The following is a 72089-nucleotide window of genomic DNA, read 5'->3' as shown; positions in this document are numbered from 1 at the left end:
GAGTATTGCAGCAGTGCTTGTGGTGGATATTGCAACGGTGCCTGTGGTGGATATTGCTGCAGTGTCTGTGGTGAGTATTGCATCAGTGCTTGTGGTGGATATTGCAGCGGTGTCTGTGGTGGATATTGCTGCAGTGTCTGTGGTGAGTATTGCATCGGTGTCTGTGGTGAGTATTGCAGTGGTGCCTGTGGTGGCTATTGCAGCAGTGCTTGTGGTGGATATTGCAGCAGTGTCTGTGGTGAGTATTGCAGCAGTGCTTGTGGTGGATATTGCAGCGGTGTCTGTGGTGGATATTGCTGCAGTGTCTGTGGTGAGTATTGCATCGGTGTCTGTGGTGAGTATTGCAGCGGTGCCTGTGGTGGCTATTGTAGCAGTGCTTGTGGTGGATATTGCAGCAGTGTCTGTGGTGAGTATTGCAGCAGTGCTTGTGGTGGATATTGCAGTGGTGTCTGTGGTGGATATTGCTGCAGTGTCTGTGGTGAGTATTGCATCGGTGTCTGTGGTGAGTATTGCAGCGGTGCCTGTGGTGGCTATTGCAGCAGTGCTTGTGGTGGATATTGCTGCAGTGTCTGTGGTGAGTATTGCATCGGTGTCTGTGGTGAGTATTGCAGCGGTGCCTGTGGTGGCTATTGTAGCAGTGCTTGTGGTGGATATTGTAGCAGTGTCTGTGGTGAGTATTGCAGCAGTGCTTGTGGTGGATATTGCAGCAGTGTCTGTGGTGGATATTGCTGCAGTGTCTGTGGTGAGTATTGCAGCATTGTCTGTCACCAGTTCTGTAGCAGTGTCTGTGGTGAACATTGTAGGAGTCTGGCCCTCTATGTAATGTGCAAAACCAGGCACACTGTGTAGAGAGTCCCGGCAACCACACGTTGGTTTACAGAGATAAAACCCAGACCACATAATGCTTTAATTTTCATGGTAGCTTGGTCTAGCAGTTAGGTAATCTTTGAGAAATGCAAAGCATTTGTTTTACTCACAGTATCGATAAAGCAAGACACACACTAAAAGGAATAACTGAAGCCCAATTTACAAAAATATTTAAGATTTTTTATGAAATTTTTAAGACCAAGATCATTAAAATCAGGTAAATTCTTTTTAAGTTGTGAATTTTCAAAGTTTAGATAACGACTCAGCCCTGTGCTTATTTACGCACCATAGGAATCAATGGAGGAATACTTTAAAAATGCACTCAAAATCAGGCAAAGCGTTGACTAATGTCTCCTCTTGGTTGTAGGTCGAGGTCATCGGTGGGCCCTGTGGACCAGCTGGAGAAGCTCAGGTGGCTCCCGGTATCAGCGGGAGCAGCTGCAGAAAGCCATTGGAGGTGGTGCAAGGCCACTCCGTAGGACAACTTGAAAAAGCACTACACAGGTGGACTTCAAGGTGAGTCTGGTGGGTCCTCTTGGAGTGTGGAGGTCGCAAGTGGGTGGCACAATTAGAACACAGCTGGATCTTCGGTGCAGGGAACAGAATCCCCGGGTGTAGAGCGAATCAGTGAGCCAGGAGCCGTGCGCATAGGTGCCCTTTGAAGCAGGAGGTAGGTCAATTTGAGTGTCGCTTGCAGGTCAGAAGGGGCACTCTGGTGGGAGGTCCTGGTGTTTTCTGAAGTCCCTTGACTGGGACTTCCTCTTGGTCCTTTTTCAGTCAGGAATGGACTGTCCTTCTGGGTGTCCGATGTTGAGTGACCAGTATATGGGGCTATTGTACTGTTCAGCCACTGGAGGTTGCAGTGCCACCAAACTTGGCACACTGGTAGGTTTTGTCCTCATGGTCCATTGAATGAAACTTGGTCTGGTTGCAGAATCTGGCTCCTTAGTCAGCAGCCGGTCAGTGAACTGGACTTCACTTGTCTTTTGATCTTTGTTGCAGGAGAGTGATGCCTTCACTCTGGAGGGACATCTCCAGCAATTTTTAGAAGAGTAGAGATGTGGTCTCAAAGCTGTAAGTGTCCAGGGCCCCTGCTAACCAGGTCCCCTGAGCCAGATCTCTTTCCCAAAAATACTGGTCGCTGGGACCCCAGGGTGGGTGCCCTTGAGCCCACCCAAGGCACCCACTTCGTTTTTGTTGAAGGTTGCGGATGGAGCCCCAGCAGACTTCCCGCCTCCAGCAGGGTGTGTCCATCAGGGTGTGTGCTGCTCACAGTGTACCTTCAGTGCACCAGGGTGTGTGGTGCTCACAGGAGTACCTGCAGTGTAGCGGGTGTGTGCTGCTCAAGGAGTACCTGCAGTGTACCAGGGTGTGTGCTGCTCACAGTGTACCTTTCTGTGTACCAGGATGTGTGCTGCTCACAGGAGTACCTTCAGTGTACCATGGTGTGTGCTGCTCATAGCTGGAAATCCTAAGAACTACCATTGTGTCTTGGGGTGCAGGGGATCCCCTAGGAACAGGACCAGTTCTGAGTCGACGAGCCCCCCTGCCACTTTCCACCTTGCTAGGCATGAAAGACTGGGTGGTGAGTAATGATTCTTGTAGGGTATGTATGGGTCTGGTGAACTGAAGTCTTAAGCAGGGTGATGTCCTTATGCTTGGTGCATTTACCACCCAAGCAGGTGGAGGCAACTTGATCGCCCTCAACTGAGGCCTGGATCAAGGCCAGTCATTCTTTCTCCAGAACCACAACCTCTTTCCCTCTCCTGGAGAAAGCCTTGTCTGCTTGGACACAGGGACATTTTATGGATTTTGGGAGCCTGGGCCAAACGTATTTTGGGGGGCCCTGTTCAGAACAGCTTTTAATTTATGATCCTGTTTCAGCTCTTTCATGCCCTCTTGGGTCAGGTCACTGACAGTTCACAGACACTGGTCCAAACTCTAAATGTGTTTACATCAAATATTCAGGGATAGTGACCTGTGTTTTCAATATTCTAACAGAAGTAGCAGCTGCCTAATATTACTGCAAATGATCAGCGTAACACCCTCCATTTCTCATATCAGAGGTCCTGTTTGATCTAAAAGAAACTTTTTTTTTTGATGTGGCATAAAACATAAGCAAAACATTTCTCTGCAAAATGTCTTTAATAGACTCTGACGCATCACCCACATTAAGAATAAATTAAAAGAAAATGATATTTAAAACAATCTGTTTAATAATTATTCAAGGTCATCAGGGCAAGACTCTCTGTGGAAGAGAGCTGGCTGAATCAGGGGCCCCTGAAAGGCTTGGCCTTGGTCCAGAGCTAGGTTGCCCATTGTAGGAAAGTACCATCTTGCCTGGCATGTTACTCCCATTTTTACTTGTGTGTCAGTTTGTTTATTCCTGTTTCAGTGGGATCCTGCTAGCCAGGACACCAGTGCTCATAGTTGGTGGCCTGAATGTGCTCCCTGTGTAATGCCTAACTGTGTCACTGAGGCTCTGCTAACCAGAACCTCAGTGGTTATGCTCTCTCTGTCTTTAAAATTGTCACTGCAGGCTAGTGACCATTTTTACAAATTCTGATTGGCACACTGGTACACCCTTACAATTCCCTAGTATATGGCACCTAGGTACCCAGGATATTGGGGTTCCAGGAGATCCCTATGGGCTGCAACATTTCTTTTGCCACCCATAGAGAGCTTAGACAATTCTTACACAGGACTGCCATGGCAGCCTGAGTGAAATAACGTCCATGTTATTTCACAGCCATTTTACACTGCACTTAAGAAACTTATAAGTCACCTATATGTCTAACCCTCACCTAGTGAAGGTTAGGTGCAAAGTTACTAAATGTGAAAAGCTTCCCCCACATAGTTCAAGGCAATTTCCCCAGACTTTGTGAGTGCGGGGACACCATTACACGTGCGCACTACATATAGATCAATACCTATATGGAGCGTCACAATGGGAACTCCGAATATGGCCATGTAACATGTCTAAGATCATGGAAATGTCCCCCCATGCCAAATCTGGTATTGGGGGGCCAATCCCATGCATCCCGTGGCTCCAGCATGGACCCTGGGTACTGCCAAACTAGCTCTCTGGGGTTTTCACTGCAGCTACCGCTTCTGCCAACCCACAGACAGGCTTCTGCCCCCCCGGGGCCTGGGCAGCCCAGTCCCAGGAAGGCAGAACAAAGGATTTCCTCTGAGAGAGGGTGTTACACCCTCTCCCTTTGGAAATAGGTGTTAAGGGCATTAGAGGAGTAGCCTCTCCTGGCCTCTGGGAATGCTTTGAAGGGCACAGATGGTGCCCTCCTTGCATAAACCAGTCTACACTGGTTCAGGGATCCCCCAGCCCCTGCGAAAGTGACCACTCCCCTGTCCATCACCACCCCAGGGGCGGTACCCAGAGCTCCTCCAGTGTGTCCCAGACCTCTGCCATCTTGAATGCAGAGCTGCGAGGGCACAATGGAGGCCTCTGAGTGGCCAGTGCCAGCAGGTGACATCAGAGATCCCTCCTGATAGGTTCTTACCTCACTAGGTGGCCAATCCTACTCTGAGGGCTATTTAGGGTGTCTCCTGTGGGTTTCTCGTCAGATAACGAATGCAAGTGCTCACCAGAGTTGCTCTGCATCTCCCTCTTCGACTTCTGCCCAGAATCGACCGCTGACTGCTCCAGGACGCCTGCAAAACTGCAACAAAGTAGCAAGAAGACTACCAGCAACATTGTAGCGCCTCATCCTGCCGGCTTTCTCGACTGTTTCCTGGTGGTGCATGCTCTGAGGGCTGTCTGCCGTCACCCTGCACTGGAAGCCAAGAAGAAACCTCCTGTGGGTCGACGGAAACTTCCCCCTGCTAACGCAGGCACCAAACTTCTGCTTCACCGGTCCTCTGGGTCCCCTCTCATCTTGACGAGCGTGGTCCCTGGAACACAGGAGCTGGATCCAAGTGACCCTGACAGTCCAGTGGTCCATCTGTCCAAATTTGGTGGAGGTAAGTCCTTGCCTTCCCGCGCCAGACAGTAAACCTGTGTACTGCATGAACTGCAGCTGCTAGGGCTTCTGTGCACTCTTGCAAGGAATCCTTGGTGCACAGCACAGACCAGGTCCCCAGTATTCCGTCCTGCTTTGCTCAACTCGCTGAGATGACCACCGGCTTCGTAGGACCCTCCTTTGTATTGTTGAGACAACCGCCATGCTCAGTTTTCTTGAACCTGTGTTCAAGTGCTTCTGTGGGTGCTGCCTGCTTCTGCATGGGCTCTCTGGGTTGCTGAGCACCCCTCTGTCTTCTCCTCCAAGGGACGACCTCCTGGTCCTTCCTGGGCAGCACCCATTTTCTTCAACCGCGACCTTTGCAGCTAGCAAGGCTTGTCTGCATGGAAACAACTCTGCATCCTTCAGCACGCCGTGGGACATCTTCTGTGCAAAGGAGAAATTCCTGGCATCTTCAGTTGCAGAATCTTCAGCTTCTTCCACTTGGAGGCAGCCATTTTGCACCTTCATCTGGGGTTTAGTGGGCTCCTGCCCCCCCGGACACTTTTGTGATTCTTGGACTTGGTCCCCTTCCTTTACAGGTCCTCAGGTCCAGGAATCCATCTTCAGTGCTTTGCAGTTTGTTGTGGTCTTTGCAGAATCCCCTATCACAACTTTAGTGTGTTTCTGGGGGAGTAGGGTAACTTTACTCTTACTTTTCAGGGTCTTGGGGTGGGGTATCTTGGACACCCTTAGTGTTTTCTTACACTCCCAGCGACTCTCTACACACTACACTAGGCCTGGGGTCCCTAAGTGGTTCGCACTCCACTTTCTTAGTATATGGTTTGTGTTGCCCCTAGGCCTATTGCATCCTATTGTATTCTATAGTGTTTGCACTACTTTTCCAACTGTTTACTTACCTGATTTTGGTTTGTGTGTATAGTTTGTGTATTTTACTTACCTCCTAAGGGAGTATATCCTCTGAGATATTTTTGGCACATTGTCACTAAAATAAACCTTTAGTAACTCTGAGTATTGTTATTCTTATCATATAGTGCTATATGATATAAGTGGTATAGTAGGAGCTTTACATGTCTCCTATTTCAGCCTAAGCTGCTCTGCTATAGCTACCTCTATCAGCCTAAGCTGCTAGAACACTACTAATCTACTAATACAGGATAACTGGACCTGGCACAAGGTGTAAGTACCATCAGGTACCCACTATAAGCAAGGCCAGCCTCCTACACCCATGCCTTAAAATGTATGTGCTTGGACATAGCTACCCATGGAGAGTGGAGATCCTGGATTTGTCCGAACAGACCTGGGGCCTGATTTAAGAAAAGTGGTCCTGCATCCAATACAGAATCACTTTTCTTGCGCCCCTTAGCGCCCCCCTTCCACCATTATGTGTGCGCCATATTAAATATATGGCGCAGCATGGCTCAGAGTAGGGGCAATAGCATCAACATTATTGATGCTGTTGATGTACTGTGTAGGATTAGCGCCAACATTTTGGCACTAACCCTGAACAGTACATAGGGGCCCATTGTAACCAATTGTGCGTCCCCTTTTAATGGCTGCTCGGAACACGCTTTAAAAGTAGCAGCAAAAAATGACGCAGTGGAATCTTTTAGATTCCCCTGTGCCATTTTTGCGGTTCCCGTAACAGGGAAACACCCCCCTTGCATACATTATGCCTGGTGCAGCCTTAATGTGGCCCAACAGGTTGCAAAGTGACGCAATGCATGCATTGAGCCACTTTGTAAATGTGGCATGGTGAATTTGGCCTCGTTGGTCCACACTAGCGTAAAAAAAAAAGAGGCTAACGTTGTGCAAGGAAGCGCTAGGCCATCTTAAATCTGGGCCCTGGTTTATAAAGGACTGTCCTGGCATCCCGAACATTTTGTTAAAATAAATACATGTGCTGGTTTTGGAGAGAGAAATGGGTAAGCGAGCACATTAATCACAATGCTGTGCAGTCTGATGTGCCACGACACTTGCATCAAACCAGGGACAGAAGTTCACTCACTTAGAGTCACAAGTAGTGCTGCCTCGCTGCTTTCATACAGCACAGAAGGATTTAATGAGTGGCTAGGCTTCTGGGGAACCTATCACGTAAGTCCGGGATCACCAGCAGCCTGCCCTGGAGCTCATCACAACCTGCGGGCAGGAGAGTTTCATTTTTTATTTTTCATCTAATCAATATAAACAGGGGCTGTCACTTCTGTGTATATGTGAGTCAGAGTTTCCGTAGGAAGAATGTTTTATGTTTCGCTAAAAACTTTGGTGCCATTTGATGAATCTTCCTTTTTATTTTAAAGGGCCAGATGTATCAAAATCTCATTTTGCATTCCCTAAATAGCGAATTTAAAGAAATCACTATTTAGGGAATGCAAAATGGTATGTAACAAAATAGTGATTCCCTAATAGCTATTCCTACAGAATTGCAATCACTATTAGGGAACCCCTTTTAGGGATTGCAACTAAATTCATTCATACAGATCTGAAGGCTCATAATTGCGAATGGTTTTGCATTTCCTAATTTGTGATTCCCTATTAGGAAATTGCAAATCAGGAAATGCAAAACCAAGGGTGCTTAGGGGTCTAAGACCCCCTTTGATGCACCCCTAAAATAAATTGTGCACAGGTGAAGAGCACACATGTCCCAGGGGCATGAATGCAACACATGGCACTTTAAAAAATACATTTTGAATGCATTTTCTAAAATTGCACATGGTTACCATCAACATGGTGTTGATGGTAATGGCATTTCCTAAATGCCCATTTCAAATTTAGGAAATGCTTGTTACATGTACTTAGGGAATTGCAAATAGGAAATCCCTATTTGCGATTTCCTATTTAGGAATTGCAAATTGCGAATCCATATTTGGAGTCACAATTTTAGGGAATCGCAAAAAAATTTTGTAGTGTTGCCGCGTCCTCGTGACTCCTGTTCTACGCCTCAAGCTCGTGATTGAGAGAGCTCGAGACACTCGGAGTCAAGAGGACGGTTGAGGCGGTAGCTGCGACATCGCAGCGGTCTATTTATAGATTAAAAGATATTTATTTTACCTACGCTTGTAGTCTTGATTACTACAAATGTGATTCTCTTAAATTGCACTGCATAGCCTGGAAAGGCTATTTTGTATTCACAAATGGTCAAATTTACAGATACACACAGTTTGCGAATGTTCAATGGTTTGAACATCTGGCCCAAAGTTCATACACATCAGCTCCTTCCTGAAAGTTTCAGCGTGATCCATCAAGCGGAGACCAAGAAAAAGTGGCAGTTCCACAGCACTTCTTCACCATCCAAATTTGGTGGACAAAGTTGGACAACTAGACAGGGAAAATGACTGAACAAAATTACACCAAATTCTGACCAGCCATTTTTGCGAAATGAGTGTTCAAAATGTATCGATATCTGTTTCAGTGGGGCTCTTACGAGCAGCAGATCAAAAGGTGAAATCTGATTGGGTGCTGTGCACATCCACAGAAATGTTTGGCAGCCGTTTTAGGACCCAGAAACTCAGCACCCACGATCTGAAAAAAACAGATAAAGAAAAAATACAGGGAAAAGGTTCTAGGGGGACTTTCCCTGGGGCAAAATGAAAAAAATGTTTTTGCCATTTTGCGGTCCGGTCCGTGGAAGAGCAGCAGGACAGAGAAAAAAAAATTAAATCAAGGTTGGGGAGCCCTTTTTCACTGAAATCCCACTGGCGTGGGCCAGGGCCCGGAAGGATGCCACATTTTCATTTTTTTTTATAGTGGAGCTGGTGCATGTGTTAGCCCCCCTTGCAAAATAACTTTTGATCTTGGGCCCTCCTTCCCTGGGGCCTGTAGGAGGCTGGACTGGCTTGTAGTGAGTACCAAGGGGTACTTGCACCTTGCACCAGGCCCAGTTATCCCTTATTAGTGTATAGGGTGTCTAGCAGCTTAGGCTGATAGATAATGGTAGCTTAGCAGAGCAGCTTAGGCTGAACTAGGAGACGTGTGAAGCTACTACAGTACCACTTAGTGTCATATGCACAATATCATAAGAAAACACAATACACAGTTATACTAAAAATAAAGGTACTTTATTTTTATGACAATATGCCAAAGTATCTTAGAGTGTACCCTCAGTAAGAGGATAGGAAATATACACAAGATATATATACACAATAGCAAAAATATGCAGTATAGTCTTAGAAAACAGTGCAAACAATGTATAATTACAATAGGATGCAATGGGGAAACATAGGGATAGGGGCAACACAAACCATATACTCCAAAAGTGGAATGTGAACCACGAATGGACCCCAAACCTATGTGACCTTGTAGAGGGTCGCTGGGACTATTAGAAAATAGTGAGAGTTAGAAAAATAACCCTCCCCAAGACCCTGAAAAGTGAGTGCAAAGTGCACCAAAGTTCCCCTAAGGACAAAATAGTCGTGTTAGAGGGAGAATGCAAGGAAAACACAAATCAGCAATGCAACAACGATGGATTCCTGTCTGAAGGTACCTGTGGAACAAGGGGACCAAGTCCAAAAGTCACAAGCAGCTCGGAGATGGGCAGATGCCCAAGAAATGCCAGCGGTTGGTGCAAAGAAGCTCTTACTAGGCTGAAGAACTGTGAATACTGCAGGAACGACAAGGGCTAGAGACTTCCCCTTTGGAGGATGGATCCCCCACGCCTTGGAGAGTCGTGCAGAAGTGTTTTCCCGCCGGATGGACGCCAACAAGCCTTGCTACACGCAAATCGTGCGTTTGGCGTTTTTGGACGCTGCTGGGGCCCAGGAGGGACCAGGAGGTCGCAAATTGGACCTGCAGAGAGAGGGGACGTCGAGCAAGACAAGGAGCCCTCACTGAAGCAGGTAGCACCCGGAGAAGTGCCAGAAACAGGCACTACGAGGATGCGTGAAACGGTGCTCGCCGAAGTTGCACAAAGGAGTCCCACGTCGCCGGAGACCAACTTAGAAAGTCGTGCAATGCAGGTTAGAGTGCCGTGGACCCAGACTTGGCTGTGCACGAAGGATTTCCGCCGGAAGTGCACAGGGGCCGGAGAAGCTTGCAAAGTCGCGGTTCCCAGCAATGCAGCCCAGCGAGGTGAGGCAAGGACTTACCTCCACCAAACTTGGGCTGAAGAGTCACTGGACTGTGGGGGTCACTTGGACGGTGTCGCTGGATTCGAGGGACCTCGCTCGTCGTGCTGAGAGGAGACCCAAGGGACCGGTAATGCAGCTTTTTGGTGCCTGAGGTTGCAGGGGGAAGATTCCGTCGACCCACGGGAGATTTCTTCGGAGCTTCTGGTGCAGAGAGGAGGCAGACTACCCCCACAGCATGCACAAGCAGGAAAACAGTCGAGAAGGCGGCAGGATCAGCGTTACAGAGTTGCAGTAGTCGTCTTTGCTACTATGTTGCAGGTTTGCAGGCTTCCAGCGCGGTCAGCGGTCGATTCCTTATCAGAAGGTGAAGAGGGAGATGCAGAGGAACTCGGCTGAGCTCATGCATTCGTTATCTAAAGTTTCCCCAGAGACAGAGACCCTAAATAGCCAGAAAAGAGGGTTTGGCTACCTAGGAGAGAGGAAAGGCTACTAACACCTGAAGGAGCCTATCACAAGGAGTCTCTGACGTCACCTGGTGGCACTGGCCACTCAGAGCAGTCCAGTGTGCCAGCAGCACCTCTGTTTCCAAGATGGCAGAGGTCTGGAGCACACTGGAGGAGCTCTGGACACCTCCCAGGGGAGGTGCAGGTCAGGGGAGTGGTCACTCCCCTTTCCTTTGTCCAGTTTCGCGCCAGAGCAGGGGCTAAGGGGTCCCTGAACCGGTGTAGACTGGCTTATGCAGAATTGGGCACCTCTGTGCCCAACAAAGCATTTCCAGAGGCTGGGGGAGGCTACTCCTCCCCTGCCTTCACACCATTTTCCAAAGGGAGAGGGTGTTACACCCTCTCTCAGAGGAAGTTCTTTGTTCTGCCATCCTGGGCCTGGCCTGGCTGGACCCCAGGAGGGCAGCTGCCTGTCTGAGGGGTTGGCAGCAGCAGCAGCTGCAGTGAAACCCCAGGAAGGGCAGTTTGGCAGTACCAGGGTCTGTGCTACAGACCACTGGGATCATGGGATTGTGCCAACTATGCCAGGATGGTATAGAGGGGGCAATTCCATGATCATAGACATGTTACATGGCCATATTCGGAGTTACCCTGGTGAAGCTACATATAGGTAGTGACCTATATGTAGTGCACGCGTGTAATGGTGTCCCCGCACTCACAAAGTTCAGGGAATTGGCTCTGAACAATGTGGGGGCACGTTGGCTAGTGCCAGGGTGCCCTCACACTAAGTAACTTTGCACCTAACCTTTACCAGGTAAAGGTTAGACATATAGGTGACTTATAAGTTACTTAAGTGCAGTGTAAAATGGCTGTGAAATAACGTGGACGTTATTTCACTCAGGCTGCCGTGGCAGGCCTGTGTAAGAATTGTCAGAGCTCCCTATGGGTGGCAAAAGAAATGCTGCAGCCCATAGGGATCTCCTGGAACCCCAATACCCTGGGTACCTCAGTACCATATACTAGGGAATTATAAGGGTGTTCCAGTAAGCCAATGTAAATTGGTAAAAATGGTCACTAGCCTGTCAGTGACAATTTGAAAGTAATGAGAGAGCATAACCACTGAGGTTCTGGTTAGCAGAGCCTCAGTGAGACAGTTAGGCACCACACAGGGAACATATACATGCACACCTATGAGCACTGGGGCCCTGTGTGACAGGGTCCCAGTGACACATACATATAGGCCACAAACCTATGAGCACTGGGGTCCTGACCAGCAGGATCCCAGTGACACATAACAAACATACTGAAAACATAGTGTTTTCACTATGAGCACTGAGGCCTGGCTATCAGGATCCCAGTGAGACAGTGAAAACAGTGACAAACACCCTGACATACACTCACAAACAGGCCAAAAGTGGGGGTAACAAGGCTAGAAAGAGGCTACCTTCTCACACAACCCCCCCCCAAACGAAGGACAATAAGGCTAACCTTGGCCAGTTGAGACTTTATTGTCTAAGTGGTGATAAGTAGAGAGTAGCTCTGGTTACTCCCTTTATCATCCACTATATGGTTACTTCCCTGTGGGGATGTAAACCACCCTGTTTGAAGTTTTTTAGCTAAGCAACAATGTGAAGATGTATTTTCAGAGTTTCTATCAGTAAGTTTTAGTTTAGAGCAGTGGGAATTGTCCACTGAACCTATTTGTAGTGATGGAAATGCCAGACAGGGATGCTGTCTCAGAAAAGCCATAGCTGGGCAAAAACTTTGTCCATCTGGCTGGAAGAGAGAACAGGGATGCTGTTTCTCTTGAGTTGGAGCAGGGCAGGGATGCTGTCCTATGAGCTCCACACTAGGGCAGGGATGCTGTCCTAAGTGTTGTGAGGTAGTGCAGGGTTTCTGCACTAAAGTTTCTCTGGGAGGGTTGGAGGGATGCTCCATGTTAACTAAAATGGTGCTGTTTTTCTCACCAATGTTAGTTATCCCACAGAGAGGTACTTCCACCTCAGGGAGTCCAGCTTTGCCAGCTGATGATTCCCTTGGAACAGGTGCCACCCCAGGAGAGGTTTCTGCCACCACAGGAATAGTATCCTGAATGGTAGGGTGGTTAGGGGATACTGTGATACCCTTTTTACCTGTTGATGGAGAGGGATCCTGAGTTTTCAGGCCTTCTCTCCTTTGCTTTTTCATTTCACTTGAAATGAGAGGGAACAATTCCTCAGGGATGCCCAGCATGGCTGCATGGGCATAAAACTCTACATCAGCCCAACCTGAGGCCTCTAGGTCATTACCTAAGAGACAGTCTACAGGTAAGCTAGGTGATACCACCACCTGCTTAGGGCCAGTAACTCCACCCCAACTAAACTGAATTATAGCTAAGGGAAGAAACTTAGTGGAGTTATGGACATCAATAATCTTATACTGTTGTCCAATGATGTGTTGTTCAGGAGGCACTAGGTTTTCAGTCACCAAAGTGAAACTGGCACCTGTGTCCCTGTAGGCCAAGGCCTCAACACCATTTATTGAAACTGTCTGCCTGTACTTATCCATTGTAAGGGGACAAGCAGCCAGTGTGGCAAGGCCAGTGCCACTAGGTGTGACAGAAACTGTCTTGGGACTGATTACATCAGTTTCCACTATGGACCCATAAGTGAACCCAACTACACCCTTTGCTTGACTGTTGCCAGCAGTCCCACCACTAGTACCACTACTGCTAGGGGCACTAGAGCTTGATGTATTAGTGGTGGTAGGCTCAGGGGGTTTACCTGGACAGGACTTATCCCCTGGCCTATGGCCTCTATTTTTACACACAAAGCACCAAGGCTTTTTAATGTGTGCAGGTTGGGAAGAAGAGGAAGAATTTGTTTTATCCCCACCCTCTGAAGAGTGTTTAAGATTTGAAGTGGGATCTTTGGTTTTACCCTTATCCCCATGCTTATCTTGAGATTTTTCACCATCTTTCTTCTTATTGCCATCTTTGTCACCCCCTGTATGAACTTTTCTGTTCACTCTTGTTCTGACCCATTTGTCTGCCTTCTTTCCCAATTCTTGGGGAGAGGTCAGATCAGAGTCTACCAGGTACTGGTGCAACAAATCAGACACACAATTATTAAGTATATGCTCTCTCAGGATTGTGTTATACAGGCTTTCATAATCAGTAACTTTACTGCCATGTAACCACCCCTCCAAGGCCTTCACTGAATGGTCAATGAAATCAACCCAGTCTTGTGAAGACTCCTTTTTGGTCTCTCTGAACTTTATCCTGTACTGTTCAGTGGTTAAGCCATAACCATCCAGGAGTGCATTCTTAAGAACTTGGAAATTGTTAGCATCATTTTCTTTTACAGTAAGGAGCCTATCCCTACCTTTTCCAGTAAATGATAGCCATAGGATAGCAGCCCACTGCTTTTGAGGGACATCCTGTACAGCACAGGCCCTCTCAAGTGCAGCAAACCACTTGTTAATGTCATCCCCCTCCTTGTAAGGGGGAACTATCTTATGCAGATTCCTGGAATCATGCTCTTTTGCAGGATGACTATGGGGAATACTGCTGCTGCCACCATGGGTATCTAAACCCATCTTCTGTCTTTCCCTCTCTATTTCTAAAGACTGTCTATCCAAATCCAGCTGTTGCTTCTTGAGCTTCAGTCTGGTTTGTTCCACTCTCAATCTATTGAGCTCCCTTTCTAACAATCTGTCATCAGGGTGGGTGGGAGGGACATTTCTAGATACAGAGGTATGATGGGAATGAACAGAAGGAGACCTGTCCCTTACCAAGGGCACCCTAACAGCTTGGCTACCAGCATAATGTGAGAGCACATCATCAGTATGATGTGATTCAACCTCTGTACCAACTATGCTAGACTGTCTAGTAATGGGCAGGCTGAGAAGTTTCTTTCCTGAACCTTTTCCTGGGGGAGTCCCTGGATCAGATTGAGAACCATTAGCTACTTTTTCTACAGATTGGGCACTTATGGCCTTATCCTGTACTCTAAGCATATTAATTAACAGTTCTAAGGAAGGATTCTTCCCTACACTCAAACCTCTCTCTATGCAGAGACTCCTTGCTCCTTTCCAGCTAAGGTGATCATATGCAAGTTTGGACAGTTCAACTTTTTGGCCTGTGCCAGACATTTTTAGAGAGAGTTAAAGTGATAGACAAAGAGAAAAAAGTTTTCAGAACTTTTTGGAAAGACAGAAAAAACTTTTTAAACTTTTAAGAACTTTTTGAAAGTTTAGAAGTACTTTTCAGCACTTAGAAAAGAGTGAAAAGAGGAAATGCAAAACTTTTTGGCTATGTGTATATACACTGACCTTGTTTTGTATATTTTTCTCTTATGAAAAGTACAATGACAAGAGTGGTAAGTAGTCTCAAAGCACTTATCCCACCGCTGCACAACCAATGTAGGAGGCTGGACTGGCTTGTAGTGAGTACCAAGGGGTACTTGCACCTTGCACCAGGCCCAGTTATCCCTTATTAGTGTATAGGGTGTCTAGCAGCTTAGGCTGATAGATAATGGTAGCTTAGCAGAGCAGCTTAGGCTGAACTAGGAGACGTGTGAAGCTACTACAGTACCACTTAGTGTCATATGCACAATATCATAAGAAAACACAATACACAGTTATACTAAAAATAAAGGTACTTTATTTTTATGACAATATGCCAAAGTATCTTAGAGTGTACCCTCAGTAAGAGGATAGGAAATATACACAAGATATATATACACAATAGCAAAAATATGCAGTATAGTCTTAGAAAACAGTGCAAACAATGTATAATTACAATAGGATGCAATGGGGAAACATAGGGATAGGGGCAACACAAACCATATACTCCAAAAGTGGAATGTGAACCACGAATGGACCCCAAACCTATGTGACCTTGTAGAGGGTCGCTGGGACTATTAGAAAATAGTGAGAGTTAGAAAAATAACCCTCCCCAAGACCCTGAAAAGTGAGTGCAAAGTGCACCAAAGTTCCCCTAAGGACAAAATAGTCGTGTTAGAGGGAGAATGCAAGGAAAACACAAATCAGCAATGCAACAACGATGGATTCCTGTCTGAAGGTACCTGTGGAACAAGGGGACCAAGTCCAAAAGTCACAAGCAGCTCGGAGATGGGCAGATGCCCAAGAAATGCCAGCGGTTGGTGCAAAGAAGCTCTTACTAGGCTGAAGAACTGTGAATACTGCAGGAACGACAAGGGCTAGAGACTTCCCCTTTGGAGGATGGATCCCCCACGCCTTGGAGAGTCGTGCAGAAGTGTTTTCCCGCCGGATGGACGCCAACAAGCCTTGCTACACGCAAATCGTGCGTTTGGCGTTTTTGGACGCTGCTGGGGCCCAGGAGGGACCAGGAGGTCGCAAATTGGACCTGCAGAGAGAGGGGACGTCGAGCAAGACAAGGAGCCCTCACTGAAGCAGGTAGCACCCGGAGAAGTGCCAGAAACAGGCACTACGAGGATGCGTGAAACGGTGCTCGCCGAAGTTGCACAAAGGAGTCCCACGTCGCCGGAGACCAACTTAGAAAGTCGTGCAATGCAGGTTAGAGTGCCGTGGACCCAGACTTGGCTGTGCACGAAGGATTTCCGCCGGAAGTGCACAGGGGCCGGAGAAGCTTGCAAAGTCGCGGTTCCCAGCAATGCAGCCCAGCGAGGTGAGGCAAGGACTTACCTCCACCAAACTTGGGCTGAAGAGTCACTGGACTGTGGGGGTCACTTGGACGGTGTCGCTGGATTCGAGGGACCTCGCTCGTCGTGCTGAGAGGAGACCCAAGGGACCGGTAATGCAGCTTTTTGGTGCCTGAGGTTGCAGGGGGAAGATTCCGTCGACCCACGGGAGATTTCTTCGGAGCTTCTGGTGCAGAGAGGAGGCAGACTACCCCCACAGCATGCACAAGCAGGAAAACAGTCGAGAAGGCGGCAGGATCAGCGTTACAGAGTTGCAGTAGTCGTCTTTGCTACTATGTTGCAGGTTTGCAGGCTTCCAGCGCGGTCAGCGGTCGATTCCTTATCAGAAGGTGAAGAGGGAGATGCAGAGGAACTCGGCTGAGCTCATGCATTCGTTATCTAAAGTTTCCCCAGAGACAGAGACCCTAAATAGCCAGAAAAGAGGGTTTGGCTACCTAGGAGAGAGGAAAGGCTACTAACACCTGAAGGAGCCTATCACAAGGAGTCTCTGACGTCACCTGGTGGCACTGGCCACTCAGAGCAGTCCAGTGTGCCAGCAGCACCTCTGTTTCCAAGATGGCAGAGGTCTGGAGCACACTGGAGGAGCTCTGGACACCTCCCAGGGGAGGTGCAGGTCAGGGGAGTGGTCACTCCCCTTTCCTTTGTCCAGTTTCGCGCCAGAGCAGGGGCTAAGGGGTCCCTGAACCGGTGTAGACTGGCTTATGCAGAATTGGGCACCTCTGTGCCCAACAAAGCATTTCCAGAGGCTGGGGGAGGCTACTCCTCCCCTGCCTTCACACCATTTTCCAAAGGGAGAGGGTGTTACACCCTCTCTCAGAGGAAGTTCTTTGTTCTGCCATCCTGGGCCTGGCCTGGCTGGACCCCAGGAGGGCAGCTGCCTGTCTGAGGGGTTGGCAGCAGCAGCAGCTGCAGTGAAACCCCAGGAAGGGCAGTTTGGCAGTACCAGGGTCTGTGCTACAGACCACTGGGATCATGGGATTGTGCCAACTATGCCAGGATGGTATAGAGGGGGCAATTCCATGATCATAGACATGTTACATGGCCATATTCGGAGTTACCCTGGTGAAGCTACATATAGGTAGTGACCTATATGTAGTGCACGCGTGTAATGGTGTCCCCGCACTCACAAAGTTCAGGGAATTGGCTCTGAACAATGTGGGGGCACGTTGGCTAGTGCCAGGGTGCCCTCACACTAAGTAACTTTGCACCTAACCTTTACCAGGTAAAGGTTAGACATATAGGTGACTTATAAGTTACTTAAGTGCAGTGTAAAATGGCTGTGAAATAACGTGGACGTTATTTCACTCAGGCTGCCGTGGCAGGCCTGTGTAAGAATTGTCAGAGCTCCCTATGGGTGGCAAAAGAAATGCTGCAGCCCATAGGGATCTCCTGGAACCCCAATACCCTGGGTACCTCAGTACCATATACTAGGGAATTACAAGGGTGTTCCAGTAAGCCAATGTAAATTGGTAAAAATGGTCACTAGCCTGTCAGTGACAATTTGAAAGTAATGAGAGAGCATAACCACTGAGGTTCTGGTTAGCAGAGCCTCAGTGAGACAGTTAGGCACCACACAGGGAACATATACATGCACACCTATGAGCACTGGGGCCCTGTGTGACAGGGTCCCAGTGACACATACATATAGGCCACAAACCTATGAGCACTGGGGTCCTGACCAGCAGGATCCCAGTGACACATAACAAACATACTGAAAACATAGTGTTTTCACTATGAGCACTGAGGCCTGGCTATCAGGATCCCAGTGAGACAGTGAAAACAGTGACAAACACCCTGACATACACTCACAAACAGGCCAAAAGTGGGGGTAACAAGGCTAGAAAGAGGCTACCTTCTCACAGGGCCCGACTGAAGTGTTTTTTTTTTTTTAATTAATATAATGGGCCCCATCACACAAGACATTGGCTGAGGCTATTTCCCTGCCTATGCTCTCATGGGCAGAGAACAGAGAATTGCTCCCACCTGGTGGGAGCAGAAAAAAGGTGTTTTCACCAGACGGGAGCACATTATATTGTGGTGGCTCATAACACACCTGACTATTGGTGCCGGTTCATGGGCCAGCGGGACCTAGAAGAAACTTTTCCCTCTTCCCCCAGTGAGATCCTAAACTCTGGGTGCCCATGGTAGGATAAGGGCCCGACAAAACAATTGTTAAACAAAAATAGTGTAGCCGACTCTTGTGTCGGCGACCTAGGATGGGTGCTGCCTGTCTGGGGAAGAGGTGGGGCTATAGGAGCCTGGGGCCTCCCCTGCAATCCCCAATGATATCTTGAGCAGCGGTGTAGGAAAGTACCATCTTGCCTGGCATGTTACCCCCATTTTTCACTGTATATATGTTGTTTTAGTTGTATGTGTCACTGGGACCCTGGTAACCCAGGGCCCCAGTGCTCATAAGTGTGCCTGAATGTGTTACCTGTGTAGTGACTAACTGTCTCACTGAGGCTCTGCTAATCAGAACCTCAGTGGTTATGATCTCTCATTTCTTTCCAAATTGTCACTAACAGGCTAGTGACCATTTTTACCAATTTACATTGGCTTACTGGAACACCCTTATAATTCCCTAGTATATGGTACTGAGGTACCCAGGGTATTGGGGTTCCAGGAGATCCCTATGGGCTGCAGCATTTCTTTTGCCACCCATAGGGAGCTCTGACAATTCTTACACAGGCCTGCCACTGCAGCCTGAGTGAAATAACGTCCACGTTATTTCACAGCCATTTTACACTGCACTTAAGTAACTTATAAGTCACCTATATGTCTAACCTTTACCTGGTAAAGGTTAGGTGCAAAGTTACTTAGTGTGAGGGCACCCTGGCACTAGCCAAGGTGCCCCCACATTGTTCAGAGCCAATTCCCTGAACTTTGTGAGTGCGGGGACACCATTACACGCGTGCACTACATATAGGTCACTACCTATATGTAGCTTCACAATGGTAACCCCGAATATGGCCATGTAACATGTCTATGATCATGGAATTGCCCCCTCTATGCCATCCTGGCATAGTTGGCACAATCCCATGGTCCCAGTGGTCTGTAGCACAGACCCTGGTACTGCCAAACTGCCCTTCCTGGGGTTTCACTGCAGCTGCTGCTGCTGCCAACCCCTCAGACAGGCATCTGCCCTCCTGGGGTCCAGCCAGGCCTGGCCCAGGATGCCAGAACAAAGAACTTCCTCTGAGAGAGGGTGTGACACCCTCTCCCTTTGGAAAATGGTGTGAAGGCAGGGGAGGAGTAGCCTCCCACAGCCTCTGGAAATGCTTTGTTGGGCACAGATGTGCCCAATTCTGCATAAGCCAGTCTACACCGGTTCAGGGACCCCTTAGCCCCTGCTCTGGCGCGAAACTGGACAAAGGAAAGGGGAGTGACCACTCCCCTGACCTGCACCTCCCCTGGGAGGTGTCCAGAGCTCCTCCAGTGTGCTCCAGACCTCTGCCATCTTGGAAACAGAGGTGCTGCTGGCACACTGGACTGCTCTGAGTGGCCAGTGCCACCAGGTGACGTCAGAGACTCCTTCTGATAGGCTCCTTCAGGTGTTAGTAGCCTATCCTCTCTCCTAAGTAGCCAAACCCTCTTTTCTGGCTATTTAGGGTCTCTGTCTCTGGGGAAACTTCAGATAACGAATGCAAGAGCTCATCCGAGTTCCTCTGCATCTCTCTCTTCACCTTCTGATAAGGAATCGACTGCTGACCGCGCTGGAAGCCTGCAAACCTGCAACATAGTAGCAAAGACGACTACTGCAACTCTGTAACGCTGATCCTGCCGCCTTCTCGACTGTTTTCCTGCTTGTGCATGCTGTGGGGGTAGCCTGCCTCCTCTCTGCACCAGAAGCTCCGAAGAAATCTCCCGTGGGTCGACGGAATTTTCCCCCTGCAACCGCAGGCACCAAAAAGCTGTACTACCGGTCCCTTGGGTCTCCTCTCAGCACAACAAGCGAGGTCCCTCGAATCCAGCGACTCTGTCCAAGTGACCCCCACAGTCCAGTGACTCTTCAGCCCAAGTTTGGTGGAGGTAAGTCCTTGCCTTACCTCGCTGGGCTGCATTGCTGGGAACCGCGACTTTGCAGCTACTCCGGCCCCTGTGCACTTCCGGCGGAAATCCTTTGTGCACAGCCAAGCCTGGGTCCACGGCACTCTAACCTGCATTGCACGACTTTCTAAGTTGGTCTCCGGCGACGTGGGACTCCTTTGTGCAACTTCGGCGAGCACCATTTCACGCATCTTCGTAGTGCCTGTTTCTGGCACTTCTCTGGGTGCTGCCTGCTTCAGAGAGGGCTCTTTGTCTTGCTCGACGTCCCCTCTCTCTGCTGGTCCAATTTGCGACCTCCTGGTCCCTCCTGGGCCTCAGCAGCGTCCAAAAACGCTAACCACACGATTTGCAGCTAGCAAGGCTTGTTGGCGTTCTTTCGGCGGGAAAACACTTCTGCACGACTCTCCACGGCGAGAGAGATCCGTCCACCAAAGGGGAAGTCTCTAGCCCTTTTCGTTCCTGCAGAAACCTCAGCTTCTTCTGTCCAGTAGAAGCTTCTTTGCACCCGCAGCTGGCATTTCCTGGGCATCTGCCCATCTCCGACTTGCTTGTGACTTTTGGACTTGGTCCCCTTGTTCCACAGGTACCCTAGATTGGAAATCCACAGTTGTTGCATTGCTGGTTTGTGTCTTTCCTGCATTATTCCTCTAACACAACTTCTTTGTCCTTAGGGGAACTTTAGTGCACTTTGCCCTCACTTTTCAGGGTCTTGGGGAGGGTTATTTTGCTAACTCTCACTATTTTCTAATAGTCCCAGCGACCCTCTACAAGGTCACATAGGTTTGGGGTCCATTCGTGGTTCGCATTCCACTTTTGGAGTATATGGTTTGTGTTGCCCCTATCCCTATGTTTCCCCATTGCATCCTATTGTAACTATACATTGTTTGCACTGTTTTCTAAGACTATACTGCATATTTTTGCTATTGTGTATATATATCTTGTGTATATTTCCTATCCTCTCACTGAGGGTACACTCTAAGATACTTTGGCATATTGTCATAAAAATAAAGTACCTTTATTTTTAGTATAACTGTGTATTGTGTTTTCTTATGATATTGTGCATATGATACTAAGTGGTACTGTAGTAGCTTCACACGTCTCCTAGTTCAGCCTAAGCTGCTCTGCTAAGCTACCATTATCTATCAGCCTAAGCTGCTAGACACCCTATACACTAATAAGGGATAACTGGGCCTGGTGCAAGGTGCAAGTACCCCTTGGTACTCACTACAAGCCAGTCCAGCCTCCTACATTGGTTGTGCAGCGGTGGGATAAGTGCTTTGAGACTACTTACCACTCTTGTCATTGTACTTTTCATAAGAGAAAAATATACAAAACAAGGTCAGTATATATACACATAGCCAAAAAGTTTTGCATTTCCTCTTTTCACTCTTTTCTAAGTGCTGAAAAGTACTTCTAACTTTCTAAAAAGTTCTAAAAAGTTTAAAACGTTTTTTTCTCTGTCTTTCTAAAAGCTCTGACAAACTTTTTATCTTTTACTATCACTTTAACTCTCTCTAAAAATGTCTGGCACAGGCCAAAATGTTGATCTGTCCAAACTTGCATATGACAACCTTAGCTGGAAAAGAGCAAGGAGTCTCTGTATAGAGAGAGGTTTGAGTGTAGGGAAGAATCCTTCCTTGGAACTGTTACTTAACATGCTTAGAGAACAGGATAAGGCCATAGGTGCCTCATCTGTTGAAAAAGTACCTAATAGTTCCCAATCTGATTCAGGGACTCCCCCAGGAAAAGATTCAGGAAAGAAACTTCCTAGCCTGCCCCTTACTAGACAATCTAGCATAGTTGGTCCAGAGGTGGAGTCACTTCATCCAGGTGATGTGCTCTCACATTACACTGTCAGCCAAGCTGTTAGGGTGGCTTCTGTAAGGGACAGGTCTCCTTCTGTTCATTCCCATCATACCTCTGTTTCTAGGAATGTCCCTCCCACCAACCCTGATGACAGAATGTTAGAGAGGGAACTCAATAAGTTGAGGGTGGAACAAACCAGACTGAAGCTTAAAAAGCAACAGCTGGATTTGGATAGACAGTCTTTTGAATTAGAGAAGGAAAGACAGAAGTTGGGTTTAGATACCCATGGTGGCAGCAGCAGTATTCCCCATAGTCATCCTGTTAAAGAGCATGATTCCAGGAATCTGCACAAGATAGTTCCCCCTTATAAGGAGGGGGATGACATTAACAAGTGATTTGCTGCACTTGAGAGGGCCTGTGTTGTACAGGATGTCCCTCAAAGGCAGTGGGCTGCTATCCTATGGCTATCATTTAGTGGAAAAGGTAGGGATAGGCTCCTTACTGTGAAAGAAAATGATGCTAATAATTTCCAAGTTCTTAAGAATGCACTCCTGGATGGTTATGGCTTAACCACTGAACAGTACAGGATAAAGTTCAGAGAGACCAAAAAGGAGTCTTCACAAGACTGGGTTGATTTCATTGGCCATTCAGTGAAGGCCTTGGAGGGGTGGTTACATGGCAGTAAAGTTACTGATTATGACAGCCTGTATAACTTAATCCTGAGAGAGCATATTCTTAATAATTGTGTGTCTGATGTGTTGCACCAGTACTTGGTGGACTCTGATCTGACCTCTCCCCAAGAATTGGGAAAGAAGGCAGACAAATGGGTCAGAACAAGAGTGAACAGAAAAGTTCATACAGGGGGTGACAAAGATGGCAACAAAAAGAAGGATGGTAAGTCTTCAGACAAGGGTGGGGACAAATCTAAAAATGAGTCTTCATCAGGCCCACAAAAACACTCTGGTGGGGGTGGTGGGTCCAAATCCTCCTTTAATCAGAACAAGGAAAAGAAACCATGGTGCTATTTATGTAAAATAAAAGGCCATTGGACAACAGATCCCAGTTGTCCAAAGAAAGGCACCACTGCTCCTACCACTACAACCCCTACTGCTACACCTAGTGTCCCTACTAATAGCAGTGGTGGTGGGAGTAAACCTACTAATAGTCAATCTAAGGGAGTAGCTGGGCTCACTTTTGGTAATTTAGTTGGGGTTGGCCTTGTTAGGGAGGCCACAGAGGCTGTGTTAGTCTCTGAGGGGGCTATTGATTTAGCCACCTTAGTTGCTTGTCCCCTTAATATGGATAAGTACAAGCAGCTACCCCTAATAAATGGTGTTGAGGTTCAGGCCTACAGGGACACTGGTGCCAGTGTGACTATGGTCATAGAGAAACTGGTCCACCCTGAACAACACCTACTTGGTCACCAGTACCAAGTAACCGATGCTCACAACAACACACTTAGCCACCCCATGGCTGTTGTAAATCTCAACTGGGGGGGGGTTACTGGTCCAAAGAAAGTTGTGGTAGGTTCAGATTTACCTGTAGACTGTCTATTAGGGAATGATTTGGAGACATCAGCTTGGTCAGATGTGGAGTTGGAGGCCCATGCAGCAATGCCGGGCATCCCAGGGCATATTTTTGCTTTGACAAGGGCTCAGGCCAAAAAGCAAAAAGGACAGGGAAGCTTGGATCCTGGAACAATGGACCAAGTGCTCCCTAAAGCTAGGGCTAGTAGAAGCAAACCACTTCCTACTATCCCTCCCTCTACAGTGGATTCTACTTCTGAGGAAGAAGAATTCCCTCCCTGTGCAGAACCTACACCAGAGGAGCTGGAAGCAGACACTGCTGAGCTTTTGGGTGAAGGGGGGCCTGCCAGAGAGGAGCTGAGTGTGGCACAGCAAACCTGTCCCACATCAGAGAGTCTCAGACAGCAAGCTGTCAAACAGGCTAATGGGGATGTCAGTGACTCTTACAGAGTTTACTGGGAGGACAACCTCTTGTACACTGAGCATAGGGATCCTAAACCTGGAGCTGCCAGGAGATTAGTGATTCCTCAGGAGTACAGAAAGTTCCTCCTAACACTGGCACATGACATTCCCTTAGCTGGGCATCTAGGACAAATGAAAACTTGGGACAGGCTTGTTCCCCTGTTTCATTGGCCTAGAATGTCTGAGGACACAAAGGAATTTTGTAAGTCCTGTGAAACCTGTCAAGCCAGTGGCAAGACAGGTGGCACCCCAAAGGCACCCCTTATCCCACTGCCTGTGGTTGGGGTTCCCTTTGAAAGGGTAGGGGTTGACATAGTTGGCCCCCTTGACCCTCCTACTGCTTCAGGCAATAGGTTTATCTTGGTGGTAGTGGACCATGCCACAAGATATCCTGAAGCTATTCCTTTAAGGACCACTACAGCACCTGCAGTGGCAAAGGCCCTCCTGGGAATATTTTCCAGGGTGGGCTTCCCAAAGGAAGTGGTATCAGACAGAGGAAGCAATTTCATGTCTGCATACTTAAAGGCCATGTGGAAGGAGTGTGGTGTAACGTACAAGTTCACAACACCCTATCATCCACAAACAAATGGACTGGTGGAGAGATTTAATAAAACTCTCAAAGGCATGATTATGGGTCTCCCTTAAAAACTCCGCAGGAGATGGGATATCCTTCTACCATGCCTCCTTTTTGCCTACAGGGAGGTACCCCAGAAAGGAGTGGGCTTCAGCCCCTTTGAACTTCTTTTTGGACACCCTGTTAGGGATCCACTCACACTTGTAAAGGAGGGTTGGGAACAACCTTTAAAAACTCCTAAGCAGGATATTGTGGATTATGTACTTGGCCTCAGATCAAGGATGGCTGAGTACATGAAAAAGGCCAGTAAAAACCTTCAGGCCAGCCAAGAGCTCCAGAAGCAATGGCATGATCAGAAGGCTGTTTTGGTTCAGTACCAACCAGGGCAGAAAGTGTGGGTCTTGGAGCCTGTGGCCCCAAGAGCACTCCAAGATAAATGGAGTGGTCCCCACACAATTGTTGAAAAGAAGGGAGAAGTCACCTATTTAGTTGACTTAGGCACTGCCAGGAGTCCCCTTAGGGTGCTCCATGTCAACCGCCTGAAACCCTACTATGACAGGGCTGATCTCACCCTGCTCATGGCAACAGATGAGGGACAGGAAGAAGACAGTGATCCTCTACCTGATCTCTTCTCTTCCACAGAACAAGATGCTCTGGTGGAAGGTGTAGTTTTGGCTGATTGTCTTACTGCTGAGCAGAAAGACAATTGCATAAACCTCCTAGATCAATTCTCTGAACTCTTCTCTACTGTGCCAGGTACCACTTCTTGGTGTGAGCACACTATAGATACTGGAGACAGTTTACCTGTCAAAAGTAAGATCTATAGGCAGCCTGGCCATGCCAGGACTGCATAAAGCAAGAGGTCCAGAAAATGTTAGAACTAGGAGTGGTTGAGCACTCTGACAGTCCATGGGCTTCTCCTGTGGTACTGGTACCAAAACCCCATTCCAAAGATGGAAAGAAGGAAATGCGGTTTTGTGTAGACTATAGAGGTCTCAACTTGGTAACCAAAACTGATGCTCACCCTATACCCAGGGAAGATGAGCTCATAGATACACTGGCATCTGCCAAGTATCTAAGCACTTTTGATTTGACTGCAGGGTATTGGCAGATCAAATTGTCAGAAGATGCTAAACCTAAGACTGCATTTTCTACCATTGGAGGACATTACCAGTTTACTGTAATGCCTTTTGGTTTGAAAAATGCACCTGCCACTTTTCAGAGGTTGGTGAACACAGTCCTGCAAGGGCTGGAAGCTTTCAGTGCAGCATATTTGGACGATATAGCTGTCTTTAGCTCCAGCTGGGATGATCACCTGGTCCACCTATGGAAAGTTTTGGAGGCCCTGCAAAAGGCAGGCCTCACTATCAAGGCTTCAAAGTGCCAGATAGGGCAGGGTAAGGTGGTTTATCTGGGACACCTTGTTGGTGGGGAACAGATTGCACCACTTCAGGGGAAAATCCAAACAATTATTGATTGGGTTCCCCCTACCACTCAGACTCAGGTGAGAGCCTTCCGAGGCCTCACTGGGTATTACAGGAGGTTCATTAAGAACTATGGCTCCATTGCAGCCCCTCTTAATGACCTCACATCCAAGAAAATGCCTAAAAAGGTATTATGGACAGCAAACTGTCAGAAAGCTTTTGAGGAGCTGAAGCAGGCCATGTGCTCTGCACCTGTCCTGAAAAGCCCTTGTTACTCTAAAACATTCTATGTCCAAACTGATGCATCTGAATTAGGAGTAGGGGCAGTCCTATCACAACTTAATTCTGAGGGCCAGGATCAACCTGTTGCTTTTATTAGTAGGAGGTTGACCCCTAGAGAAAAGCGTTGGTCTGCCATTGAGAGGGAGGCCTTTGCTGTGGTCTGGGCACTGAAGAAGTTGAGGCCATACCTGTTTGGCACTCACTTCATTGTTCAGACAGACCACAAACCTCTACTTTGGCTAAAACAAATGAAAGGTGAAAATCCTAAATTGTTGAGGTGGTCCATATCCCTACAGGGAATGGACTATACAGTGGAACATAGACCTGGGAGTAGCCACTCCAATGCAGATGGACTCTCCAGATATTTCCACTTAGACAATGAAGACTCATCAGGTCATGGCTAGTCTTATTGTCCTTCGTTTGGGGGGGGGGGTTGTGTAGGAAAGTACCATCTTGCCTGGCATGTTACCCCCATTTTTCACTGTATATATGTTGTTTTAGTTGTATGCGTCACTGGGACCCTGGTAACCCAGGGCCCCAGTGCTCATAAGTGTGCCTGAATGTGTTACCTGTGTAGTGACTAACTGTCTCACTGAGGCTCTGCTAATCAGAACCTCAGTGGTTATGCTCTCTCATTTCTTTCCAAATTGTCACTAACAGGCTAGTGACCATTTTTACCAATTTACATTGGCTTACTGGAACACCCTTATAATTCCCTAGTATATGGTACTGAGGTACCCAGGGTATTGGGGTTCCAGGAGATCCCTATGGGCTGCAGCATTTCTTTTGCCACCCATAGGGAGCTCTGACAATTCTTACACAGGCCTGCCACTGCAGCCTGAGTGAAATAACGTCCACGTTATTTCACAGCCATTTTACACTGCACTTAAGTAACTTATAAGTCACCTATATGTCTAACCTTTACCTGGTAAAGGTTAGGTGCAAAGTTACTTAGTGTGAGGGCACCCTGGCACTAGCCAAGGTGCCCCCACATTGTTCAGAGCCAATTCCCTGAACTTTGTGAGTGCGGGGACACCATTACACGCGTGCACTACATATAGGTCACTACCTATATGTAGCTTCACAATGGTAACCCCGAATATGGCCATGTAACATGTCTATGATCATGGAATTGCCCCCTCTATGCCATCCTGGCATAGTTGGCACAATCCCATGGTCCCAGTGGTCTGTAGCACAGACCCTGGTACTGCCAAACTGCCCTTCCTGGGGTTTCACTGCAGCTGCTGCTGCTGCCAACCCCTCAGACAGGCATCTGCCCTCCTGGGGTCCAGCCAGGCCTGGCCCAGGATGGCAGAACAAAGAACTTCCTCTGAGAGAGGGTGTGACACCCTCTCCCTTTGGAAAATGGTGTGAAGGCAGGGGAGGAGTAGCCTCCCCCAGCCTCTGGAAATGCTTTGTTGGGCACAGATGTGCCCAATTCTGCATAAGCCAGTCTACACCGGTTCAGGGACCCCTTAGCCCCTGCTCTGGCGCAAAACTGGACAAAGGAAAGGGGAGTGACCACTCCCCTGACCTGCACCTCCCCTGGGAGGTGTCCAGAGCTCCTCCAGTGTGCTCCAGACCTCTGCCATCTTGGAAACAGAGGTGCTGCTGGCACACTGGACTGCTCTGAGTGGCCAGTGCCACCAGGTGACGTCAGAGACTCCTTCTGATAGGCTCCTTCAGGTGTTAGTAGCCTATCCTCTCTCCTAAGTAGCCAAACCCTCTTTTCTGGCTATTTAGGGTCTCTGTCTCTGGGGAAACTTCAGATAACGAATGCAAGAGCTCATCCGAGTTCCTCTGCATCTCTCTCTTCACCTTCTGATAAGGAATCGACTGCTGACCGCACTGGAAGCCTGCAAACCTGCAACATAGTAGCAAAGACGACTACTGCAACTCTGTAACGCTGATCCTGCCGCCTTCTCGACTGTTTTCCTGCTTGTGCATGCTGTGGGGGTAGCCTGCCTCCTCTCTGCACCAGAAGCTCCGAAGAAATCTCCCGTGGGTCGACGGAATCTTCCCCCTGCAACCGCAGGCACCAAAAAGCTGCACTACCGGTCCCTTGGGTCTCCTCTCAGCACGACGAGCGAGGTCCCTCGAATCCAGCGACTCTGTCCAAGTGACCCCCACAGTCCAGTGACTCTTCAGCCCAAGTTTGGTGGAGGTAAGTCCTTGCCTCACCTCGCTGGGCTGCATTGCTGGGAACCGCGACTTTGCAGCTACTCCGGCCCCTGTGCACTTCCGGCGGAAATCCTTTGTGCACAGCCAAGCCTGGGTCCATGGCACTCTAACCTGTATTGCACGACTTTCTAAGTTGGTCTCCGGCGACGTGGGACTCCTTTGTGCAACTTCGGCGAGCACCATTTCACGCATCCTCGTAGTGCCTGTTTCTGGCACTTCTCTGGGTGCAACCTGCTTCAGAGAGGGCTCCTTGTCTTGCTCGACGTCTCCTCTCTCTGCTGGTTCAATTTGCGACCTCCTGGTCCCTCCTGAGCCTCAGCAGCATCCAAAAACGCTAACGGCACGATTTGCAACTAGCAAGGCTTGTTGGCGTTCTTTCGGCGGGAAAACACTTCTGCACGACTCTCCACGGCGAGAGGGATCCGTCCACCAAAGGGGAAGTCTCTAGCCTTTTTCGTTCCTGCAGAAACCTCAGCTTCTTCTGTCCAGTAGAAGCTTCTTTGCACCCGCAGCTGGCATTTCCTGGGCATCTGCCCATCTCCGACTTGCTTGTGACTTTTGGACTTGGTCCCCTTGTTCCACAGGTACCCTAGATTGGAAATCCACAGTTGTTGCATTGCTGGTTTGTGTCTTTCCTGCATTATTCCTCTAACACGACTTCTTTGTCCTTAGGGGAACTTTAGTGCACTTTGCCCTCACTTTTCAGGGTCTTGGGGAGGGTTATTTTGCTAACTCTCACTATTTTCTAATAGTCCCAGCGACCCTCTACAAGGTCACATAGGTTTGGGGTCCATTCGTGGTTCGCATTCCACTTTTGGAGTATATGGTTTGTGTTGCCCCTATCCCTATGTTTCCCCATTGCATCCTATTGTAACTATACATTGTTTGCACTGTTTTCTAAGACTATACTGCATATTTTTGCTATTGTGTATATATATCTTGTGTATATTTCCTATCCTCTCACTGAGGGTACACTCTAAAATACTTTGGCATATTGTCATAAAAATAAAGTACCTTTATTTTTAGTATAACTGTGTATTGTGTTTTCTTATGATATTGTGCATATGATACTAAGTGGTACTGTAGTAGCTTCACACGTCTCCTAGTTCAGCCTAAGCTGCTCTGCTAAGCTACCATTATCTATCAGCCTAAGCTGCTAGACACCCTATACACTAATAAGGGATAACTGGGCCTGGTGCAAGGTGCAAGTACCGCTTGGTACTCACTACAAGCCAGTCCAGCCTCCTACAAGCGGGTGCCCTGTATGGAACCAAGGGACCCACCAAATAAAAATACATAAGAAATGAACATACAAGATGATGGAGATAAATATGAAAGTGGCCAGAGTTGCTCATAAAGTATTCTCTGCTCCCTGCAAGGAGCACTCATCATGAACCTTCTGGGATAATCTGCACGTTTGTTCCTGCTTTGTGGTGCCTCATTTTGGGCAAGGGCAAAAACAACAAGGTGACGGGTGGAATGCTTGAATTAATCTCAGCCACTGGCAAGCACTTGGAGCCACATTCTAATCCATTGTTTTTTTTGCCCATAATGCCACCTCACTTTGGACCCAGCCATGTGCAAATCAGTCTTGACCCTGCTTCTCAAGGGGACAGTCCAGCCTGAACTCGTGCCCGTAAGGTAACTACAACTGGCACCACTGCCATGCACAGTTTTGTAATCAATACTTTTATTGCAAATGTTATAGTGATATAATCAATGAAGTAATACAAGATGTCATGACTGATGTAATACATGGGGTGATTAGACGTGCCTGTCGAGTTATAGTTACCTTAGGGCACCAGTTATAGTTTCTTGAGATAAGTATAACTATTACTTCTGAATGTCTATGGTTTTGTGTGTAAATTCTGAACCTAGCTATAATGTCCCTGTAACCTCTGTTTTTTTAGTGAATTTCTAAGGTTTTTTAAATTATATTTCCTAACTATATGTTATGTGTCCTGTGTTTTCAATATTGTAACAGACGTAGCAGCTGCTTAATATTGCTGCAAATAATCAGCGTAACACCCTCCATTTCTCATATCTGAGGTCCTGTTTGATCTAAAAGAAACTTTTTTTTTTGATGTGGCATAAAACATAAACACAATATTTCTCTGCAAAATGTCTTTAATAGACTCTGACGCATCACAGATATTAAAAATAAATTCAAAGTAAATGATATTTAAAACAATCTGTTTAATAATTATTCAAGGTCATCAGGGCAAGGGTCTCTGCAGAAGAGAGCTGGCTGAATCAGGGGCCCCTGAAAGGCTGGAGTCCGGGGGGCCGAGAGCCCAGTTCGCCCATGCCTTAAAATGTATGTGCTTGGACACAGCAACCCCTGGAGAGCGGAGATCCTGGATTTGTCCGAAAAGACCTGGGGCCTGATTTACGAAAAGTGGTCCTGCATCCAATGCAGAACCACTTTTCTTGCACCACCACCATGTGTGCGCCATATTTAATATATGGCGCAGCATGGCACAGGGTAGGGGCAATACCATCAACATTTTTTACGCTATACATGTACTGTGTAGGATTAGCGCCAAAATGTTGGCATTTATCTTGCACAGTACATAGGGGCCCATTGAAAGCAATGGTGTGCCCCCTCTTAACTCCTACTCTGTGTAGGCTTTAAAAGTAGCAGCAAAAAATGCACCATTTTTGCGGTCCCCCTAACAGAGGAACGCCCCCCTTGCATACATTATGCCTGGTGCAGCCTTAATGTGGCCCAACAGGTTACAAAGTGACGCAATGCATGCATTGAGCCACTTTGTAAATGTGGCATGGTGAATTTGGCCTCGTTGGTCCACACTAGCGTAAAAAAAAAAAGAGGCTAACGTTGTGCAAGGAAGCGCTAGGCCATCTTAAATCTGGGCCCTGGTTTATAAAGGTCTGTCCTGGCATCCCGATCATTTTGTTAAAATAAATACATGTGCTGGTTTTGGGGAGAGAAATGGGTAAGCGAGCACATTAATCACAATGCTGTGCCGTCTGATGTGCCACGACACTTGCATCAAACCAGGGACAGAAGTTCACTCACTTAGAGTCACAAGTTGTACTGCCTCGCTGCTTTCACACAGCATAGAAGGATTTAATGAGTGGCTAGGCTTCTGGGGAACCTATCGCGTAAGTCCGGGATCACCAGCAGCCTGCCCTGGAGCTCATCACAACCTGCGGGCAGGAGAGTTTCATTCTTTCTTTTTCATCCAATCAATATACACCGGGGCTGTCACTTCTGTGTATATGTGAGTCAGAGTTTCCGTAGGAAGAATGTTTTATGTTTCGCTAATAACTTTGGTGCCATTTGACTAATCTTCCTTTTTATTTTAAAGGGCCAGATGTATCAAAATCCCATTTTGCATTCCCTAAATAGCGAATTTAAAGAAATCACTATTTAGGGAATGCAAAATGGTATGTAACAAAATAGTGATTCCCTAATAGCTATTCCTACAGAATCGCAATCACTATTAGGGAACCCCTTTTAGGGATTGCGACTCAATTAATTCCTACAGACCTGAAGGCTCATAATTGCAAATGGTTTTGCATTTCCTAATTTGCGATTCCCTATTAGGAAATCGCAAATTAGGAATTGCAAAACCAAGGGTGCTTAGGGGCTAAGGCCCCCTTTGATGCACCCCTAAAATAAATTGTGCACAGGTGAAGAGCACACATGTCCCAGGGGCATGAGGGTGCCACACAGCACTTTAAAAAAAAAATGTTTTAATGCATTTTCTAAAATTGCACATGGTTACCATCAACTTGGAGTTGATGGTAATAGAATTTCCTAAATGCCCATTTCAAATTTAGGAAATGCTTGTTACATGTGCTTAAGGAATTGCAAATAGGAAATCCCTATTTGCAATTTCCTATTTAGGAATCGCAAATTGCGATTCCCTAGTTGGAGTCACGATTTTAGGGAATCGCAAAAAAATTTGATATCTTTGAATTGTGCTGCATATCCTGGAAAGGCTATTTTGTATTCGCAAATGGTCAAATTTGCAGAATGCAGTTCGCGAATGCAGAATGGGTTGAACATCTAGCCCAAAGTTCATACACATCAGCTCCTTCCTGAAAGTTTCAGTGTGATCCATCAAGCGGAGACCAAGAAAAAGTGGCAGTTCCACAGCACTTCTTCACCATCCAAATTCAGTGGAGAAAGTTGGACAGAAAAAATGGCTGAACAAAATTACACCAAATTCTGGCCAGCCGTTTTTGCGAAATAAATGTTCAAAATGTATCGATATCTGTTTCAGTGGGGCTCTTACGAGCAGCAGATCAAAAGGTGAAATCTGATTGGGTGCTGTGCACATCCACAGAAATGTTTGGCAGCCGTTTTAGGACCCAGGAACTCAGCACCCACGATCTGAAAAAAACAGATAAAGAAAAAATACAGGGAAAAGGTTCTAGGGGTACTTTCCCTGGGGCAAAATGAAAAAAAATGTTTTGCCATTTTGCGGTCCGTGGAAGAGCAGCAGGACAGAGAAAAAAAAAAAAATCAAGGGTGGGGAGCCCTTTTTCACTGAAATCCCACTGGCGTGGGCCAGGGCCCGGAAGGATGCCACATTTTCATTTTTTTTTATAGTGGAGCTGGTGCATGTGTTAGCCCCCGTCGTGAAACAAGTTTTGATCTTGGGCCCTCCTTCCCTGGGGCCCGACTGAAGTGTTTTTTTTAATTAATATAATGGGCCCCATCACACAAGACATTGGCTGAGGCTATTTCCCTGCCTATGCTCTCACAACAAGGTGATGGGTGGAATGCTTGAATTAATCTCAGCCACTGGCAAGCACTTGGAGCCACATTCTAATCGATCATTTTTTTGCCCACCATGCCACCCCACTTTGGACCCAGCCATGTGCAAATCAGTCTTGACCCTGCTTTTCAAGGGGACAGTCCAGTCTGAACTCGTGCCCTTAAGGTAACTAAAACTGGCACCGCTGCCATGCACAGTTTTGGAATCAATAATTTTATTGCAAATGTTGCATGATATCATCAATGATGTAATACAAGATGTCATGACTGATGCAATACATGGGGTGAATAGAAGTGCCTGTTGAGTTTTAGTTACCTTAGGGTACGAGTTATAGTTTCTTGAGATAAGTATAACTATTACTTCTGAATGTCTATGGTTTTGTGTGTAAATTCTGAACCTAACTATAATGTCCCTGTAACCTTTGTTTATTTAGTGAATTTCTAAGGTTTTTTAAATTATATTTCCCAACTATAAACGTCCCTGTAATCTTTAGTTTTCTCAGTAAATTTCTATGTTTTTTTAACGTAAAGTAATAATTAATTGCCATACGTCAAGCCAACCTGCGGCCACTCATGGCCAAACGCTGTGAGTGGCGGAGGGTTGGGTGCATGTGGAGACTTGGCTGTAGGGCCTGGCCCTGTTTCCCCCCTCCGCTGCACATGGGCGAAGGCTGCAAGCACCCAACCCCATGCCATGCACAGCCAAAGGCTGCACGCAGCGTGGGTTGGCGGCAGGGCCTGGACTTCAGCCAGGCTCTGCAGCCAGCCCCCGCATGCAGCCAACCCAGGAGAGTGGGGCACGATGCCTCCCTCCTCAGGCAGATTTCAATCCTTGGGACCCCATCTATTAGGGCCCACCACATTTTTATAAAGGTGGTGGTATATTTTATCTCCCTTCCAATGCCGTATTTGTCCCAACTGACCCCATCCCTTAGGTATCATTATTCAATTTATAGGGGAGAGGGGGCATGTGGCCCGCCTCCAAAGACCATTTTCAGCCTTGTGGATCCCATCTCACGGGGCCCGGCTGTATTGTAAATGGGGAGGGAGTAAGCATCCCCCCTACCTGGACAGATTTCTGGCCCTGAGGACCCCATCTCCAAGGGCCTGGTCATATTTAGAAGGAGAGGAGGCAGGTAGTCCCCCTCCCCTGGACAATTTCATCCTCAGGGACCCCATCTCCCAAGGGCTTGACCATTCTATGAATGAGGAGGAGGGTACGCAGACCCCCCTCCCTGGTCCAATTTTGCCCCCAGGGGACCCCGTCTTGTGGGGCCTGGCCACATTACAGCAGGGAGGGGGTGTAGGAAAGTACCATCTTGCCTGGCATGTTACCCCCATTTTTCACTGTATATATGTTGTTTTAGTTGTATGTGTCACTGGGACCCTGGTAACCCAGGGCCCCAGTGCTCATAAGTGTGCCTGAATGTGTTACCTGTGTAGTGACTAACTGTCTCACTGAGGCTCTGCTAATCAGAACCTCAGTGGTTATGCTCTCTCATTTCTTTCCAAATTGTCACTGACAGGCTAGTGACCATTTTTACCAATTTACATTGGCTTACTGGAACACCCTTATAATTCCCTAGTATATGGTACTGAGGTACCCAGGGTATTGGGGTTCCAGGAGATCCCTATGGACTGCAGCATTTCTTTGGCCACCCATAGGGAGCTCTGACAAATCTTACACAGGCCTGCCACTGCAGCCTGAGTGAAATAACGTCCACGTTATTTCACAGCCATTTTACACTGCACTTAAGTAACTTATAAGTCACCTATATGTCTAACCTTTACCTGGTAAAGGTTAGGTGCAAAGTTACTTAGTGTGAGGGCACCCTGGCACTAGCCAAGGTGCCCCCACATTGTTCAGAGCCAATTCACTGAACTTTGTGAGTGCGGGGACACCATTACACGCGTGCACTACATATAGGTCACTACCTATATGTAGCTTCACCATGGTAACTCCGAATATGGCCATGTAACATGTCTATGATCATGGAATTGCCCCCTCTATGCCATCCTGGCATTGTTGGTACAATTCCATGATCCCAGTGGTCTGTAGCACAGACCCTGGTACTGCCAAACTGCCCTTCCTGGGGTTTCACTGCAGCTGCTGCTGCTGCCAACCCCTCAGACAGGCAGCTGCCCTCCTGGGGTCCAGCCAGGCCTGGCCCAGGATGGCAGAACAAAGAACTTCCTCTGAGAGAGGGTGTGACACCCTCTCCCTTTGGAAAATGGTGTGAAGGCAGGGGAGGAGTAGCCTCCCCCAGCCTCTGGAAATGCTTTGTTGGGCACAGATGTGCCCAATTCTGCATAAGCCAGTCTACACCGGTTCAGGGACCCCTTAGCCCCTGCTCTGGCGCGAAACTGGACAAAGGAAAGGGGAGTGACCACTCCCCTGACCTGCACCTCCCCTGGGAGGTGTCCAGAGCTCCTCCAGTGTGCTCCAGACCTCTGCCATCTTGGAAACAGAGGTGCTGCTGGCACACTGGACTGCTCTGAGTGGCCAGTGCCACCAGGTGACGTCAGAGACTCCTTGTGATAGGCTCCTTCAGGTGTTAGTAGCCTTTCCTCTCTCCTAGGTAGCCAAACCCTCTTTTCTGGCTATTTAGGGTCTCTGTCTCTGGGGAAACTTTAGATAACGAATGCATGAGCTCAGCCGAGTTCCTCTGCATCTCCCTCTTCACCTTCTGATAAGGAATCGACCGCTGACCGCGCTGGAAGCCTGCAAACCTGCAACATAGTAGCAAAGACGACTACTGCAACTCTGTAACGCTGATCCTGCCGCCTTCTCGACTGTTTTCCTGCTTGTGCATGCTGTGGGGGTAGTCTGCCTCCTCTCTGCACCAGAAGCTCCGAAGAAATCTCCCGTGGGTCGACGGAATCTTCCCCCTGCAACCGCAGGCACCAAAAAGCTGCATTACCGGTCCCTTGGGTCTCCTCTCAGCACGACGAGCGAGGTCCCTCGAATCCAGCGACACCGTCCAAGTGACCCCCACAGTCCAGTGACTCTTCAGCCCAAGTTTGGTGGAGGTAAGTCCTTGCCTCACCTCGCTGGGCTGCATTGCTGGGAACCGCGACTTTGCAAGCTACTCCGGCCCCTGTGCACTTCCGGCGGAAATCCTTCGTGCACAGCCAAGCCTGGGTCCACGGCACTCTAACCTGCATTGCACGACTTTCTAAGTTGGTCTCCGGCGATGTGGGACTCCTTTGTGCAACTTCGGCGAGCACCGTTTCACGCATCCTCGTAGTGCCTGTTTCTGGCACTTCTCCGGGTGCTACCTGCTTCAGTGAGGGCTCTTTGTCTTGCTCGACGTCCCCTCTCTCTGCAGGTCCAATTTGCGACCTCCTGGTCCCTCCTGGGCCCCAGCAGCGTCCAAAAACGCCAAACGCACGATTTGCGTGTAGCAAGGCTTGTTGGCGTCCATCCGGCGGGAAACCACTTTTGCACGACTCTCCAAGGCGTGGGGGATCTATCCTCCAAAGGGGAAGTCTCTAGCCCTTGTCGTTCCTGCAGTATTCACCGTTCTTCAGCCTAGTAAGAGCGTCTTTGCACCAACCGCTGGCATTTCTTGGGCATCTGCCCATCTCCGAGCTGCTTGTGACTTTTGGACTTGGTCCCCTTGTTCCACAGGTACCCTCAGTCAGGAATCCATCGTTGTTGCATTGCTGATTTGTGTTTTCCTTGCATTTTCCCTCTAACACGACTATTTTGTCCTTAGGGGAACTTTGGTGCACTTTGCACTCACTTTTCAGGGTCTTGGGGAGGGTTATTTTTCTAACTCTCACTATTTTCTAATAGTCCCAGCGACCCTCTACAAGGTCACATAGGTTTGGGGTCCATTCGTGGTTCGCATTCCACTTTTGGAGTATATGGTTTGTGTTGCCCCTATCCCTATGTTTCCCCATTGCATCCTATTGTAACTATACATTGTTTGCACTGTTTTCTAAGACTATACTGCATATTTTTGCTATTGTGTATATATATCTTGTGTATATTTCCTATCCTCTCACTGAGGGTACACTCTAAGATACTTTGGCATATTGTCATAAAAATAAAGTACCTTTATTTTTAGTATAACTGTGTATTGTGTTTTCTTATGATATTGTGCATATGACACTAGGTGGTACTGTAGTAGCTTCACACGTCTCCTAGTTCAGCCTAAGCTGCTCTGCTAAGCTACCATTATCTATCAGCCTAAGCTGCTAGACACCCTATACACTAATAAGGGATAACTGGGCCTGGTGCAAGGTGCAAGTACCCCTTGGTACTCACTACAAGCCAGTCCAGCCTCCTACATTGGTTGTGCAGCGGTGGGATAAGTGCTTTGAGACTGCTTACCACTCTTGTCATTGTACTTTTCATAAGAGAAAAATATACAAAACAAGGTCAGTGTATATACACATAGCCAAAAAGTTTTGCATTTCCTCTTTTCACTCTTTTCTAAGTGCTGAAAAGTACTTCTAAAACTTTCAAAAAGTTCTTAAAAGTTTAAAAAGTTTTTTTCTTCTGTCTTTCCAAAAAGTTCTGAAAACTTTTTTCTCTTTTTCTATCACTTTAACTCTCTCTAAAAAATGTCTGGCACAGGAAAAAATGTTGAACTGTCCAAACTTGCATATGATCACCTTAGCTGGAAAGGAGCAAGGAGTCTCTGCATAGAGAGAGGTTTGAGTGTAGGGAAGAATCCTTCCTTGGAACTGTTAATTAACATGCTTAGAGTACAGGATAAGGCCATAAGTGCCCAATCTGTGGAAAAAGTAGCTAATGGTTCTCAATCTGATCCAGGGACCCCCCCAGGAAAAGGTTCAGGAAAGAAACTTCTCAGCCTGCCCATTACTAGACAGTCTAGCATAGTTGGTACAGAGGTTGAATCACATCATACTGATGATGTGCTCTCACATTATGCTGGTAGCCAAGCTGTTAGGGTGCCCTTGGTAAGGGACAGGTCTCCTTCTGTTCATTCCCATCATACCTCTGTATCTAGAAATGTCCCTCCCACCCACCCTGATGACAGATTGTTAGAAAGGGAGCTCAATAGATTGAGAGTGGAACAAACCAGACTGAAGCTCAAGAAGCAACAGCTGGATTTGGATAGACAGTCTTTAGAAATAGAAAGGGAAAGACAGAAGATGGGTTTAGATACCCATGGTGGCAGCAGCAGTATTCCCCATAGTCATCCTGCAAAAGAGCATGATTCCAGGAATCTGCATAAGATAGTTCCCCCTTACAAGGAGGGGGATGACATTAACAAGTGGTTTGCTGCACTTGAGAGGGCCTGTGCTGTACAGGATGTCCCTCAAAAGCAGTGGGCTGCTATCCTATGGCTATCATTCACTGGAAAAGGTAGGGATAGGCTCCTTACTGTAAAAGAAAATGATGCTAACAATTTCCAAGTTCTTAAGAATGCACTCCTGGATGGTTATGGCTTAACCACTGAACAGTACAGGATAATGTTCAGAGATACCAAAAAGGAGTCTTCACAAGACTGGGTTGATTTCATTGACCAGGCAGTGAAGGCCTTGGAGGGGTGGTTACATGGCAGTAAAGTTACTGATTATGACAGCCTGTATAACTTGATCCTGAGAGAGCATATTCTTAATAATTGTGTGTCTGATTTGTTGCACCAGTACTTGGTGGACTCTGATCTGACCTCTCCCCAAGAATTGGGAAAGAAGGCAGACAAATGGGTCAGAACAAGAGTGAACAGAAAAGTTCATACAGGGGGTGACAAAGATGGCAACAAAAAGAAGGATGGTAAGTCTTCTGACAAGGGTGGGGACAAATCTAAAAATGAGTCTTCATCAGGCCCACAAAAACACTCTGGTGGGGGTGGTGGGCCCAAATCCTCCTTTAATCAGAACAAGGAAAAGAAACCATGGTGCTATTTATGTAAAATAAAAGGCCATTGGACAAAAGATCCCAGTTGTCCAAAGAAAGGCACCACAGCTCCTACCACTACAACCCCTACTGCTACACCTAGTGTCCCTACTAATAGCAGTGGTGGTGGGAGCAAACCTACTAATAGCCAATCCAAGGGAGTAGCTGGGCTCACTTTTGGTAATTTAGTTGGGGTTGGTCTGATTAGGGAGACCACAGAGGCTACTTTAGTCTCTGAAGGGGCTATTGACTTAGCCACTTTGGTTGCTTGCCCCCATAACTTGGAGAAGTACAAGCAACTAACCCTAATAAATGGTGTTGAGGTCCAGGCCTACAGGGACACAGGTGCCAGTGTCACAATGGTGATTGAGAAACTGGTGCACCCTGAACAACACATACTTGGACACCAGTACCAAGTAACCGATGCTCACAACATAACACAAAGCCACCCCATGGCTGTTGTAAATCTCAACTGGGGGGGGTATCTGGTCCAAAGAAAGTTGTGGTAGCTTCAGATTTACCTGTAGACTGTCTATTAGGGAACGATTTGGAGACATCAGCTTGGTCAGATGTGGAGTTGGAGGCCCATGCAGCAATGCTGGGCATCCCAGGGCATATTTTTGCTTTGACAAGGGCTCAGGCCAAAAAGCAAAAAGGACAGGGAAGCTTGGATCCTGGAACAATGGACCAAGTGCTCCCTAAAGCTAGGGCTAGTAGAAGCAAACCACTTCCTACTATCCCTCCCTCTACAGTGGATTCTACTTCTGAGGAAGAAGAATTCCCTCCCTGTGCAGAACCTACACCAGAGGAGCTGGAAACAGACACTGCTGAGCTTTTGGGTGAAGGGGGGCCTGCCAGAGAGGAGCTGAGTGTGGCACAGCAAACCTGTCCCACATTAGAGGGTCTCAGACAGCAAGCTGTCAAACAGGCTAATGGGGATGTCAGTGACTCTCACAGAGTTTACTGGGAGGACAACCTCTTGTACACTGAGCATAGGGATCCTAAACCTGGAGCTGCCAGGAGATTAGTGATTCCTCAGGAGTACAGAAAGTTCCTCCTAACACTGGCACATGACATTCCCTTAGCTGGGCACCTGGGTCAAATGAAAACTTGGGACAGATTGGTACCATTGTTTCATTGGCCTAGGATGTCTGAGGACACAAAAGAATTTTGTAAGTCCTGTGAAACCTGTCAAGCCAGTGGCAAGACAGGTGGCACTCCAAAGGCACCCCTTATCCCACTGCCTGTGGTTGGGGTTCCCTTTGAAAGGGTAGGGGTTGACATAGTTGGCCCCCTTGACCCTCCTACTGCTTCAGGCAATAGGTTTATCTTGGTGGTAGTGGACCATGCCACAAGATATCCTGAAGCTATTCCTTTAAGGACCACTACAGCTCCTGCAGTGGCAAAGGCCCTCCTGGGAATATTTTCCAGGGTGGGCTTCCCAAAGGAAGTAGTATCAGACAGAGGAAGCAATTTCATGTCTGCATACTTAAAGGCCATGTGGAAGGAGTGTGGTGTAACTTACAAGTTCACAACACCCTATCATCCACAAACAAATGGACTGGTCGAGAGATTTAATAAAACTCTCAAAGGCATGATTATGGGACTCCCTGAAAAACTCCGCAGGAGATGGGATATCCTTCTACCATGCCTCCTTTTTGCCTACAGGGAGGTACCCCAGAAAGGAGTGGGCTTCAGCCCCTTTGAACTTCTTTTTGGACACCCTGTTAGGGGTCCACTCACACTTGTAAAGGAGGGTTGGGAACAACCTTTAAAAGCTCCTAAGCAGGATATTGTGGATTATGTACTTGGCCTCAGATCAAGGATGGCTGAGTACATGAAAAAGGCCAGTAAAAACCTTCAGGCCAGCCAAGAGCTCCAGAAGCAATGGCATGATCAGAAGGCTGTTTTGGTTCAGTACCAACCAGGGCAGAAAGTGTGGGTCTTGGAGCCTGTGGCCCCAAGAGCACTCCAAGATAAATGGAGTGGACCCCACACAATTGTTGAAAAGAAGGGTGAAGTCACCTACTTGGTTGACTTAGGCACTGCCAGGAGTCCCCTTAGGGTGCTCCATGTCAACCGCCTGAAACCCTACTATGACAGGGCTGATCTCACCCTGCTCATGGCAACAGATGAGGGACAGGAAGAAGACAGTGATCCTCTACCTGATCTCTTCTCTTCCACAGAACAAGATGCTCTTGTGGAAGGTGTAGTTTTTGGCTGATTGTCTTACTGCTGAGCAGAAAGATAATTGCATAAATCTCCTAGGACAATTTTCAGAACTCTTCTCCATTGTGCCAGGCACCACTTCTTGGTGTGAGCACACTATAGATACTGGAGACAGTTTACCTGTCAAAAGTAAGATCTATAGGCAGCCTGACCATGTCAGGGACTGCATAAAGCTAGAAGTTCAGAAAATGTTGGAACTAGGAGTGGTTGAGCACTCTGACAGTCCATGGGCTTCTCCTGTGGTACTGGTACCAAAACCCAATTCTAAAGATGGAAAGAAAGAAATGCGGTTTTGTGTAGACTATAGAGGTCTCAACTTGGTAACCAAAACTGATGCTCACCCTATACCCAGGGCAGATGAGCTCATAGATACACTGGCATCTGCCAAGTATCTAAGCACTTTTGATTTGACTGCAGGGTATTGGCAGATCAAATTGTCAGAAGATGCTAAACCTAAGACTGCATTTTCGACCATTGGAGGACATTACCAGTTTACTGTAATGCCTTTTGGTTTGAAAAATGCACCTGCCACTTTTCAGAGGTTGGTGAACACAGTCCTGCAAGGGCTGGAAGCTTTCAGTGCAGCATATTTGGATGATATAGCTGTCTTTAGCTCCAGCTGGGATGATCACCTGGTCCACCTTTGGAAAGTTTTGGAGGCCCTGCAAAAGGCAGGCCTCACTATCAAGGCTTCAAAGTGCCAGATAGGGCAGGGTAAGGTGGTTTATCTGGGACACCTTGTTGGTGGGGAACAGATTGCACCACTTCAGGGGAAAATCCAAACTATTATTGATTGGGTTCCCCCTACCACTCAGACTCAGGTGAGAGCCTTCCTAGGCCTCACTGGGTATTACAGGAGGTTCATTAAGAACTATGGCTCCATTGCAGCCCCTCTTAATGACCTCACATCCAAAAAAATGCCTAAAAAGGTATTATGGACAGCAAACTGTCAGAAAGCTTTTGAGGAGCTGAAGCAGGCCATGTGCTCTGCACCTGTCCTGAAAAGCCCTTGTTACTCTAAAAAATTCTATGTCCAAACTGATGCATCTGAATTAGGAGTAGGGGCAGTCCTATCACAACTTAATTCTGAGGGCCAGGATCAACCTGTTGCTTTTATTAGTAGAAGGTTGACCCCTAGAGAAAAGCGTTGGTCTGCCATTGAGAGGGAGGCCTTTGCTGTGGTCTGGGCTCTGAAGAAGTTGAGGCCATACCTGTTTGGCACTCACTTCATTGTTCAGACAGACCACAAACCTCTACTTTGGCTAAAACAAATGAAAGGTGAAAATCCTAAATTGTTGAGGTGGTCCATATCCCTACAGGGAATGGACTATACAGTGGAACATAGACCTGGGAGTAGCCACTCCAATGCAGATGGACTCTCCAGATATTTCCACTTAGACAATGAAGACTCATCAGGTAATGGCTAGTCTTATTGTCCTTCGTTTGGGGGGGGGTTGTGTAGGAAAGTACCATCTTGCCTGGCATGTTACCCCCATTTTTCACTGTATATATGTTGTTTTAGTTGTATGTGTCACTGGGACCCTGGTAACCCAGGGCCCCAGTGCTCATAAGTGTGCCTGAATGTGTTACCTGTGTAGTGACTAACTGTCTCACTGAGGCTCTGCTAATCAGAACCTCAGTGGTTATGCTCTCTCATTTCTTTCCAAATTGTCACTGACAGGCTAGTGACCATTTTTACCAATTTACATTGGCTTACTGGAACACCCTTATAATTCCCTAGTATATGGTACTGAGGTACCCAGGGTATTGGGGTTCCAGGAGATCCCTATGGGCTGCAGCATTTCTTTTGCCACCCATAGGGAGCTCTGACAAATCTTACACAGGCCTGCTACTGCAGCCTGAGTGAAATAACGTCCACGTTATTTCACAGCCATTTTACACTGCACTTAAGTAACTTATAAGTCACCTATATGTCTAACCTTTACCTGGTAAAGGTTAGGTGCAAAGTTACTTAGTGTGAGGGCACCCTGGCACTAGCCAAGGTGCCCCCACATTGTTCAGAGCCAATTCACTGAACTTTGTGAGTGCGGGGACACCATTACACGCGTGCACTACATATAGGTCACTACCTATATGTAGCTTCACCATGGTAACTCCGAATATGGCCATGTAACATGTCTATGATCATGGAATTGCCACCTCTATGCCATCCTGGCATTGTTGGTACAATTCCATGATCCCAGTGGTCTGTAGCACAGACCCTGGTACTGCCAAACTGCCCTTCCTGGGGTTTCACTGCAGCTGCTGCTGCTGCCAACCCCTCAGACAGGCAGCTGCCCTCCTGGGGTCCAGCCAGGCCTGGCCCAGGATGGCAGAACAAAGAACTTCCTCTGAGAGAGGGTGTGACACCCTCTCCCTTTGGAAAATGGTGTGAAGGCAGGGGAGGAGTAGCCTCCCCCAGCCTCTGGAAATGCTTTGTTGGGCACAGATGTGCCCAATTCTGCATAAGCCAGTCTACACCGGTTCAGGGACCCCTTAGCCCCTGCTCTGGCGCGAAACTGGACAAAGGAAAGGGGAGTGACCACTCCCCTGACCTGCACCTCCCCTGGGAGGTGTCCAGAGCTCCTCCAGTGTGCTCCAGACCTCTGCCATCTTGGAAACAGAGGTGCTGCTGGCACACTGGACTGCTCTGAGTGGCCAGTGCCACCAGGTGACGTCAGAGACTCCTTGTGATAGGCTCCTTCAGGTGTTAGTAGCCTTTCCTCTCTCCTAGGTAGCCAAACCCTCTTTTCTGGCTATTTAGGGTCTCTGTCTCTGGGGAAACTTTAGATAACGAATGCATGAGCTCAGCCGAGTTCCTCTGCATCTCCCTCTTCACCTTCTGATAAGGAATCGACCGCTGACCGCGCTGGAAGCCTGCAAACCTGCAACATAGTGGCAAAGACGACTACTGCAACTCTGTAACGCTGATCCTGCCGCCTTCTCGACTGTTTTCCTGCTTGTGCATGCTGTGGGGGTAGTCTGCCTCCTCTCTGCACCAGAAGCTCCGAAGAAATCTCCCGTGGGTCGACGGAATCTTCCCCCTGCAACCGCAGGCACCAAAAAGCTGCATTACCGGTCCCTTGGGTCTCCTCTCAGCACGACGAGCGAGGTCCCTCGAATCCAGCGACACCGTCCAAGTGACCCCCACAGTCCAGTGACTCTTCAGCCCAAGTTTGGTGGAGGTAAGTCCTTGCCTACCTCGCTGGGCTGCATTGCTGGGAACCGCGACTTTGCAAGCTACTCCGGCCCCTGTGCACTTCCGGCGGAAATCCTTCGTGCACAGCCAAGCCTGGGTCCACGGCACTCTAACCTGCATTGCACGACTTTCTAAGTTGGTCTCCGGCGACGTGGGACTCCTTTGTGCAACTTCGGCGAGCACTGTTTCACGCATCCTCGTAGTGCCTGTTTCTGGCACTTCTCCGGGTGCTACCTGCTTCAGTGAGGGCTCTTTGTCTTGCTCGATGTCCCCTCTCTCTGCAGGTCCAATTTGCGACCTCCTGGTCCCTCCTGGGCCCCAGCAGCGTCCAAAAACGCCAAACGCACGATTTGCGTGTAGCAAGGCTTGTTGGCGTCCATCCGGCGGGAAAACACTTTTGCACGACTCTCCAAGGCGTGAGGGATCCATCCTCCAAAGGGGAAGTCTCTAGCCCTTGTCGTTCCTGCAGTATTCACCGTTCTTCAGCCTAGTAAGAGCTTCTTTGCACCAACCGCTGGCATTTCTTGGGCATCTGCCCATCTCCGAGCTGCTTGTGACTTTTGGACTTGGTCCCCTTGTTCCACAGGTACCCTCAGTCAGGAATCCATCGTTGTTGCATTGCTGATTTGTGTTTTCCTTGCATTTTCCCTCTAACACGACTATTTTGTCCTTAGGGGAACTTTGGTGCACTTTGCACTCACTTTTCAGGGTCTTGGGGAGGGTTATTTTTCTAACTCTCACTATTTTCTAATAGTCCCAGCGACCCTCTACAAGGTCACATAGGTTTGGGGTCCATTCGTGGTTTGCATTCCACTTTTGGAGTATATGGTTTGTGTTGCCCCTATCCCTATGTTTCCCCATTGCATCCTACTGTAACTATACATTGTTTGCACTGTTTTCTAAGACTATACTGCATATTTTTGCTATTGTGTATATATATCTTGTGTATATTTCCTATCCTCTCACTGAGGGTACACTCTAAGATACTTTGGCATATTGTCATAAAAATAAAGTACCTTTATTTTTAGTATAACTGTGTATTGTGTTTTCTTATGATATTGTGCATATGACACTAGGTGGTACTGTAGTAGCTTCACACGTCTCCTAGTTCAGCCTAAGCTGCTCTGCTAAGCTACCATTATCTATCAGCCTAAGCTGCTAGACACCCTATACACTAATAAGGGATAACTGGGCCTGGTGCAAGGTGCAAGTACCCCTTGGTACTCACTACAAGCCAGTCCAGCCTCCTACAGGGGGCACAGAGCCTCCCTCCCTAGGCAAATACTGGGCCCTGGGACCCCATCCCCCAGGATCTAGCCAGTAAAGGGTGAGGCACTGTGAGAAGGTAGCCTCTTTCTAGCCTTGTTACCCCCACTTTTGGCCTGTTTGTGAGTGTATGTCAGGGTGTTTGTCACTGTTTTCACTGTCTCACTGGGATCCTGATAGCCAGGCCTCAGTGCTCATAGTGAAAACACTATGTTTTCAGTATGTTTGTTATGTGTCACTGGGATCCTGCTGGTCAGGACCCCAGTGCTCATAGGTTTGTGGCCTATATGTATGTGTCACTGGGACCCTGTCACACAGGGCCCCAGTGCTCATAGGTGTGCATGTATATGTTCCCTGTGTGGTGCCTAACTGTCTCACTGAGGCTCTGCTAACCAGAACCTCAGTGGTTATGCTCTCTCATTACTTTCAAATTGTCACTGACAGGCTAGTGACCATTTTTACCAATTTACATTGGCTTACTGGAACACCCTTATAATTCCCTAGTATATGGTACTGAGGTACCCAGGGTATTGGGGTTCCAGGAGATCCCTATGGGCTGCAGCATTTATTTTGCCACCCATAGGGAGCTCTGACAATTCTTACACAGGCCTGCCACTGCAGCCTGAGTGAAATAACGTCCACGTTATTTCACAGCCATTTTACACTGCACTTAAGTAACTTATAAGTCACCTATATGTCTAACCTTTACCTGGTAAAGGTTAGGTGCAAAGTTACTTAGTGTGAGGGCACCCTGGCACTAGCCAAGGTGCCCCCACATTGTTCAGAGCCAATTCCCTGAACTTTGTGAGTGCGGGGACACCATTACACGCGTGCACTACATATAGGTCACTACCTATATGTAGCTTCACCATGGTAACTCCGAATATGGCCATGTAACATGTCTATGATCATGGAATTGCCCCCTCTATGCCATCCTGGCATTATTGGTACAATTCCATGATCCCAGTGGTCTGTAGCACAGACCCTGGTACTGCCAAACTGCCCTTCCTGGGGTTTCACTGCAGCTGCTGCTGCTGCCAACCCCTCAGACAGGCATCTGCCTTCCTGGGGTCCAGCCAGGCCTGGCCCAGGATGGCAGAACAAAGAACTTCCTCTGAGAGAGGGTGTGACACCCTCTCCCTTTGGAAAATGGTGTGAAGGCAGGGGAGGAGTAGCCTCCCACAGCCTCTGGAAATGCTTTGTTGGGCACAGATGTGCCCAATTCTGCATAAGCCAGTCTACACCGGTTCAGGGACCCCTTAGCCCCTGCTCTGGCGCGAAACTGGACAAAGGAAAGGGGAGTGACCACTCCCCTGACCTGCACCTCACCTGGGAGGTGTCCAGAGCTCCTCCAGTGTGCTCCAGACCTCTGCCATCTTGGAAACAGAGGTGCTGCTGGCATACTGGACTGCTCTGAGTGGCCAGTGCCACCAGGTGACGTCAGAGACTCCTAGTGATAGGCTCCTTCAGGTGTTAGTAGCCTTTCCTCTCTCCTAGGTAGCCAAACCCTCTTTTCTGGCTATTTAGGGTCTCTGTCTCTGGGGAAACTTTAGATAACGAATGCATGAGCTCAGCCGAGTTCCTCTGCATCTCCCTCTTCACCTTCTGATAAGGAATCGACCGCTGACCGCGCTGGAAGCCTGCAAACCTGCAACATAGTAGCAAAGACGACTACTGCAACTCTGTAACGCTGATCCTGCCGCCTTCTCGACTGTTTTCCTGCTTGTGCATGCTGTGGGGGTAGTCTGCCTCCTCTCTGCACCAGAAGCTCCGAAGAAATCTCCCGTGGGTCGACGGAATCTTCCCCCTGCAACCGCAGGCACCAAAAAGCTGCATTACCGGTCCCTTGGGTCTCCTCTCAGCACGACGAGCGAGGTCCCTCGAATCCAGCGACACCGTCCAAGTGACCCCCACAGTCCATTGACTCTTCAGCCCAAGTTTGGTGGAGGTAAGTCCTTGCCTCACCTCGCTGGGCTGCATTGCTGGGAACCGCGACTTTGCAAGCTACTCCGGCCCCTGTGCACTTCCGGCGGAAATCCTTTGTGCACAGCCAAGCCTGGGTCCACGGCACTCTAACCTGCATTGCACGACTTTCTAAGTTGGTCTCCGGCGACGTGGGACTCCTTTGTGCAACTTCGGCGAGCACCGTTTCACGCATCCTCGTAGTGCCTGTTTCTGGCACTTCTTCGGGTGCTACCTGCTCCAGTGAGGGCTCTTTGTCTTGCTCGACGTCCCCTCTCTCTGCAGGTCCAATTTGCGACCTCCTGGTCCCTCCTGGGCCCCAGCAGCGTCCAAAAACGCCAAAGGCACGATTTGCGTGTAGCAAGGCTTGTTGGCATCCATCTGGCGGGAAAACACTTCTGCACGACTCTCCAAGGCGTGTGGGATCCATTCTCCAAAGGGGAAGTCTCTAGCCCTTGTCGTTCCTGCAGTATTCACAGTTCTTCAGCCTAGTAAGAGCTTCTTTGCACCAACCGCTGGCATTTCTTGGGCATCTGCCCATCTCCGAGCTGCTTGTGACTTTTGGACTTGGTCCCCTTGTTCCACAGGTACCCTCAGTCAGGAATCCATCGTTGTTGCATTGCTGATTTGTGTTTTCCTTGCATTTTCCCTCTAACACGACTATTTTGTCCGTAGGGGAACTTTGGTGCACTTTGCACTCACTTTTCAGGGTCTTGGGGAGGGTTATTTTGCTAACTCTCACTATTTTCTAATAGTCCCAGCGACCCTCTACAAGGTCACATAGGTTTGGGGTCCATTCGTGGTTCGCATTCCACTTCTGGAGTATATGGTTTGTGTTGCCCCTATTCCTATGTTTCCCCATTGCATCCTATTGTAACTATACATTGTTTGCACTGTTTTCTAAGACTATACTGCATATTTTTGCTATTGTGTATATATATCTTGTGTATATTTCCTATCCTCTCACTGAGGGTACACTCTAAGATACTTTGGCATATTGTCATAAAAATAAAGTACCTTTATTTTTAGTATAACTGTGTATTGTGTTTTCTTATGATATTGTGCATATGACACTAAGTGGTACTGTAGTAGCTTCACACGTCTCCTAGTTCAGCCTAAGCTGCTCTGCTAAGCTACCATTATCTATCAGCCTAAGCTGCTAGACACCCTATACACTAATAAGGGATAACTGGGCCTGGTGCAAGGTGCAAGTACCCCTTGGTACTCACTACAAGCCAGTCCAGCCTCCTACATTGGTTGTGCAGCGGTGGGATAAGTGCTTTGAGACTACTTACCACTCTTGTCATTGTACTTTTCATAAGAGAAAAATATACAAAACAAGGTCAGTGTATATACACATAGCCAAAAAGTTTTGCATTTCCTCTTTTCACTCTTTTCTAAGTGCTGAAAAGTACTTCTAAACTTTCAAAAAGTTCTTAAAAGTTTAAAAAGTTTTTTTCTGTCTTTCCAAAAAGTTCAGAAAACTTTTTTCTCTTTGTCTATCACTTTAACTCTCTCTAAAAATGTCTGGCACAGGCCAAAAAGTTGAACTGTCCAAACTTGCATATGATCACCTTAGCTGGAAAGGAGCAAGGAGTCTCTGCATAGAGAGAGGTTTGAGTGTAGGGAAGAATCCTTCCTTAGAACTGTTAATTAATATGCTTAGAGTACAGGATAAGGCCATAAGTGCCCAATCTGTAGAAAAAGTAGCTAATGGTTCTCAATCTGATCCAGGGACTCCCCCAGGAAAAGGTTCAGGAAAGAAACTTCTCAGCCTGCCCATTACTAGACAGTCTAGCATAGTTGGTACAGAGGTTGAATCACATCATACTGATGATGTGCTCTCACATTATGCTGGTAGCCAAGCTGTTAGGGTGCCCCTTGTAAGGGACAGGTCTCCTTCTGTTCATTCCCATCATACCTCTGTATCTAGAAATGTCCCTCCCACCCACCCTGATGACAGATTGTTAGAAAGGGAGCTCAATAGATTGAGAGTGGAGCAAACCAGACTGAAGCTCAAGAAGCAACAGCTGGATTTGGATAGACAGTCTTTAGAAATAGAGAGGGAAAGACAGAAGATGGGTTTAGATACCCATGGTGGCAGCAGCAGTATTCCCCATAGTCATCCTGCAAAAGAGCATGATTCCAGGAATCTGCACAAGATAGTTCCCCCTTATAAGGAGGGGGATGACATTAACAAGTGGTTTGCTGCACTTGAGAGGGCCTGTGCTGTACAGGATGTCCCTCAAAAGCAGTGGGCTGCTATCCTATGGCTATCATTCACTGGAAAAGGTAGGGATAGGCTCCTTACTGTAAAAGAAAATGATGCTAATAATTTCCAAGTTCTTAAGAATGCACTCCTGGATGGTTATGGCTTAACCACTGAACAGTACAGGCTAAAGTTCAGAGATACCTAAAAGGAGTCTTCACAAGACTGGGTTGATTTCATTGACCAGGCAGTGAAGGCCTTGGAGGGGTGGTTACATGGCAGTAAAGTTACTGATTATGACAGCCTGTATAACACAATCCTGAGAGAGCATATACTTAATAATTGTGTGTCTGATTTGTTGCACCAGTACCTGGTAGACTCTGATCTGACCTCTCCCCAAGAATTGGGAAAGAAGGCAGACAAATGGGTCAGAACAAGGGTGAACAGAAAAGTTCATACAGGGGGTGACAAAGATGGCATTAAGAAGAAAGATGGTGAAAAATCTCAAGATAAGCATGGGGATAAGGGTAAAACCAAAGATCCCACTTCAAATCTTAAACACTCTTCAGAGGGTGGGGATAAAACAAATTCTTCCTCTTCTTCCCAACCTGCACACATTAAAAAGCCTTGGTGCTTTGTGTGTAAAAACAGAGGCCATAGGCCAGGGGATAAGTCCTGTCCAGGTAAACCCCCTGAGCCTACCACCACTAATACATCAAGCTCTAGTGCCCCTAGCAGTAGTGGTACTAGTGGTGGGACTGCTGGCAACAGTCAAGCAAAGGGTGTAGTTGGGTTCACTTATGGGTCCATAGTGGAAACTGATGTAATCAGTCCCAAGACAGTTTCTGTCACACCTAGTGGCATTGGCCTTGCCACACTGGCTGCTTGTCCCCTTACAATGGATAAGTACAGGCAGACAGTTTCAATAAATGGTGTTGAGGCCTTGGCCTACAGGGACACAGGTACCAGTTTCACTTTGGTGACTGAAAACCTAGTGCACCCTGATCAACACATCATTGGACAACAGTATAAGATTATTGATGTCCATAACTCCACTAAGTTTCTTCCCTTAGCTATAATTCAGTTTAGTTGGGGTGGAGTTACTGGCCCTAAGCAGGTGGTGGTATCACCTAGCTTACCTGTAGACTGTCTCTTAGGTAACGACCTAGAGGCCTCAGGTTGGGCTGATGTAGAGTTTTATGCCCATGCAGCCATGCTGGGCATCCCTGAGGAATTGTTCCCTCTCATTTCAAGTGAAATGAAAAAGCAAAGGAGAGAAGGCCTGAAAACTCAGGATCCCTCTCCATCAACAGGTAAAAAGGGTATCACAGTATCCCCTAACCACCCTACCATTCAGGATACCATTCCTGTGGTGGGAGAAACCTCTCCTGGGGTGGCACCTGTTCCAAGGGAATCATCAGCTAGCAAAGCTGGACTCCCTGAGGTGGAAGTACCTCTCTGTGGGATAACTAACATTGGTGAGAAAAAGAGCACCATTTTAGTTAACATGGAGCATCCCTCCAACCCTCCCAGAGAAACTTTAGTGCAGAAACTCTGCACTGCCTCACAACACTTAGGACAGCATCCCTGCCCTAGTGTGGAGCTGATAGGACAGCATCCCTGCCCTGCTCCAACTCAAGAGAAACAGCATCCCTGTTCTCTCTTCCAGCCAGATGGACAAAGTTTTTACCCAGCTATGGCTTTTCTGAGACAGCATCCCTGTCTGGCATTTCCATCACTACAAATAGGTTCAGTGGACAATTCCCACTGCTCTAAACTAAAACTTACTGATAGAAACTCTGAAAATACATCTTCACATTGTTGCTTAGCTAAAAAACTTCAAACAGGGTGGTTTACATCCCCACAGGGAAGTAACCATATAGTGGATGATAAAGGGAGTAACCAGTCTATTGCAGAGCTACTCTCTACTTATCACCACTTAGACAATAAAGTCTCAACTGGCCAAGGTTAGCCTTATTGTCCTTCGTTTGGGGGGGGGGTTGTGTGAGAAGGTAGCCTCTTTCTAGCCTTGTTACCCCCACTTTTGGCCTGTTTGTGAGTGTATGTCAGGGTGTTTGTCACTGTTTTCACTGTCTCACTGGGATCCTGATAGCCAGGCCTCAGTGCTCATAGTGAAAACACTATGTTTTCAGTATGTTTGTTATGTGTCACTGGGATCCTGCTGGTCAGGACCCCAGTGCTCATAGGTTTGTGGCCTATATGTATGTGTCACTGGGACCCTGTCACACAGGGCCCCAGTGCTCATAGGTGTGCATGTATATGTTCCCTGTGTGGTGCCTAACTGTCTCACTGAGGCTCTGCTAACCAGAACCTCAGTGGTTATGCTCTCTCATTACTTTCAAATTGTCACTGACAGGCTAGTGACCATTTTTACCAATTTACATTGGCTTACTGGAACACCCTTATAATTCCCTAGTATATGGTACTGAGGTACCCAGGGTATTGGGGTTCCAGGAGATCCCTATGGGCTGCAGCATTTATTTTGCCACCCATAGGGAGCTCTGACAATTCTTACACAGGCCTGCCACTGCAGCCTGAGTGAAATAACGTCCACGTTATTTCACAGCCATTTTACACTGCACTTAAGTAACTTATAAGTCACCTATATGTCTAACCTTTACCTGGTAAAGGTTAGGTGCAAAGTTACTTAGTGTGAGGGCACCCTGGCACTAGCCAAGGTGCCCCCACATTGTTCAGAGCCAATTCCCTGAACTTTGTGAGTGCGGGGACACCATTACACGCGTGCACTACATATAGGTCACTACCTATATGTAGCTTCACCATGGTAACTCCGAATATGGCCATGTAACATGTCTATGATCATGGAATTGCCCCCTCTATGCCATCCTGGCATTATTGGTACAATTCCATGATCCCAGTGGTCTGTAGCACAGACCCTGGTACTGCCAAACTGCCCTTCCTGGGGTTTCTCTGCAGCTGCTGCTGCTGCCAACCCCTCAGACAGGCATCTGCCCTCCTGGGGTCCAGCCAGGCCTGGCCCAGGATGGCAGAACAAAGAACTTCCTCTGAGAGAGGGTGTGACACCCTCTCCCTTTGGAAAATGGTGTGAAGGCAGGGGAGGAGTAGCCTCCCCCAGCCTCTGGAAATGCTTTCTTGGGCACAGATGTGCCCAATTCTGCATAAGCCAGTCTACACCGGTTCAGGGACCCCTTAGCCCCTGCTCTGGCGCGAAACTGGACAAAGGAAAGGGGAGTGACCACTCCCCTGACCTGCACCTCCCCTGGGAGGTGTCCAGAGCTCCTCCAGTGTGCTCCAGACCTCTGCCATCTTGGAAACAGAGGTGCTGCTGGCACACTGGACTGCTCTGAGTGGCCAGTGCCACCAGGTGACGTCAGAGACTCCTTGTGATAGGCTCCTTCAGGTGTTAGTAGCCTTTCCTCTCTCCTAGGTAGTCAAACCCTCTTTTCTGGCTATTTAGGGTCTCTGTCTCTGGGGAAACTTTAGATAACGAATGCATGAGCTCAGCCGAGTTCCTCTGCATCTCCCTCTTCACCTTCTGATAAGGAATCGACCGCTGACCGCGCTGGAAGCCTGCAAACCTTCAACATAGTAGCAAAGACGACTACTGCAACTCTGTAACGCTGATCCTGCCGCCTTCTCGACTGTTTTCCTGCTTGTGCATGCTGTGGGGGTAGTCTGCCTCCTCTCTGCACCAGAAGCTCCGAAGAAATCTCCCGTGGGTCGACGGAATCTTCCCCCTGCAACCGCAGGCACCAAAAAGCTGCATTACCGGTCCCTTGGGTCTCCTCTCAGCACGACGAGCGAGGTCCCTCGAATCCAGCGACACCGTCCAAGTGACCCCCACAGTCCAGTGACTCTTCAGCCCAAGTTTGGTGGAGGTAAGTCCTTGCCTCACCTCGCTGGGCTGCATTGCTGGGAACCGCGACTTTGCAAGCTACTCCGGCCCCTGTGCACTTCCGGCGGAAATCCTTTGTGCACAGCCAAGCCTGGGTCCACGGCACTCTAACCTGCATTGCACGACTTTCTAAGTTGGTCTCCGGCGACGTGGGACTCCTTTGTGCAACTTCGGCGAGCACCGTTTCACGCATCCTCGTAGTGCCTGTTTCTGGCACTTCTTCGGGTGCTACCTGCTCCAGTGAGGGCTCTTTGTCTTGCTCGACGTCCCCTCTCTCTGCATGTCCAATTTGCGACCTCCTGGTCCCTCCTGGGCCCCAGCAGCGTCCAAAAACGCCAAACGCACGATTTGCGTGTAGCAAGGCTTGTTGGCGTCCATCCGGCGGGAAAACACTTCTGCACGACTCTCCAAGGCGTGGGGGATCCATCCTCCAAAGGGGAAGTCTCTAGCCCTTGTCGTTCCTACAGTATTCACAGTTCTTCAGCCTAGTAAGAGCTTCTTTGCACCAACCGCTGGCATTTCTTGGGCATCTGCCCATCTCCGAGCTGCTTGTGACTTTTGGACTTGGTCCCCTTGTTCCACAGGTACCCTCAGTCAGGAATCCATCGTTGTTGCATTGCTGATTTGTGTTTTCCTTGCATTTTCCCTCTAACACGACTATTTTGTCCTTAGGGGAACTTTGGTGCACTTTGCACTCACTTTTCAGGGTCTTGGGGAGGGTTATTTTGCTAACTCTCACTATTTTCTAATAGTCCCAGCGACCCTCTACAAGGTCACATAGGTTTGGGGTCCATTCGTGGTTCGCATTCCACTTCTGGAGTATATGGTTTGTGTTGCCCCTATTCCTATGTTTCCCCATTGCATCCTATTGTAACTATACATTGTTTGCACTGTTTTCTAAGACTATACTGCATATTTTTGCTATTGTGTATATATATCTTGTGTATATTTCCTGTCCTCTCACTGAGGGTACACTCTAAGATACTTTGGCATATTGTCATAAAAATAAAGTACCTTTATTTTTAGTATAACTGTGTATTGTGTTTTCTTATGATATTGTGCATATGACACTAAGTGGTACTGTAGTAGCTTCACACGTCTCCTAGTTCAGCCTAAGCTGCTCTGCTAAGCTACCATTATCTATCAGCCTAAGCTGCTAGACACCCTATACACTAATAAGGGATAACTGGGCCTGGTGCAAGGTGCAAGTACCCCTTGGTACTCACTACAAGCCAGTCCAGCCTCCTACAGGCACCCACTTCGTTTTTGTTGAAAGCTGCGGATGGAGCCCCAAAGCCCCAGCAGACTTCCCACCTCCAGCAGGAGTCTGCATTGCTTCCACTCATGGGGAACAGCAAAACATGCTACTCTCTATGGGCGGGAGCAATTTTTTCCTCTGTTTCCCTGACCGCTTCAGTGCGTCCAGGGAAATTGAGAAAAAGTCCACTCCCAGTGAGCGTGAGCATTTTTTATGCTTCTATCCACTGGGAGTGTACTTAGTGCTTGCTTTAAAATTGCTACCACCAAGCAAGAGCAAACAGAGTTGGTCACCCCGAAACACAGGAGAGCACCCTGGGACATAGCTGGAGCCGGCCCTGGGGGATGGAGTCACCAGAGCCATTAATGGCTCTGGGAGGGGGTCCGCACGGCACTGGATTTATTGATAAATTTACCCGGGGTCCCCTTAGAGGTGCCCCCTGAAAAATCTAACTATTCTGGTATGGTTGTTGACCAGTCACAACCAGCCTACCACCAGCAGGCAAGAGTCTGGATCCCTGGGGTGAGAGATCCCGCTCTCTTGGTCCCAAAAGACAAAGCCCTTCCTGGGTGGAGGAGTCACATGTTCTCCTCCAGGAATCTGCCCTTCCGTGGCAGGAAGCTTCAAAGACCATTCCTCCTTTGTAGCACCGCTCCAGCCATTTGCTTTACTTATTATAGTAGCTTGGTCGAGCAGTTAGACTTATCTTGCTCTTAACAGACGCAAGACCAAAACCCTCGAAGGGAATTGGGGAGAACTCAGATAAATGAAACACAGTATAAATACAAGAGCACCACGGTGCTCTCGTACATGATTCTTGCTTTGCTCACGAGTGTATGAATACCTCATCCTACCCTATCCCGGGGACATAGTTCTCATAACTCTTCCATCGGATGTCATGGGCTACTCGTCGTTTATGACTCTGGCCAACTGGAACTGCAGAGTGGTCTTGATGCTTTTAGGTTCTGCCTTGACCAAGGTGAGGGCGGCCCTTTCTGGTAGCCACAGTGCTGCTGACGATGGAAAGCCAAAGGCAGTCCGTGCCCTCCAGAAGTCCCAGAGGAAAAAAAACCAAAGGGAGAAACCACTGTAGCAGGAACAACCTGGAACAAAAATAAGCAAAAAGGTAAGGCTTCCAACAAGAAAACAATATTGGAAGAAAGTGGAACAAGTGAGGGAAAAAACTGGTGAAAAAATAACATGAGCGAAGATCACCACCAAAGGAAGGAGAGCAAGAATCGAACTCCTTATATACCCTAAAACAGGAAATGACCAACAGGAAGAAGAAATACACCATATTGGATTGGGAAAGAATCATAGGAGAATATAGAGAAAGGCACCATTTTGGAAAAGGTCCTAAGGCATGCAGAGAAAAAGAAAGGCATGCTGGGATAAATAAGAACATGGCTGCTAAGTGTAAAAATAAGGAAAGAAGAAAAGGAGAAAGAAGAGAAAAAGAAGAAAAGAAGAAAGCAACAGGCTGCGCTAGGTAAGTGAGGGTGTCGAGGGGAGGGAGAGCCCATGCCTAATATCGAGGGTGCGCCACGCCCAGAACTTGCTGAGACCCCATGCCCCTTGGACGGTCCCATTCCGCGCATACATAAAACAACAGGGACGGATTGGATTGGACCCACCGCCTCCCGAGGCTTATCCAAGCTTCAGGTATCTGTTACCCCAGTTCTCCAGAGAATTCTGCAGAGGAGGGAGAAGCTACATCTGAATAACTATGCCCTGCTTGGCCGTGGTGACCATATTGGAGGGTGCTCAATGGTGGGGTTCCCCTGGACTTTCACCGACGATGTCCTCGACTGCAGAGGATGGCTAGCTCTGCACATGACATTGAAAGTAATGGCTTCAAGACTGCTGCGACATGAGAAGGCTGATACGCCCCAAATCGATTCCAAAACTTATAAGGAGAGCAATATTTTCCATTTCTTAACTCTTCTCTGTATCCTGTTTCATTTTCCCTATTCCAAATTTGAGTTTGAAGTGGTTTTGATAGCAATATCCACATAATAGATGGTTGTTTTAAATGTTTCTGTTTAAACATTCTAATACTGGTTGAAAACACTGTCCATGTGACCACAATGTAGGTGTGATTAATTCACTACTCAAGAGAGTGTTTTCTCACGCCCATTGTGACTGCTCGACTCCCCACTGATATAGGATACGCGCTGATAACCCTACTGGTGTCCCCTAAAAATTTCATTTGTGGATAACTGACCTGCCTAATTGATCATAGTCTCTTCCAGGCTTTCTTTGTTTTGACTAATGGGCTGTATTACATGATTGGCACAGTGTTGCAATCACACAGCCATGGTACTGGTTTAACTACAAAATAATAACATTATTTTTTTTTTAAAACATACTGCATGGTAAATGTCAAGAAAGGCAAAGGCTTCCCCTTCCTCAATCACTCTCCTGCCTTGGTTGGTTGGTTTATGTCCTTCAGTACGTTTGGCGGGCACCTGCACGTCTTTGACAGTTTGTCCCCTCTCCTCAATCTTCCCACCCCGCATGCTATAATTGATATCTTGTCTACGAAAACGCGTGTGATGTTGCTTGTGAGATATTTTGTTTACTTACAGTGGGCTTAGAGCCCGACCGTTGCTTCCCTTTGGTTTGATTCATCAGCACTCTCATTTAGTTTCTTCTCTTTGGTCATTGTGTGCCAACTTCACCGCCTCTTCATGTTTGACACTGGAGCATGGCCCAAGTACCGCTTCCCTTGTCCAGTATCCTTCTATAGCTTGCCTCCTTCAGAGGTATATCTTTTTTTCTTTTGATGTCATTTCATTCCTTCCTTCTCCCCTGAATTGTTCCTTGCCCTGTCCACCACCCTCATCCCGTGTTGTTGCTTGTCTAGTTCACACCCGCTTCACCTCCTTTGTTGTTTGCAACATCCACCCTCGCCCTTTCCCCCTTGTTACGTGCCCCCTCCTGTCCCACCAGATAAAAAGCTCCCAAAAGTCATTCCAACATGTTTCATGGTGCTGCACAGATGCAGATGGCACTGAGCTCTTTCTGCATGGCCTTTTTGATGCTGTCTGCATGCATGGTCAACTTCAAAAGCTTAAACTCAGATGTAAAGTAAATAAGCATTTTTAAAACTTTTTTGTAAAGGTAGAGAATAATCTCATACTAAGAAAACAGATCATGGTCAATGCTGGCCACATCATAGCACTTTTTTTTCTTTTAACTTTCAGCCATGCTGCACAGCAGCCACACTGCTGAACAACATGACTAAAAGAAAGAAATCGATAAAGCCAATATCTCTAGCGTAGGCAAGACCTATTGACTTTGTCAAACCTTGTTCTAAATCTGTGGCCCAGTTGTAGGTCTCACCTACACACTGCAGGGCTGTGCTGTGAAACATATTGTTTACAATTGGGAGGGTCTACAACATTCCACAGCACATCATTAGCTGTTTTTGTTGTCAATCTCATTTGTAATCTTTCAATTGCTTATCACCGATAGGCTTTTCCACATTTCTTGTGTTAGCTCCTCCCTAGAGCATGGACCAAGTGCATGTGTTCTTCCATGTCTTTGTTCTCCCTCGACTTATTGCAAACACACATTTTTTTTATTTGATAAGCATTTTGGTCTTATTCCTGGACATGCAATGTGCTTTCTTACTCTTAACAAAGGCATACTGCTTCTTATTTATGTTGCTTTCTCCCTATCTGCCATCTCTATTGACACGTTAGTTACTTACATCCACAGGTGTACTACTCTATCCCACTCTACTCTACACTACACCGCTCTATGCCATTTCACTTTATAGCACTCGAATCTACACCACTCCACTCTAGTCTACACCACTCCACTCTATGCCACTCTACTCCATGTCACTCTACTCTTCGCCACCCCACTCTGCTCCACACCACTTCACTTTATGATGTTCTGCTCTAAGCCACTCCACTCTACTCTATGCCACTCCGCTCTACATCTCTCTACTCTATGCCACTCTATGTTACTCTACACTACACCACTCCCCTCTAGTTGATGTCACCCCACTCTACACCACTCCACTCCACTCTTCACCACTCCATGCCACTCTACCGCACTCTACTCTACGCCACTCTACGCAATGCCAATCTATTCTATGCCACTCTACTCTGTGCCACTGTAGTCTATGGCACTGTACCCCACTCTGCTCTACACCACTCTATGCCACTCCACTCTATGCCATTCTACTCTATGTCACTCTACTCTACACCACCCCACTCTGCTCTATGCCACTTCACTTTATGACGTTCTGCTAATAGCCACTCCACTGTACTCTATGCCACTATACTCCACGCCACTCTACATCTCTCTACTCTACGCCACTCTCTGCTACTCTACACTACACCACTCCCCTCTAGTCAATGTCACTCCACTCTACACCACTCCACTCCATGCCACTCTACTCCATGCCACTCTAGGCCTCTCTAATCCATGCCACCCTAATTCAGGCCACTCTCCTCCACTCCTCCCCACTCTTTGCCACTCTTCTCTACACCACTTTACACCACTCCATTCTAGGCCACTGTACTCTATGCCACTCCATTTTGCTCTACGCCACTCTACTCTACTCTACTCCACTCCATCCCACTCTATGTCACTCTACTCTACGCCACTCCACTCTAGTCTACACCACTCCACTCTATGCCACTCTACTCTACGCCACTCTACTCTACGCCACCCCACTTTGCTCTACACCACTTCACTTTATGGCATTCTGCTATAAGCCACTCCACTCTACTCTATGTCACTCTACTCCCCTCCACTTTACATCTCTCTACACTATGCCTCTCTCTGCTACTCTACACTGCACCACTCCCCTCTAGTCGATGTCACTCCACTCTACCCCACTCTACTCTACACCACTCCACCCATTGCCAATCTATTCTATGCCACTCTACTGTGTGCCACTGTAGCCTATGTCACTGTACCCCACTCTACTCTACACCTCTCAATGCCACTCCACTCCATGTCGCTCTCCTCTATGCCACTGCCTGCCAGTCCACTCTCTGCCACTCTACTCTATGTCACTCTACCCTACGCCACCCCACTCTGCTCTACGCCACTTCACTTTATGACATTCTGCTCATAGCCACTCCACTCTACTCCATGCCACTCTACTCCACTCCACTCTACATCTCTCTACGCTTTGCCACTCTCTGCTACTCTACACTACACCACTCCCCTCTAGTCTATGTCACTCCACTCTACACCACTCCACTCCATGCCACTCTACTCCACGCCACTCTAGGCCTCTCTAATCCATGCCACCCTAATTCAGGCCACTCTCCTCCACTCCACCCCACTCTTTGCCACTCTTCTCTACACCACTTTACACCACTCCATTCTAGGCCACTGTACTCTATGCCACTCCATTTTGCTCTACGCCACTCTACTCTACTCTACTCCACTCCATCCCACTCTATGTCACTCTACTCTACGCCACTCCACTCTAGTCTACACCACTCCACTCTATGCCACTCTACTCTACGCCACTCTACTCTACGCCACCCCACTTTGCTCTACACCACTTCACTTTATGGCATTCTGCTATAAGCCACTCCACTCTACTCTATGTCACTCTACTCCCCTCCACTTTACATCTCTCTACTCTATGCCTCTCTCTGCTACTCTACACTGCACCACTCCCCTCTAGTCGATGTCACTCCACTCTACCCCACTCTACTCTACACCACTCCACCCATTGCCAATCTATTCTATGCCACTCTACTGTGTGCCACTGTAGCCTATGTCACTGTACCCCACTCTACTCTACACCTCTCAATGCCACTCCACTCCATGTCGCTCTCCTCTATGCCATTGCCTGCCAGTCCACTCTCTGCCACTCTACTCTATGTCACTCTACCCTACGCCACCCCACTCTGCTCTACGCCACTTCACTTTATGACATTCTGCTCATAGCCACTCCACTCTACTCCATGCCACTCTACTCCACTCCACTCTACATCTCTCTACGCTTTGCCACTCTCTGCTACTCTACACTACACCACTCCCCTCTAGTCTTTGTCACTCCACTCTACACCACTCCACTCCATGCCACTCTACTCCACGCCACTCTAGGCCTCTCTAATCCATGCCACCCTAATTCAGGCCACTCTCCTCCACTCCACCCCACTCTTTGCCACTCTTCTCTACACCACTTTACACCACTCCATTCTAGGCCACTGTACTCTATGCCACTCCATTTTGCTCTACGCCACTCTACTCTACTCTACTCCACTCCATCCCACTCTATGTCACTCTACTCTACGCCACTCCACTCTAGTCTACACCACTCCACTCTATGCCACTCTACTCTACGCCACTCTACTCTACGCCACCCCACTTTGCTCTACACCACTTCACTTTATGGCATTCTGCTATAAGCCACTCCACTCTACTCTATGTCACTCTACTCCCCTCCACTTTACATCTCTCTACTCTATGCCTCTCTCTGCTACTCTACACTGCACCACTCCCCTCTAGTCGATGTCACTCCACTCTACCCCACTCTACTCTACACCACTCCACCCATTGCCAATCTATTCTATGCCACTCTACTGTGTGCCACTGTAGCCTATGTCACTGTACCCCACTCTACTCTACACCTCTCAATGCCACTCCACTCCATGTCGCTCTCCTCTATGCCACTGCCTGCCAGTCCACTCTCTGCCACTCTACTCTATGTCACTCTACCCTACGCCACCCCACTCTGCTCTACGCCACTTCACTTTATGACATTCTGCTCATAGCCACTCCACTCTACTCCATGCCACTCTACTCCACTCCACTCTACATCTCTCTACGCTTTGCCACTCTCTGCTACTCTACACTACACCACTCCCCTCTAGTCTATGTCACTCCACTCTACACCACTTCACTCTACACCACTCCACTCCATGCCACTCTACTCCACGCCACTCTATGCCTCTGTAATCCATGTCACCCTAATTCAGGCCACTCTCCTCCACTCCACCCCACTCTTTGCCACTCTTCTCTACACCACTATACACCACTCCATTCTAGGGCACTTTACTCTATGCCACTCCATTCTGCTCTACGCCACTCTACTCTACTCCACTCTATTCCACTCTATGCCACTCTACTCTACTCCACTCCATCCCACTATGTGTCCCTCTACTCTACGCCACTCTGCGCCACTCCACTCTATACCACTCTACTTTACATCAGTCCAAGCCACTCTACTCCATGCCACCCCACTTTTTGCCACTCTACTCTACCCCACTCTGTGCCTCTCTACTCCATGCCACCCTAATTCAGGCCACTCTATTCCACTCCACCCCACTATTTGCCACTCTACTCTACATGACTCTACACCACTCCATTCTAGGCCACTTTACTATATGCCACTCCATTCTGCTGTGCGCCACTCTACTCCATTCTACTCCACTCTATTCCCCTTAATGCCACTTTACTCTACTCCACTCCACTCTATCCAACTCTATATCACTATACTCTATGCCACTCTGCAACACTCCACTCTATGCCACTCTACTTTACATCACTCCAAGCCACTCTACTCCATGCCACCCCACTCTTTGCAACTCTACTCTAAACCACTATGTGCCTCTTTACTCCATGCCACCCTAATTCAGGCCACTCTACTGCACTCTACCCCTTCGCCCCACTATTTGCCACTCTACTCTACATGACTCTACACCACTCCATTCTAGGCCACTTTTCTACATGCCACTCCATTCTGCTCTGCACCACTCTACTCCACTCTACTTCACTCTATTCCCCTTGATGCACTCTACTCTACTCCACTCCACTCCATCCAACTCTATGTCACGCTCCTCTACGCCACTCTGCACCATTCCACTCTATGCCACTCTACTCTACATCACTCCAAGCCACTCTACTCCATGCCGCCCCACTCTTTGCCACTGTACTCTATGCCACTCTACTCCATGCCACTCTACTCTACTCCAATCCACCCCACTCTATGCCACTCTACTCTACACCACTCTGTGCTATTCTACTCCGTGCCACTCTACGCCACTCTGTGCCACTCTACTCCATGCCCCCCTACTTCAGGCCACTCTACTCCACTCCAATCCACTCTTTATCACTCTACTCTATGCTACTCTTCGATATGCAACTCTACCCCATTGATCCTCAAAGTATGGATAGGTGGCCGTACTCCTGACCTTTACATGTGCCCCCCTAGTCGACAGCAGCACTAGGCTGCTGTTTACTGACTCAGCACAAACAATAAACATGTTAGATAAACAACCAAGCATTTATTTCAAGGTTAATTGGTGTTAAAAAGGATCTAGGGAGTCCTGCACGCTTAATTTTAGAAACAACTTCATTTTAAATACATTTTGCAGCAAAAGTGTGAAAATATGACAGTCTCTTCAAAATTCAAAAAGTGTATTCAATTAACATGCAGAACCTTTTCACCTTAGTACATCAGATTATATGAGTGCATTGAAGAATATTAATTTATAAGTGATGGTTTTCAAACATGAATTTAGAAACATGAATTCTTCCCCCAAACTGACAACAATGACAACAGTGAACAAAAGAGGCAGGTCAGCTGTTGCATGCACTCTCTGGGTGGGCCGGGTTCTTATTATACACGCACAGCATTATAGTTTATTAAATCAAACAGAGGTGAAGGATTTGTACAGCGCACGTTTATTTCAACGTCCAATTATATGTGATAATAAAGAAAAAGGAGTGGAATTGGAAAAAAAGCAATTGCCAAGGATCACACAGTTTGATATAGTGGAGAAGCCATGATTAATCCCAGGTTTTCTGGTTTCACATTGTTCAATTCAGCCACCAGATGTATGTGCTTCGCTTACCCCACACCGCCAATCGGCCATCCTTCTGGCTTCAATGCAACCCTTGCTCACATCACAGACTGAACACTTTGGCCCCTGGAAAAATTTTTGCGAGTACCCATGTTCTGTGACATTTTACATCACTTCACTCTCAGCTACTCTACGCTGTGCACTCCATTTCACTCTACGCCACACAACTCCACTCTATACCACTCTGCTCCAGTGTAAACCACTATACACCACTGTACTCTATGCCTCTCACTGCCACTCCACTTTACTATATGCCACACCACACCACTCCACTGCACTCCACACAATGCCACTCTAAGGCACTCTACGCCACTCCAGTTTACGCTACTCCATCGATGTCACTTCACTCTATGCCACTCTACTCTATCCCCTCTACTTTATGCCACTCAATGCCACTCCACTCTACCCTACTCTACTCCATGCCACTCCACTCTACTTTCCGCTACCCCATGCCACCTTATTCTATGTCACTCTACACCACTCCACTCTACTCCATGCCACTGTACGTCACTTCATTCTACTCTACACCACTCTACTTCACTTGACGCCACTCTGTGTCCCTCCACTCTATTCTCTGCCACGCCACTGTAAGCCACTCTACTCTATGCCACTCCATGCCACACAACCCCACTGTATGAACGGTACTCCACTCCACTCTACACCACTCCACTTTGCACCGCTATAGTCCACTCTATGCCACTTCACTCTACTCCAAGCCACTCCACTTCACGCCACTCTATGGTACTCTACGCCCCTCCACTCTATTCTCCGACACACCACTCTAAGCCATTCTACTCTATGCCACTCCACTCTATTCTGTGCCACTCCACTCTCAGCCACTCTACTCTATGCCACTCCACTTTACATTACTCCACTCTATGCCAGTCTTCTCTACGCAACTCTAATCTATGAGACTACATGCCATTCCACTCTACTCTATGCCATGCCACTCTACACAACCCCATTCTATGGAACTCTCCACCACTCTAATTTACACCACTTCACGCTGCTCTACTCCACTCCATACCACTCCAATCAAAACCCTTCTTTCCACTCCACTCTATACTAATTTACCCTATGCCACTCTACTCTACATCTCTGCACTCTACGCCACTCTATGCCGCTCCACACTATGATACTCTGCTCCACTCTCCTCTACTACACTCTACGCCACTGTACCCTATGCCACTCCACTCCATGTAACTCTACCCTATGCCACTCCACTCTTTGCCACTCTACTCTACGTCTCTGAATTCTATGCCACTCCACACTACTCCACTCTATGTCACTACAGTCTACTCCACTCTATGCCTCTCCACACTATGCTACTCTGCTCCACTCCCCTCTACTCCATTCTATGCCACTCTACCCTACGCCACTCCATTCTACGCCACTCTACCCAATGCCACTCTCCTCTCCCCCACTGTACTCTACATCTCTGCAGTCTACGCCACTCTATTACGCTCCACACTATGCTACTCTGCTCCCCTCTCCTCTACTCTACTCTATCCTACGCCACTCCACTCTATGCCATTCCACCCTACGCCACTCCACTCTACCCCACTCTACCCTACGCCACTCCACTCAACGCTACTCTAGTCTATGACACAGCAGTCTATGCCACTCTATGCCTCTCCACACTATGCAACTCTGCTCCACTCCACTCTCCTCTACTCCATTCTATGCCACTCTACCCTACCCCACTTCACTCCATGTAACTCTACCCTATGCTATTCCACTCTTTGCCACTCTGCTCTATGTGTCTGCGTTCTATGCCACTCCACTCTACGCCACTCTATGTCACTGCAGTCTACGCCACTCTATGCCTCTCACCAATATGCTACTCTTTTCCACTCTCCTCTATGCCATTCTACGCCACTCTACCCTACGCCACTCCCTTCTACGCCACTCTACCCTATGCCACTCTACTCTACACCACTGTACTCTACATCTCTGCAGTCTACGCCACTCTATAACGCTCCGTGCTACGCTACTCTGCACCAGTCTCCTCTACTACACTCTACGCCACTCTACCCTATGCCACTCTGTGCCGCTCCACATTATGATACTCTGCTCCACTCTCCTCTACTGTACTCTACGACACTTTACCCTACGCCACTTTACTATACCCCACTCTGCTCTACGTCTCTGCACTCTACACCACCCTACCCTACGCCACTCTAAGCCACTCTCCTCTGCTCCACTCTATGCCGCTCTACTCTACGACACTCTATGCCGCTCTACTCTACGACACTCTATGCCGCTCTACTCTACGACACTCTATGCCGCTCCACTCTACGACACTTTATGCCGCTCCACTCTACGACACTCTATGCCGCTCCACTCTACGACACTCTATGCCGCTCTACTCTACGACACTCTATGCCGCTCTACTCTACGACACTCTATGCCGCTCTACTCTACGACACTCTATGCCGCTCCACTCTACGACACTCTATGCCGCTCTACTCTACGACACTCTATGCCGCTCTACTCTACGACACTCTATGCCGCTCTACTCTACGACACTCTATGCCGCTCTACTCTACGACACTCTATGCCGCTCTACTCTACGACACTCTATGCCGCTCTACTCTACGACACTCTATGCCGCTCCACTCTACGACACTCTATGCCGCTCTACTCTACGACACTCTATGCCGCTCTACTCTACGACACTCTATGCCGCTCCACACTATGCTCCTCTGCTCCACACCTCTACCTTTTGTCAACCCTGAGCAGCAGCCACGCTACTGAGAGGCTTGGCTAAAAGGCATTGGCAAAGACAACATCTCGCACGTAGGCGAGACCTATTAGATTAGCCAGTGCTTGTTGAGTCCCTCTCCACTCCCCTCTGCAGTTTTCTAATGGCGTCTCTTCCTCCCTCTCCTTCCAATCCCGCTCCCCTCACTTTTCTTGCATCTCCCCCACTCCTCCCTTCTTTCTAACCCCTCTCCTGCTCCCTCACCCCCCTGTACTCATCTCTCTGCTTTTTCTCTCTTACTTTCCTACCGCACTCACTCTCTCGCCTCGACTCTGGCTCTCTGTCATTGACCATTGTGCTTAGTTTACTCTCTGGTTTTCTACGTTCCCTTTCCATCAAGAAAGTTCTATCGCCTCCCAGCGCTCTGAAGGTCCCGCAGGCAGCGCGCAGCGCTTTACAAAACTTCTAAATGGGTCTATCACCTCCTCGCCCTCTACTCCTCTCGTGCGTCTCCGACCCGTTCATCTCTTCCTCCACATCTTCCCACCAACCCTTCTCTCCCCCTCCTCTCACGGTGGCTGTCAATTCCCCCCCCCCCCCCCCCCCCCCTTCGCTCCTCCTCTCACGGTGGCTGTCAATTCTCCCCCCCCCTTCCTCCTCTCACGGTGGCTGTCAATTCTCCCCCCCCCCCCGTCCCCCCTTCCCTCCTCCTCCCCTCCGGTGGCTGTCACCCCTCGTCTCTCCCTCCCCTCCTGCCCTCCTTGCCATCTGCTGCCCGCACCCCTCCACCGGGCCGGGATCAGATGGCATCTCATCGATCCTGATGGTTGCCATGGCGACGGGAGGCGGATGAGAGACGTGGTCCAGAGCCCCAGGGATGTCAGGGCATCTCTCGCCTGGAGCAGACCACAACACGCCTTCTACACGTGCTGACAGTGCTGCACGACACGCACTGCTACACAACATGCAAGTGCCTCACAAAACGCACTGTTACACAGCACGCTACACAACACGCACTGCTACACAACATGCAAGTGACACACAACACGCACTGCTACACAGCACGCATGTTACACAACACGCACTGCTACACAGTACGCTACACAACACGCACTGCTACACAGCACTCATGCCACACAACACGCACTGCTACAGAACATGCAAGTGCAACACAACACGCACTGCTACACAGCACGCATGCTACACAACATACAAGTGCCACACAACACACACTGCTACACAGCATACAAGTGCCACACAATATGCACTGCTAAACAGCACGCATGCTGCACATGAGCTGCTAGAGCTATGCAATATGCACTGCTTCTCAACACGAATACCACGCGTGCTGCTACACAACATGCGCTGTTACACAACAACATGCATGCTAAGTAGACAACATGCTACACAACATGTGCTGTTACACAAAAACACGAGCGCGCGCAGAAAGACTGAGTAATCCGCAGTGTGAGACGGGCAGGGTAAGCAGACATGTAACTAGTTCCATCATACATGCTACACAGACCGCAACATATTAAACACTGCATCCTGGGCCACGAGAGCCCATCTCCCCAGCATCATGTACCCTCCACAGGCCACTGACCGGGGCATGCCAACCGTGCGTCTACCATCATCAAGACGCTGGGCGGGCGCTTATGGCTTCTGGGCGCTACGCCACACCCAGGACGAGCCCCCTTGAGCAGCCCTCCCCCAGCCCTGCCCCTCCCATCTCCAGAACTGGAAAACATGCACTCCTAGGACGTCAAGGTGTTCAGAGGAAAGGGGCGGAGTCACGAGGGGCGGGGCTAAAAAAGAAGCTTCTGGGAGTCAACGTATACACTTAAAAAGACTGATGCAAGGGAACTGCTAGCAAGGACATATGTGACAGTAAGTCTGTTTAGGATAACAAGATCGGTCATAAAGAGGCTGAACTATGAAATATCTCAGAGGGTTAAGACACCTGCTGCAGAGCGGTTCACACAGCTCTAGTAGAGTTCTGGGTTTTGTGCACTCACAGTTTCACTCATTAGGTAGCTTAGAGGGTTCATGTGCCTGCACGCCATGTAACTTACACAGCACATATTTGTATTTTACTTGGATACGTAAGTAGACTGCTGCTGTTGAAACAGATCATTTTGTTACTTGCAGTTCATAAATTTCAGTCCTTCTAATGTAGCGCAGTGATGTGTTTACTGGCATCAAGGAGCTACATGCAAACTGTAAGTCATGGGATTATATCCCTAGTGTGCTTCTTTCTCAGTCAGTTGTTTTTTCTAAGTTCGCAAAGAAGGATTCCTTTGGGAAGTAATTAAAGGCCTGATTTAGAGGTTGGCGGAGGGGGGTTCCTCCGGATTACAATTTGCTGAATATAATGGGATCGTGATACCGCAGACGGAATATCCGCCATGTTTGTGACAGAGTAACGCCATCGGCCAGGCCCTAAACCAGGCCCTGAGTCTTGTTTGTAGAGACCACCAGTCACTGCATTTCGTTCTATATCTTGGCTTTTCTTCGCCATGCTGCGCCACCCTGCGTCACGCTGCGCCACCGGGGAAGGGCAGAAATGTGCAGTATCTACAAGAGACAGCGCATTTCTGTCCTCTCACCCTGCGCTGGCACACAATTTGCTGCCAAGCGCCAACGCAGGCACCCTGGCACCATGATGCAAGGGTGGCTGCGCTGTGGGGATGATTGTTTTGTGCAGGAAGGGACACCTTCCTGCACAAAAACAATCACAAGAGCTGTTTTCCTCTTTCTATAAGTGCTGCAGAAAGAGGAAAAAACAGGGAGAAATAAAGATATTTCTCCACGTTGCGTCACTCTTGCACCACCCTTGAGGCGTCGTAGGAATCTGACGCACTCCCAGACTTGTAAATCTAAGAATGCATCAGTCCCTTCAGGTTCCATGGGTTTTGCGTGCGAACATCCCAAGCAACACCCATCATGCAGCGTTATGCGTGAAAGGGGTCCATATGTACAAGGCCATGAAAAGCCACGCAAGGTGGCTTTGCATGACCTTTTAAGTCTGGGCTGGCACACTACGCTGTGCCTCTAGGGCCTCGGAAATGAGGCCCATAATGTCTACAACTATCGATGATTTGTGATTCCTACACATTATAATCCTCTTTGTCTTATGTAATATTTCATACAGTTGAATGATTTATTGCGCCTCTGAGTGTGATGTAAAGTGCTCCAACACTGTACACTGGGATGAGTAGCGCTATAAAAGAATGAAATGAAAGATTAGTAGGTGACATTTAAATCAATATTTGTGTAATTACTCATTCAGACAGAAAAGTCTTGCATTCTTACACTACAGCACATCTCTTTAAACACCTGCCGCCAAGAGTTTCTTCTAAGGGCCTGCGAAGCGATAACAAGCTGTGGGCCTTTGTTTCCTTCCATTGGTGTCTAGGTGTTCGGCTCTAGATAGCTGCCAGCTCGGATGATACTTGAGCAAAAGAAGGGCTGGTGGCCCTTCAGTTCAGGCCTTTGTTTTGGGCCTGGCTGCATGTTAAAAAAAGAGACCCCATCACGGCCTCCAGGTTGCTGCCGAGAAGGGAAAGCAGATGCGGGAAATGGCCCCTTTTGCAGTGTTATGCCCAAACCTTTTGCCTTTCTCCTATTTTTCTGAGCCTCTTTTTGTTGGCTTTAGGACTCTGAGCACTTTATCATTTCTAATCAGTGCTAAAGTGCATGTGCTTTCTCCCCTACAACTTGGTACAATTGGCTTACACCTGTTTGTAATACTGAATTTACCTGTAAGTACCCTGTAAAGAGGTATACCATATACCCAGGGCCTGTAAATAAATGCTCTTAGTGGACCTGCAGCGCTGATTGCGCCACCTCCGGAAGTCTTCAAACTTGTTTGAGGTCCGCCACTGAAGGGCCTGCAAGCGCACTTTACTGCCACACTGACTTGGGAAGTCAAACTTCTTGCCATGGCCTAAACTCCCTCTTTACTACACGTAAGTCCACCCTTAAGATAGGCCCTAGATAGCCCTATGGGCATGTAAAACATAGGACATATATCTTATGTGTTACATGTCCTGGTGGAGACAAACAGCCTATTTCATTTTTGATTACAGTGAGTGCTGCTTCTCTCATAGGTTTGCATTAGGAATTCCCTTATATATGTCTAAGTGGTAATTTCTGATCAATAAGGAGTAGAGTGGACATGTTTGGAATGTTTAGAGTGGTAAGGTGAAATCCTGTTTAATGGTGTAGGTCAGTGGTTCCCAAACTGTGTGCCGCGGCACCCCGATGTGCTGTTACAAGTTGCCAGGGGCGCCGCGCGCATTTTGGACAACATGAAATGCCGCACTTCAAAAAAGATTTATGCGTACGGACGTTACCCTACGCGCCCATAAAAATTATTTTCTGGCCGAGTAAAGCATGATTAGCAGCATTTCATGTGGGGGGATTACACGAGCCCCACCTGCCAACGTCTTGCATATGGTTTCACCCGGTCCCGGCGTGATTACGTTCTTCGAACCTTCGGCATTTACAGGCGCGGCAATTCAGAAGAGAGCACTGGGACTGGGGTGTTATTGCCCCTGCAATCCTCAGCGTTGCCGTTCCTTGTTGAATTTCGGCTCGCCAAGTAATTATTATCACAAGCAATCTTTTTCCCACAAAGTATAATAATTTGTGTTATTATTGTTCATTGGCATTAACAGGATCTTCAACGTCTAAGTTATTTTTCTTCATTACCGCCTCACCATCTAGAATTCTGTAATTTCTGAGTGGCCCCAGAATCGCTGATGTATATTGAGTTTCATTTCTTGATGACTCCTGTCTAGCATTAAATGCAGGTTAATATACAGTAAAATTAATAAATGAATGAGTGAATCAGTTAAGAATTCATAAAAAAAGGAAAAAAGGAAAGGAAACAGACTTTCTCCACCAATGCAAACAGAATGTGGAACAACATTCCTATATCGGCACTAGAACCCTCCTTCAAATTAGGAAACAGCTAAAGACACACATATTTGAAGAATTACAATGATTATATCAAGGCCACGATCTACGCCTACTCTCAGAATCCGGCCATCTCTCTAAACTCGGGCACTGTACAAATACCACATACTAGCACTAACCCTGGCCTCGGGTCAGAATGTAAGCAAGGTAACTGCTCCTAGGAAACTTTGAAGATAATACATTTCACAATGAAAATGGATATCTATAATTTTCAATAGTTTTTGTTATATGGAGGCTAAGGAAACAAGAGCTCTTATTTTATGACCGAGCTGAGGATACACCAATATGTTTACTTCAGAAGTATGTATAACTGACTGAAATGAGGCCTGCACTTGAGATACATAGTGCACCTCAATATGTGGGTGTGCTGTATGAGCACAGCAGCCTTAAGGGGCTTCCAGAGAGATCCACTATATGGCAGAAAAGCTCGATCCTCACTATATTCCTGAAACTCCAAAATGTAAATTTTTTCATGAAGAAATAGCTGCACTCTTTATACTGCAGCGTATTTTAGAATACTAAATGGCGTTCATTTAAGACTTAAATTTTAAGTTAATTCTGGTGGTGGTGT

The sequence above is a fragment of the Pleurodeles waltl genome, chromosome 8 (genome assembly GCF_031143425.1).
Source record: "Pleurodeles waltl isolate 20211129_DDA chromosome 8, aPleWal1.hap1.20221129, whole genome shotgun sequence".
Taxonomy (NCBI): Eukaryota; Metazoa; Chordata; class Amphibia; order Caudata; family Salamandridae; genus Pleurodeles; species Pleurodeles waltl.
This window is presented reverse-complemented; position numbering follows the sequence as displayed.